The sequence below is a fragment of the Euphorbia lathyris genome, chromosome 7, assembly GCF_963576675.1.
Source record: "Euphorbia lathyris chromosome 7, ddEupLath1.1, whole genome shotgun sequence".
NCBI lineage: Eukaryota > Viridiplantae > Streptophyta > Magnoliopsida > Malpighiales > Euphorbiaceae > Euphorbia > Euphorbia lathyris.
In genome coordinates this window covers 82,381,372-82,453,460 of record NC_088916.1, presented here as the reverse complement: position 1 = coordinate 82,453,460, position 72,089 = coordinate 82,381,372, and the positions used below count along the sequence as shown (strand labels likewise).

At 34.3% G+C, this 72,089-nt stretch overlaps 4 protein-coding genes across 4 annotated transcripts; 3 read left to right on the top strand and 1 right to left on the bottom strand.

Annotated features, from left to right (window-relative positions):
• Nucleotides 1-13,992: 13,992 nt before the first annotated feature.
• On the top strand, nucleotides 13,993-19,686 carry LOC136201296 (uncharacterized). Its single transcript, XM_065991928.1, has 7 exons — nucleotides 13,993-14,373; nucleotides 15,504-15,593; nucleotides 15,758-15,838; nucleotides 15,943-16,074; nucleotides 17,035-17,253; nucleotides 17,991-18,083; nucleotides 19,260-19,686. The coding sequence occupies exons 1-7, from the start codon at nucleotides 14,143-14,145 to the stop codon at nucleotides 19,419-19,421; spliced, it is 1,008 nt and encodes a 335-aa protein (XP_065848000.1). The 5' UTR covers nucleotides 13,993-14,142; the 3' UTR covers nucleotides 19,422-19,686.
• Nucleotides 19,687-22,178: 2,492 nt separating this feature from the next.
• LOC136235091 (vinorine synthase-like) lies at nucleotides 22,179-26,566 on the top strand. Its single transcript, XM_066024606.1, has 2 exons — nucleotides 22,179-22,877; nucleotides 25,162-26,566. Exons 1-2 carry the CDS (start codon nucleotides 22,655-22,657, stop codon nucleotides 26,277-26,279), a joined length of 1,341 nt encoding a protein of 446 aa, XP_065880678.1. The 5' UTR covers nucleotides 22,179-22,654; the 3' UTR covers nucleotides 26,280-26,566.
• Nucleotides 26,567-39,879: 13,313 nt separating this feature from the next.
• On the top strand, nucleotides 39,880-47,749 carry LOC136200777 (RCC1 domain-containing protein RUG3, mitochondrial). Its single transcript, XM_065991219.1, has 6 exons — nucleotides 39,880-40,447; nucleotides 41,440-41,579; nucleotides 42,353-42,547; nucleotides 44,318-44,446; nucleotides 44,570-44,725; nucleotides 47,004-47,749. The coding sequence occupies exons 1-6, from the start codon at nucleotides 39,912-39,914 to the stop codon at nucleotides 47,207-47,209; spliced, it is 1,362 nt and encodes a 453-aa protein (XP_065847291.1). The 5' UTR covers nucleotides 39,880-39,911; the 3' UTR covers nucleotides 47,210-47,749.
• Nucleotides 47,750-55,318: 7,569 nt separating this feature from the next.
• On the bottom strand, nucleotides 55,319-65,714 carry LOC136235676 (uncharacterized). Its single transcript, XM_066025536.1, has 21 exons — nucleotides 65,492-65,714; nucleotides 65,332-65,408; nucleotides 65,145-65,222; nucleotides 64,282-64,413; nucleotides 63,683-63,733; nucleotides 63,441-63,572; nucleotides 63,197-63,319; nucleotides 62,955-63,032; nucleotides 62,635-62,727; nucleotides 62,416-62,538; nucleotides 61,761-61,844; nucleotides 60,966-61,064; nucleotides 60,657-60,848; nucleotides 60,512-60,587; nucleotides 60,298-60,401; nucleotides 59,959-60,218; nucleotides 59,788-59,874; nucleotides 59,482-59,712; nucleotides 57,508-57,586; nucleotides 57,342-57,405; nucleotides 55,319-55,787 (listed from the first exon to the last, which is right to left on the bottom strand). The coding sequence occupies exons 1-21, from the start codon at nucleotides 65,580-65,582 to the stop codon at nucleotides 55,669-55,671; spliced, it is 2,373 nt and encodes a 790-aa protein (XP_065881608.1). The 5' UTR covers nucleotides 65,583-65,714; the 3' UTR covers nucleotides 55,319-55,668.
• Nucleotides 65,715-72,089: the final 6,375 nt, after the last annotated feature.

Below are 72,089 nucleotides of genomic sequence, written 5' to 3'. Positions count from 1 at the left end.
ATTGAGTTTTACGTAAAACCTTTGAACTTTACGTAAATTTTCTATTCTTAGACTTAATTTACGTAAAACTATATTTTTATAAAAAAATATTAACTTTGTGAAGAATTTAGTTTTGCGTAAAATCTTTGAAAGTTACTTAAATCTTCTATTTTTAGACGTGATTTACGTAAATTTTGAATTAATTTTGTAAACGTTAAACCTATATTGGTGTTATTTTGTACGTGAGGCCTAAATTGATGTTATATTGTAAACGTTAAGCCTAAATTGATATTATGTTGTAAACGTTAAGCCTATATTGGTGCTATTTTGAACGTTGAGCCTAAATTGGTACTTTCTCAAAAACCTTAGACCTATTTTAATACCTTATCCCTTTTTTTTGTAGTTTATGTATATAATCTATTATTAGATATTATTTACGTAAAATTAGACTTAATTTAGTAAGTAAAATCAAATAAACCGTTTCACTATTATTTGACTCGTTATTTTTAATTATGGTAAAGTTGTTAGTTTATAAAAAAAATACAAACATTATGAAAAACGGGTTTTACATAAAACCTTTGAACAGTACATAAATCTCTTATTTTTAGACATAATTTATGTAAAGTTAAACTATATTTATGTAGTGTTATTTTAGGAGAAAAAAATCTACAAAGCTTGTGAAAAATAGAATTTTACGTAAAACCTCTATTTTTAGACATAATTTATGTAAAATTTGAGGAAACTTACATAATCTTACTCTTTTATAAGAAAAAATCCACAAACTTAGTGAAAAATAGAGTTTTACGTAAAACCTTTGAACTTTACGTAAATCTTTTATTTTTACACGTAATTTATGTAAAGTTAAACTATATTTACGTAAATTTATTATTTTAGGAGAAAAAATCCACAAAGCTTGTGAAAAATATAGTTTTACGTAAAACTTTTGAATTTTACATAAATCTTTTATTTTTAGACATAATTTAAGTAAAGTTAGACTATATTTACGTAACCTTGTTATTTTAGAAGAAAAAATCCACAAAGCTTGTGAAAAATAGAGTTTTACGTAAAACTTTTATTTTTAAACATAATTTACGTAAAATTTGACTAAATTTATGTAACATTATTCTTTTATAAGAAAAAAATCCACAAACTTAGTTAAAAATAGAGTTTTACATAAAACCTTTGAACTTTACGTAAATCTTTTATTTTTAGACATAATTTACATAAAATTAGATTACATTTACGTAACCGTGTTATTTTAGGAAAAAATCTACAAAGCTTGTAAAAAATAGAGTTTTACGTAAAACCTTTAAACTTTACGTAAAACCTTTATCTTTAGACATAATTTACGTAAAATTTAACTAAATTTACGTAACCTTATTCTTTTATAAGAAAAAATCCACAAACTTAGAGAAAATAGAGTTTTACGTAAAACCTTTGAACTTTACGTAAATCTTTTATTTTTAGACATAATTTACGTAAAGTTAGACTATATTTACGTAACCTTGTTATTTTAGGAGAAAAAAAATCACAAAGCTTGTGCAAAATAGAGTTTTACATAAAACTTTTATTTTTAGACATAATTTACGTTAAATTTGACTAAATTTATGTAACCTTATTCTTTTATACAAAAAAAAATCCACAAACTTAGTGAAAAATAGAGTTTTACGTAAAACCTTTGAACTTTACGTCTTTTAGACATAATTTACGTAAAGTTAGACTATATTTACGTAACCTTGTTATTTTAGGAGAAAAAAATCCACAAAGTTTGTGCAAAATAGAGTTTTACATAAAACTTTTATTTTTAGACATAATTTATGTTAAATTTGACTAAATTTATGTAACCTTATTCTTTTATACAAAAAAATCCACAAACTTAGTGAAAAATAGAGTTTTACGTAAAACCTTTGAACTTTACGTAAATCTTTTATTTTTACTCATAATATACGGAAAGTTAGACTATATTTACGTAACAGTGTTATTTTAGGAGAAAAAATCTACAAAGCTTGTAAAAAATATAGTTTTACGTAAAACCTTTAAACTTTACATAAAACTTTTACTTTTAGACATAATTTACGTAAAATTTGACTAAATTGAAGTAACTTTAATTTTTTATAAGAAAAAATCAACAAACTTAGTGAAAAATAGAGTTTTACGTAAAACCTTTAAACTTTACGTAAATCTTTTATTTTTAAACATAATTTACGTAAAATTAGACTACATTTACATAACCGTGTTATTTTAGGAAAATTCTACAAAGCTTGTAAAAAATAGAGTTTTACGTAAAACCTTTAAACTTTACATAAAACTTTTACTTTTAGACATAATTTACGTAAAATTTGACTAAATTGAAGTAACTTTAATCTTTTATGAGAAAAAATCAACAAACTTAGTGAAAAATAGAGTTTTACGTAAAACCTTTAAACTTTACGTAAATCTTTTATTTTAAACATAATTTACATAAAATTAGACTACATTTACGTAACCGTGTTATTTTAGGAAAATTCTACAAAGCTTGTAAAAAATAGAGTTCTACGTAAAACCTTTAAACTTTACATAAAACTTTTATTTTTAGACATAATTTAAATAAATTTGACTAAATTGAAGTAACTCTATTCTTTTATAAGAAAAAATCCACAAACTTAGTGAAAAATAGAGTTTTACGTAAAACGTTTGAACTTTATGTAAATCTTTTAGTTTTAAACATAATTTACGTAAAATTAGACTACATTTACGTAACCGTGTTACTTTAAGAAAAATCTACAAAACTTGTATAAAATAGAGTTTTACGTAAAACCTTTAAACTTTACGTCGTAAAATTTGACTAAATTTACGTAACCTTATTCTTTTATAAGAAAAAAATCCACAAACTTAGTGAAAAATAGAGTTTTACGTAAACCCTTTGAACTTTATATAAATCTTTTATTTTTAAACATAATTTACGTAAAGTTAGACTATATTTACGTAACCCTATTATTTTAGAAGAAAAAATCCACAAAGCTTGTGAAAAATAGGGTTTTATGTAAAACCTTTAAACTTTACGTAAAACTTTTATTTTTAGACATAATTTACATAAAATTTGACTAAATTTACGTAATCTTATTCTTTTAAAAGAAAAAATCTAAAAAGCTTGTGAAAAATAGAGTTTTATGTAAAAGCTTTAAACTTTACATAAAAGTTTTATTTTTAAAAATAATATACGTAAAATTTGACTAAATTTACGTAACATCATTTTTTTATAAGAAAAAATCCACAAACTTAGTGAAAAATAGAGTTTTACGTAAAACCTTTGAACTTTACGTAAATCTTTTATTTTTAGACATAATTTACATAAAGTTAGACTATATTTACGTAACCGTATTATTTTAGGAGAAAAAATCTACAAAGCTTGTAAAAAATAGAGTTTTACGTAAAACCTTTAAACTTTACGTAAAATTTTTATTTTTAGACATAATTTACGTAAAATTTGACTAAATTGACGTAACTTTATTCTTTTATAAGAAACAATCCACAAACTTAGTGAAAAATAGAGTTTTACGTAAAACCTTTGAACTTTACGTAAATCTTTTATTTTTAGACATAATTTTACGTAAATCTTTTATTTTTAGACATAATTTACGTAAGGTTTGACTAAATTTATGTAACTTTGTCATTTTAGGAGAAAAAATCCAAAAACCTTGTGAAAATTAGAGTTTTACGTAAAACCTTTGAATTTTATGTAAATATTTTATTTTTAGACATAATTTACGTATAGTTTGACTAAATTTAGGTAATCTTTTTATTTTAGGAGAAAAAAAACAAAGCTTGTAAAAATAGAGTTTTACGTAAAACCTATGAATTTTACGTAAATCTCTTATTTTTAGACATAATTTATGTAAGATTTGACTAAATTTACGCAATCCTTTTACTTTAGGAGAAAAATCCACAAACATTGTGAAAATTAGAGTTTTACGTAAAACCTTGAAACTTTACGTAAAGATTTTATTTTTAGATATAATTTACATATAGTTTGACTAAATTTACGTAACCTTTTTATTTTATGAGAAAAAAATTCACAAACCTTATGAAAATAGAATTTTACGTAAAACCTATGAATTTTACGTAAATCTTTTATTTTTAGACATAATTTACGTAAGGTTTGACTAAATTTACGTAATCTTGTTATTTTAGGAGAAAAAATCCACAAACTTAGTGAAAAATAAAGTTTTACGTGAAACCTTTGAACTTTACGTAAATCTTTTATTTTTAGACATAATTTACATAAAGTTAGACTATATTTACGTAACTGTGTTATTTTAGGAGAAAAAATCTACAAAGCTTGTAAAAAATAGTGTTTTACGTAAAACCTTTAAACTTTACGTAAAATTTTTATTTTTAAACATAATTTACGTAAAATTTGATTAAATTGACGTAACCTTATTCTTTTATAAGAAACAATCCACAAACTTAGTGAAAAATAGAGTTTTACGTAAAACCTTTAAACTTTACGTAAATCTTTTATTTTTAGATATAATTTACGTAAGGTTTCACTAAATTTACGTAACCTTTTTATTTTAGGAGAAAAAAATTCACAAACCTTGTGAAAATAGAGTTTACGTAAAACCTATGAATTTTACATAAATCTTTTATTTTTAGACATAATTTACGTAAGGTTTGACTAAATTTACGTAACCTTGTTATTTTAGGAGAAAAAATCCACAAACCTTGTGAAAATTAGAGTTTTACATAAAACCTTTGAGTAAATATTTTATTTTTAGATTTAATTTACGTATAGTTTTGCTAAATTTAGGTAACCTTTTTATTTTAGGAGAAACAAATTCACAAACCTTGTGAAAATAGAGTTTTACGTAAATGTTTTATTTTATCAGTCCATATTGTTTAGTTCTAGTATTTTAATAATATATTGTTTACTTTTTAATTTTTATTTTGATCAACAGTTTTGTCACTTAAATTTTTAAATTATTGAACATATTAATCCCTCTACAAGGGACTAAATTCTTGAATTAAGCTAAAATTAAGGACTGAATAGTGTATTATTAACATATAATGACTAAATAGTGATTAGATTAAAATATAAGGACTCATATATTATTTACCTTGTAATTAATAATCTTTAAAATTCCATAATTAAATATTACCTGCTATAGCAGTTTATCTTTTTTATTAATTTTAATTAACTTTATTTTTATTAACACATGTCCAATTACTATTGGATACTAAAACAAAGTATTATTACTTTTTTTCCAACACAGTAACTATAGAATTTACCTTAGGTAATTAGTTTCGGTTTTTACAAAAATTTGAAAAATATCTTTAAAAGATCACAACAGTTTAATTTGTCACAATAAAATTATTTAAGTTTGTTTTTGTCCCAATAAAGTCATTTTGGACTTTCTCTCTATCATTTTTCCGCCAGTACCGAAAATTTATAATTACATGTCTCAACGCCATATGACATAATAAAACAAATAACCACAACTTAATGTAATGACATATTGATTGTCAATTAAAATGTGTAGTTACATTTTTTTAATATATCAGGCGGCGCTAAAATGACGTTGAGATGTCACGTCAATAATTTCGGTGAAAAAATGTTTGAAAAACGTTCGAAGTGACTTATTTGAGACAAAATCTAACTCAAGTGATTTTATTGAGACAAATTAAAATTTTGTGACCTTTTAAGTATATTGTCCAAACTTTAGTGACCGGCGATACTAATTACCCGCTAAATAAGTAATATTAAATATCTAACACATAAATTGCAACATAAATATCATAAAACAAAATTCACAGAAAACTTTAAATAGACGTTCTCTTGAGTATCTCTTCCTTCTTTTCCTCGCAATTCATCCTCGGTTCTGCTCATAAAGTCATGCTCTTCCGTAGAAATCGTGTCTGCACTTACAAAATTAGATTTTCATGAAATTTTGTGGAATCAATATTTATAACATCGTAGCTATTTATGTATGATAAATACACAAACAAGACATACTTATAGATGAAACTCTGTTCCAATTTCCTGTAAGAGGTTGCTGATAACTGTTCATAGAGCCTTGCTGGTAAGACACACCAACATTGGAGCCTCCTAAATTCTATATAACATCGCACAAGAAAAGACATATAGCCAAATAAGTAATAGTCATTAAAGAAACATACTATGAACTTATCAAATAACAAACAATTGAAAGAACCTGATCATGTTGAAATGGTGATGTGAACTGTATGTTTGGATGCAAAATAGGTGGTGTAAATTGCATTCCTGGAGGAATAACAATATGATTGAATTGCGGGTGAAAAGATAAATCATATGGCATTTGAATTTCATTTTGCAAGGTATATCGAGGTATCTGTTATAAAATTTCAACATTGGGTTAGCGAAATAAAAATCATGAAACAAGAACATATAAGTTTTAAAATATTATACATGTTCATTCATTTGATTCTGTGGAGCAAAAATTCTTCTACAATCATCACTTTGAGATGTCACCTTAAAACTATCTGTTTGTGGTTCCCTTTGGTGTTTTGCTGAAGTATCTACATCTTTCTTTGATCTTTTGCTCCTAGTAAGTTTCTCTAGAGCATTCTTTGGTCTCATAGAATTCTCCTTATGAATAATTCTTTCTTTAGTCTTGATTCCTTTCACTATATGCTCACCAAACTCATCAATCACAACCTCATGTGTAGTATTATTAATCACTGAGATGTTGACGGGTCCTTAAACATGTCTTTACATCAGCTAATGTCTTGTAAAGAGCATTTGAAGCAATTTCATAAGCCTCATCCGATTCGGCAACAATAGTTGCCAATTCAGTGTGTAACCGAGCCAAGTCTCTGTAACGCCTTGTTATTTTTCCCTTTCGATCATCATCATCATTTGAATTTGGATAAGACACCTTCGGTACTTGATCTCTAATATCTTTTCTCCATCTCTTTGAAATGTATTGGCTAGGAATAGTCTTCACATCATTAGCTGAAAGAACCTTTAAAGTATGTGAACACAAAATTCTAGCAAATTCGAATTTCTTGTAACTACATGTGATAGTATTATCAACTGAATCAAATGTCACAATATGATGGAAACATTTTCCATGATTAGTCACTTCATATATCCTCATAGTTCCAATGTCACTAAACAAATTAGAGGTGCAATCATGAGCTTTACATAACTCATTTTGGAACCATTTAAATACTGCCGGTGTGTATACCTTTACTACATCCTTTAACATCTGACATGGGAATGATAATGCAGGGATTGTGTGACTTACTTTAAAATCAGCTACTAACTCTTTATAACGACGATCATCAACTAATCGCTCAAAATGACGAAAAAATCGCAGCAAATCATACTTATAGCTCACATACCTTTTGATAGAATTATTCATGCTTTCGCTACGCTAGGTAGTTGTAATGTCTGCACTGAATGTTTCACGCCCATAGACTAAAGCCCATTTCTCCTTCACAGAAAATAATCGGCTCAACCATGCGTTATCTTCGAGTTTGTATTTTTCAAGCATCTTCTGCCAAGCCATTATGAAGTCTTCAACATCTTCATAATCATATATAAGACTACTAAAGTCTTTAGCGAAATCCTTAAACTTCTCAAAGACACATTTAAGATGCTTAGCAGCGTTTTGATATATGTGCCAAATGCATAACCGATGATGTGAATCCGGCCATTGAGTGGCTAAAGCTTTAGCCATTGCAGGATCTTGGTCGGTCAATATGCTTTTTGGTTTTTTCCCTGACATTGTATTCACAAAAGTGTCAAACAGCCACATAAAAGTTTCAGCAGTCTCGTCATATAACAATGCAGCTGCAAAAATAAGTGTTTGCTTGTGATTATTAACACCAACAAACATTGCAAATGGTCTTCCTTCTTTATTTTTCCTGTAAGTGGTGTCAAAACATACTACATCACCAAAGTAATCATAATCTACCTTCATCTTTGCATCAGCCCAGAAAATATTAGTTATCAAATCATCTGCATCAACTTGTATAGCATAGGTAAAACTAGGATCATTTGATTGCATTTTTGTAGATATTCTAATACACCACCTGTATCCCCTGACTTCATCTTTATTGTTCTCTTTGAACGTAAATAGTTCCTATAATCTTCTGCAATAAATCCAAGATGCTCACGCCCACCAGCTTGTCTACTCAATAACTCAAGAGTTTCTTTTGGATCTAGTCCTGAATCATCAGCCATGTCAGCCATAATATTTTGTGCTAGAGATATTTTTCTATGAGATCGAAACCGATGTGTCTTACTAGGAGTTGAAGTCAAATGAGTATGATTAGCAACAAAGTCTGAAACAACATACTTTTTAGACAACAGATCATACCTAATCTTCATTCTTGCTCCACAACCAAATCTTGTTTCTACACGATGAAATTTTACATACATGCTTCTCTTGTCTTTTACACGTTTACCTTCAGCTGAGCAAACAAATATTCTGTCCATCAGAAATCCAGTGGATGATGTATGTGCTTTACTTAGCCTCGTACCGAAACCGTATTTATATGCATATCGATTATAAAAAATCATGTGCATTTTTTTCTGTTTCAAACTCCATACCAACAACAGGGATAAATTCTTGATGCATTATTGAATGAATAGAATCACTACCTTCCAATCCACTGCCTTTATTTGATTCTTCTTCACTACATTCATAATTCAGTTTGCTAGATATTACATCGTCATTAATATCTGTAATTTCAACCTCCTTCAAAAATATAAATCAATGTATTAGGCACTCAAAAGTAGGAGTGAGCAAAACCGAACCAAAAACCGAAAATCAAAAAAACCAAAACGAAAAAACCGAACCAAATCAAACCAAAATTGAATTCGATTTGATTCGGTTCTGATCTTTTAATATTTTCGATTTTTGATTTGGTTCGGTTCGGTTCAGTTTGGGTATAAACCGAAAAAACCAAAAACGGAATTACTCTATTTTATTTTATAGTTTTTAGAAATCGGCTAACCCCAAAAATCTAAAATTAAAATTTAACACTAAGCCCACCCATGTATTTGAATGTACTCAACTAAAAATAAAAAGAAACAAACTCACCCACACAAAATCAACACTAACTTGTTATATTTATGTATTATATTGCTCTGTTAAAAACAATAAGAACTTAAAGGTAAAAAGTTACAGAAACTTTCCAAAGTTCCAACTAAATATTAGACTATTATTGTGGTTTGGATTTATAATTAATCTTTTATTGTGGAATTATAATTATTATTATTTTTGTGGAATTATAGTTATTGAATTACAATTTATAATTATGAAAAAAGTTACAGCCTCACAAAAAGTTCCAGAGTTAGAATTTTACAATTATGGAATTACAATCTAGCCGTTAAAACCCAAAAACCTTTGTTCTATTCTATACAAGCTGATTTTTTATATTCATACACTTTTTTTGAGTTTTTGGTTGGTTTTCATGAAAACATAGCGTCAGAATCACCAAGTCAGATTTTTTTTCCCTATTAATCATATTAAATATCAGTCATATTAATATTAATGACACAAGCACTTCATAATAGTATACAAATTAAAGAAAATCTATTATTATATACACAATACTCTATCATGGATATAAACACACAATAATAAAATAATCCAAAACTATTTTTGCATATTGCAAATCATAAACAATAATTTAGTGTAGGTTGCTTCTATATTATGATCAAACAAAGATAGAAAACAATCGGACTAAAACCAATAATTTAATTTAGGTTGTTTCCATATTACTCTATTAATTAGATTCCATTGGAATTTTTTATATCCAATTCTATAATTTTAGAATAGCATAAGAATAAACAAAAAAAATTTATGAAACTCTTGATACTTTTGATGCATTAAACCATCGATATTTCAATTTGACACATTGAAACCTTGATCAATTATAATGTAAATATATAAATGGTATCTTCTAAATACCTCTATTGATTCTGCCCCGTTGCTCGAGTTTAATGACACATAATTTCCATCTTCCATGAATGCTAAGTTCTGTCTATCACACCTTTGCGCTAATATTGGTTAAAGTCGGATTGGTTTCGACTACGTGGAGATGGAAATAGTAGGGACTGAAATTGCAAAGAGAAAGAAATTGGAAGTCGAAAGTCGGAAGAAAACGACAACGATCCGAATCGGAAGATGAAATTTTGATTGAAAGAGAAACGTCAACAATAATCGGAGTAAGAAAATTTGATTGATGAGAAAATTGAGAAATAAAAATGTATCACCAACGTAAAGAAAGTAGAAATAATAAGTTCCATTAAATCAAAATTGTGTACTATTTAATGGAAAATTGAAAAAATATTGGTAATCAAATTCCTATGAATATGGATGATGATGGTTTAAATAATAAAAGTGAAGTAAGATATGGTTTTTGTTGATGTGATATAGAGATTCCAGGAGAAAATTTTCAGAAAAGAGATAGGAGGAGAGTTCTAATCTATTAGGTAGACCTTTTAAAGTTGGGTTGTTAACAACAGGAAATACGGGTAATTAAACTTTAATAATTTAAGTAGTTAACTAGAGTTAAGGAGGTTTTAAATTATTAAATGGTTAATAGATAAAAATGACACATGTCAAAAATTAATAGGGGGACATATAGGGTGGGACAGCAGATTTTTTTCCAGGAGATTACACAAAGGACATATGTCATATGACAGGGCCACATAGATCAATATTCATTATTGAGCCTAAATTAATCTGATCCAAATGTTTTACCTCTATTACATTATTTCATCAGTATCAAAAAAAAATCATCCATCACATTCAAAGCATAATTTTATATATATATATATATATATAATATTCAAAGCATAATTCTAAATAATAAAACGAACTCAAAAAATTTATATCCAATATATAATGTAGAGGATCTCCTATCTCTAAATAGGAACATCGAGTGTACCAAAGCGTAGCGCAACAATCCAGATTGCAAACAAGAACAATAATATTGCCCTTTTAAAGGATTGCATCTCATGTAATTGTCCTATCCAATGGGCTATCACCTTCTAATGTTGAACACTTCTTTATTTTTATGTCCCTACATACAGGAGAGTAGGAGAATGGTGTAGGAGAATAGTGTACAAGGAGCTCTCCCTCACAGGGCCCCAAATTTAAGAGGGCCCAATTTTTTTTTATTATACAAATTTAAATAAATTATTGTTATTAATTATTATGTGAAAAATTAAATGAATGTTAACTTATCCAGAAAAATAACGCTCTAAGAGCATTAAAGGGTCTAATTTTTTTTTTATTATTATACAATATCTAATTTACTTATTTTTATTATATTTATTATGTTAAAAATCAAGTTAAAAGTATTTTGGTGTTTCATTTTGTAGAAACATTATATGAAATTATTAATTTTTTAATGAATAGGGTCCAATTTTTTTTCATTTAGTACAGGACTCCAAAAATGTTTAAGACGGCCCTACCTGCACATTTTACAATATGATCACTACCAAGATGTAGAAATAGATGAGTTTCCTTTTGCAACCTATATTCCTGAAGTGGAAGCCTCCCTTCCATTCTTCTTTGGTTCTTCCAAATGGTTGGAACATTCTCCCTTTCAATGCATTCCTAGTGATAAATGTCCCTTATCCTTATGTGGGTTTGAGCTTTATCCTTAGTGTTATTCCTTTTGGCTCCAAGCTCTTTCTCTTGGGGTTAACTAGGGATGATAAAGGGTACAGGTTTTACGGGTATCCGATACTACGGTCTTGATCACATGCACTTTAATAAGCACGTAGAATTTGCTCATTCACCTTTATATCTAGGCTTATTAGAATTCTAAGGTGGAGATTCAAAGCATCCTGAGGCTTAGATTTAATAAGTCTATATCTAACGGTGAATGAGCAAATTCACTTGGTTATTAAGGTGCATGTGAAAATTCTTGTCCGATACTATCCGATCCTATTAGGATTATATGAACCGTGTATAAACGGGTATGAGATCCCAAAAAATTACTCGTGACGGATACAAGATGGGTATGCAATTACCCCTAGGGTACTCGGTATCCGCCATGTATTTAGACACATAAAATTTATTTGTTGAAGGTTGATGAATGTAGATACCAAATAGAGAAAAAGTGAAAATTATCGATTTATCAAAATGAACTTTTTATTTTTATTTTTGTTGTGTTTGAATTTTTTGATAATTTCAGTGACTTAGAAAATTTGAATTTAAATGCTTGTTAAATTTATGGATGGTTTATCAAAATTTAGGTTTTTGTTAGATTTATAATTTATTTATTTATATGTTGATTCTTAACGGGTAAGGGTCCCGTGAGTACCTGTGATTTAAATGGGACAGATATAGGATTCAATAAGTATACTCATTAGAGTAATGAGACAGATACATATAATTAAAAAAAAGTAAGAGTTTGGGATTGGAATTACCCGCGGATACTCTACTTGTTTTCATCCCTAGAATTAACTAATGTCTTTCCCATAGGTACTATTCCCTTTTTGCTCCCACTAGCTTCGGACTAGTACTATAACTGTTCCGAAATCCTTAAGCATCCAAAATGTGATATTGATCCATGTGTAAAGAATGTGTCTGAAGGGAATATCATTTCTTCAGATCGGACGGTTCCTATGAGTCTTCTGGTATTCGAAGAGTGGTATTGATCCACTCTTAAAGGATTAGTCATAGAATATTTTTTAGGGTATCATGTACTAATATATATATATATATAACTAATAAAAATATACGAAACTACTATAGTTTATCGACAAACTTGTTTGAAATGTCTGATGTGACAATTAAATAACAGACAAATCATCTTTTTTACATTTCCGATAACGTAGGTTTAAAATCGATCTTGTTTGGACACGCACGGATCTGGGTATCCGTCGAGACCCATGTGCATTGGGCCAGGTTTGGACAATAAAAGTTATTCTTAGATCCAGCCCGACTCACGTCCGCTAAAACCGTCTATTTTTTATATGTTCATGTGATTGATAAAAAGAGCACGGACTGATCCAGTCTGGCCTACCTATTAATATTAATTTTGAGATTAGAATTTTAAGTTTTAAATCCACCTAAATTAATAATGGACTAAAGTGAACTTGTACTGAGTATTTTTACTTAAAATAACTTGTACCGAGTATTTTTACTTAAAATCTCATTAGGTCCACACGAATCAAACCCATAAACAAGTTTATTTAAATTTAAACTATTTTAACCTTTGATAAAATTTGAGGGTAAATTACACCCATGGCTACTGAACTTTACCCATTTTTATATTATGGCCATTGAACTTCATCTTTTCCCAGTATGGCCACTGAATTTTACACTTTTTAACACCGGTAGCCACTCAATTTTAACACACTTCTCAAAATGACCGTTAACGACCTCAAAATGAAAATATTCAAGAATTAAAGTTGTTCAGAACAACATTTACCATGAAACCACATTTTTTATTTTCGAAAATCACATTTTTTGGAGTTTTTTCTCTCTAAAAATTCACTTTCTCTCTCCTAACCAAACAACACATAAATGACCTCAAAACGAAAATTTCCAAGAATTAAAGTTTCTTATAATATTATTAACGCTTTGAATTTTTTATTTTTAGCCGTCAACGGTCGTTTTGAGGCGTTGAGTGGCCACCAATATTAAAAAATGTAAAGTTCAGTGATCATATCGGAAAGAAATGAAGTTTAATGGATAATGTGAAAATGAATAAAGTTGAGTAGCCATGGTGTAATTTACCCTCAAATTTGATATTAAAAACTTTACCCTTACTCACTACGTTTAACCCTTTTCTCAAAGAAAAATAAAAATAAAATTGAAAAAATTTTCAGCTGTGGGATTTGAACCCACGCCCTTTCGGACCAGCCTAAATCTGGCGCCTTAGACCACTCGGCCAAACTGTCATTCATGTCTGACAACGCATTTTATACATTTATTAAGCACAAAATGAAATCTCAGCCGTACGATCCTCCGATACGTTTAATCCACTATGAACCACCCCACAGCTCTACGGTGGAGCTGAAATCCATCTTTCCCCAAAACAAACCCTAATCACCCAGGAACTCCTGCAGAGGAAGATCTTTCTGCAATTGCTTTTCTGAATGACAAAAATATAAAAATAGCAACTGTATTTTTTTGATTTCGCTCTATCTTGTCAAGTGAGTTAGCTCAAATGAACTCGTTGACAGTCAAACTCTCCCTTTTTGCACCTAAATTATCTTCTTCTTCTAATTCTAATTCTAGTTCGACGATTCTTGTATCTGGTTGTCCTTCAATAAGTTTCCCAAGGAAGACGAAGTATAGCGTTAGAGGAAGGTTGGGCTTGAGACTTAGAGCTTATAATTCTTCAAAGGATGAGTCTGCGAGTAATTCTAGTGATTCCAAGCCTTCCAACGGCACTTTGGTACCTCTTTTGCTCATTATGCGTATATTATCTGTAATTGAATTGTTGATTTCTTTGTTTATGTAGAGGATTTTGTGTTTTTATTTGAAATAGATGGGAAGTTGCAATGTTGTTCATCAGTTAATGGAATTTATGGGAGCTAATTAGAATAAAATATGAGCTGGTTTTCTTTGCTTTAGAAATTGAGCAGCTGTTTGAAAAATTGATTTTTCGTTTTTTCTTTCTCTTCAAGTTTTTGAAACATGAAAAAATCACAACTTTTTGGAATTCTGAAAACCCCCAATTTTTTTTTAATGCACCGAATCTGAATTAGATAAGGGTTCTTATTTAGTTGTTAACTATGTTGCACGGAACTGGAAATGGATACCGGGAAACGTTATTTCTAAGAAAATTTAGCTAGGAAAAGGTAATAGAAGGGAAATGTACTTCGAAACACGGAAATGCTAATGAAGAAGAGTTTCCATGCAACATAGGTTGTTAAAGGTGCGCCTAAAGCTCCAGGCAAACAAGGCACTCGGCCGAGTGCCTTATAAGGCGGGTCCTGTCACCCAGGGCGACCACCAAGGCATGCATTTATATGCCTAACCATGGTTATAAGAGGAGCGCTATGGCGTGTCTATTTGTCACGTGTTTCTTTTAGGGTTTTAAAAGAGTTAGATACATGTTTGATCTTCAATGTTGGATTAAACACATTTTTTGTCCAAAATAAACAATGAGATTAGGAAGAATACAGACTTTGAAGAAATGCATACACCAGAACATACAATGGGAAAAAAAGGCATGGTAGAATATGGGGTTTGGGTTTATTGTATGTTAGTTTTATGATGATTGTCATGATCGAGTATTTATTGCATTTTGATTTTTGAATTTATCATTTCTTATATTTTAAATATTATCATTTATGATTTTATATAGTTTTATTCTTTTTCTGCGCCATGGGTCGCTCAGGCATGTGGCTGCTGCGCGTTGCCTCTAGGACACCCTTGCGGCCTTTAATAACTAATAGCTTTGCTATATAATCATCGTGTAATTTAGCATGCGGTAAATAACTATGATGAAATGCTGTTATTACATGATTGTTTTTCTTGAATATTTTGATTGGATTCTGAATCTTCTTCTTCAAATTTCAGTCAAAGACGAGGAGAGATATTCTATTGGAGTATGTGAAGAATGTGCAGCCAGAGTTTATGGAGCTATTCGTGAAAAGGGCACCTCAACAGGTTTTCTAAAACTTCTCTCCTCCTGCCATCAGTTGATTTTCTCTCTGATTACTCTCTCTAGTTTAATCAAAACTTGAGGAAGGAGGCTAATTTTTACCTACTCTAGTGTTCTTGCTGCTAGAAAATCGGATGTGAGACGTCTATTTTCACAATCACTTGTTTAGGTAGTAGATGCAATGCGACAAACAGTCACAAATATGATCGGGACACTGCCCCCACAGTTTTTTTCAGTAACAATCACCACTGTAAGTTTGTTGAATTTCTTCTGGACTTCCTTACATTATGGAATAAAAAGGTTTTATTTTATTTTTTTTCAGTTAACAAGAATCGACTTGACAAATTGTTTTAGGTAGCTGAAAATCTTGCGCAGCTCATGTACAGTATAATGATGACTGGCTATATGTTTAAGAATGCTCAATACCGCCTGGAATTGCAACAGAGTTTGGAGCAAGTTGCTCTCCCTGATGCACAAGAGAAAAGGGTATTAGTTTCTTTTTAGTATGCTATATTTCTCGAAATTCTACTTAAGAGGTAAACTGCACAAACAACCACTTACATATGGATAGCATTTCAATAAAGGGTGGTTCGTTGCACTACACGTCCCCGCTAAGCGAGGGTCCGAGGAGGGGTCCCACCACAAGGGTGTATTGGGGGCAAGCCTTCCCCTGCCAATTTTTTTGGCAAGAGGCCGCTCCTAAGACTCGAACCCGTGACCTCTCGGTCACACGACAACAACGTTTATCGCTGCACCAAGACTCGCCCTTATGGATAGTATTTCAATACGGTCACAAAATTTCATTTTGTCTCAATAAAATAATTCATCTTTGCATGTTGTAGTCACTCTGAAGTTCGAACATTCTCCAGCCAATTTTTGCTGGAAATGCTGTCTAGGATTGCGTAGTCAATTTAACTTTGCCATATAAGTTATAATGGGGAAGATAGAGGGGAAGGTGAAGTGTAAAAACCCGATTGATTGAGAATCTCATCGAGCCTGCTGTGAGGGATAGATGTGTAATCTTTGTTAGAGCCAGAGTGCGAGCTGAGGAAAGTCTAGGTCAAGGTGAGGGACAGATGTGGCACTTATGTGGTGAAGTTGAATTGACTAAGCGATACGAGTCAGCATTTCTAGTTTAAATTGGCCGTAGAATAATCAAAGTGACTTTATTGGTACAACATGAAAAGATGAGTTATTTTATTGAAATAAAATGAACTTTTATGACCTTATTGATACATTCTCCAAATATAAATGACCGTTGGTGCAATTTACCCCTACTTATGGTGTATAGTTAAAAACATCATCAACATCTAAATGTTCCTTTTTTTTGTTATAATTCGCATCTTACCTGAGATGCTGTCTTGTAACTTTATTTTTTTGCAGGAGGTTTAGCATCCTGTCTTTATTAATTTTGCACTGTGTAACTACATGCTATGAATGTCACAGGATGTGCCGGATTATGCGCCTGGGACACAGAAGAACGTGTCTGGCGAAATTATCCGGTGGAATAATGTTTCTGGTGCTGAGAAAATAGATGCTAAAAAATACATAGAGCTACTTGAAGCAGAGATTGAGGAACTCAATAGTCAAGTTGCTAGCAAATCTGCTAATGGACAGAATGAGTTGATGGAATATCTTAAGACTCTTGAGCCCCAAAATCTCAAGGTAAAACGGCTATAAGTTATAACCTTTATTTATTGCCTTTTATCAAGTGGCATGTGACGGCATGCGGTTAAGATGACAGTTCAATCTTTGGGATATTGGCACATTTGGGGTAAAAATCTTAACTATTTCCCATTTTGTGTTTTGTTTGAAAATATTTCCGGAGTTGGACCTTTTTTTTTGCTAAAATGTCAGTCAAACAGGCAGATGAGTGTATCCGCTAATTTTATAGGCAGATTTCACAAGTCAAATTCTCATTCACCTATGTCATGGCTTCCACAATATTTTTTCTTACATTTTATATTTAGAACATATGTTTCATAAATATATGTGAATTATGCCCCAACTCCGGAAATATTTACAAACGAAACACAAAAAGGAGCATGGTTTTGGATTTTTCCCCAAATGTGTCAATTGTCCCTCAATCTTTTTGGCATAGTTAGTAAAGGCACATGGCGCACTAAGGCGCTAGGTGTCCTGGAGCCTTGGCGCATGGCGATGGCGCGTGCCATAGCGAGACAAGGCGCACTTACAAAAACAAAAATTACAGAACTATAAAACTAACATAAAAATTCCCTTTCCGCTTGTGTTTCTGTTGAATTCAACTTCTGTGTTTCTGTTGAATCCTAAAAACTACACCTATCTCGCGAAGGCGCGCCTTTAATAACTATGCTTTTTGGGATGCCATAGCTTCACGTTCTGAGTATAACAGTATATATTACATTTTTATGATTCTATAGGACTTGACAAGTAGTGCTGGAGAAGATGCTGTGCTTGCAATGAACACTTTTATTAAAAGACTTTTAGCTGTCGCTGATGCAGAACAAATGAAGGTTTGTCTTCGTACCGAACCAAATTCGCTTTTTTTCTTTCTATTGAATTGTTGACTATATAGTTCTCTATTGACCACACTATGGTTTATAACCTGTCATGCACGGAAAAGGAAACAAGGAAATGGAATTTCTAAGGAACATAAGAAACGGAAATGTGTAAATATTAAAAATGTAAGGGCATATTTATAAATATTGAAAAATATAAGGTAAATAATTTATTAGTCCCTATATTTTTCCTTAACGCTCTGTTTAATACTCGTAGTTTAATAATAAATTATTTAATCTTTAACTTTTGTTATTTACTCTCTCAAATATTTGAATTATTAAACAGTTTTCCCTCTAAACTGTTGAATAGAACAAAACAGTATAGCCTCTGTAAGGGGCTAAACTGTTGAATAAAATAAAAGTGAAGGACTAAACAGTATATTATTAAAGTATGAGGACTAAACAATATGTTAGACAAAAATGTATAGGGACTAATAAATTATTTACTCTATTATTATGAGGATGTTATATTTGGGTCTAGAGAAGAAAAATATGTCACTAAAGTTCAATTTGTCTCGATAAAGTCATCCAACTCTTTTTTTTTTTTTCAATAAAGTTACTCCGGTACTTTAGATGAAAAGGACAACCGGAACCGTGGCATCCACATTAAAAATTTACCAACTAGATTAAAGCTTATAATATCAAAAGGAATAATATAATTATACACAATTTACCTATGATGGAATTTCAGTAGTTAACACCAAAACAAACATAATAGTGAAATATGTACACAAATAATCAAACACATTGAAATACTCTTAATCTAAGAGCGATTCCGGTAGTCCTTTTCGTCAAAAGTCACCGGAGTGACTTCATTGAAACAAAAACCAGAACTCGATGACTTTATTGAGATAAATTGAAGTTCAGTGACCATTTTGAGACAAAACCCTGAAGTTTTGTTCCGCATCCTATATTGTTCTACCCTATCTAAATCATTAGATCAGTCATTTGAAAGATCTACTGAACCTGGGTATATTGCGGAAATTTTATGTACCAGACCCTTCTACGATTCTTACTGAATCACTCACCCAATGCTTGTCTTTGAAAATTTAACTGGTTTTCTAACAGATATTCTTCAAAATCAGTAACTGAGACTTTGTTTAATTTCTCAAACTTCATTTCTGGTCACAGACAAGCGTTACAGAGACAAGCGCGCCAGAACTTGCCAAACTGCTATACTGGCTGATGGTGGTCGGGTACAGCATTCGTAACATCGAAGTTCGTTTCGATATGGAAAGAGTCCTCGGGAGTAATCCAAAGCTTGCAGAATTACCTCCAGGAGAAAACATTTAAGTGTGGGAACGGATTCTCGATTTTGAGCGCCTAGCCATTTCAACGGGAACGCTATGCAGCAGCAGCTAAATTGCAGTTGCAGAATTGTTGGTTGAATAGCAGATTTATTCTATTATTTGAATGTGCTCAACATTCTTCATGTACGCAATCTCATATCTATCTCTCATTATTTGTTAGAAGATTTAATTTCAAACTATTGCACGTTTTGTACTTCTACATCTCTTACTATTAATTTTGAGTTATGTTACACAGAAACTCTTCGTCATTCGCGTTTCGTCATTAGCGTTCTCATGTTTCGTTTCTGTTTCTGTTTCTATTACTGTTTCCTAGCTATAATTGTTGAGAAGCGCGTCATTAGTGTTTTCATGTTTCGTTTCTGTTTCTGTTTCTTTTCCGTTTCTAGCTATAATTGTTGAGAAATAACATTTCCCTGTTTCTGTTTCTGATTCCGTTTCTGTTTCTGTTTCTGTTTCCTAGTTTAGGCTTAATACTTCTGTCTTGGCCTCCTCTACTTAGTGGCGAACCTATTAGCTCTCTCAACTGAACAAATGTAACACTTGTCTCTTTATGTGCCTATATGGCATTGATTAGCCTCCCTAATTGATTTTGTGCATTCTTATTAGCCTCTTAACTCATCAAATATAACGCTTCGTGTCCCTTAGGTTCTGGAAGGTGTACTCAATGACATGTAATTACAAAAGGGGCTTAATATGTGACAATTTTTGAGTTTTGGGAGCTAATAGATTGACTACTATGTAGACGAGACTAAGTGATCAAATGGGACAAGTTCAGAAGGCGGGGTCGGGGGGTGGTGGCGGAGGTATTAAGCCTACAGTTTAATAGTGGTATAGTTTAGGGGAATGATTTTGAGGTACATTTTGGGATGAGCTAGGTATTTGTTTATACGATATTCAATGTTGGATTGCCCATTGATATTTGCTTCACGCCACAAATAATTTAGGCGTGTTAAATTTCCCACATTGCTAAATTAGAAAGCTATATGGCTTTATAAATTTACGAGGCAAACCTCGTACATTTTAGGGTGAGTTAGGCTTTTGTTTACGGATGTTTTTGCCCATATCAAACTAGTCTTTATTTTGCATTTTTATGGCCTAAGAGCATCTCGCTCTTCATGCTCTCATTTAATAGAGAGTCGCCCTCCACTCTTAGTGTTCCTTATTTTCATTTTTTTATTAATAATTAATTATTGAAGAGTCTCTCTTCTCAATCTTTGTAAATATAATAAGGGATAAGGTACTAAAATAGGGCTATGGATTTTGGGGAATTATTAATTTAGGCTTTACGTACAAAATAACACTAATGTAAACTTAACGTTTAAAAAAGAATATCAATTTAGGTATCGATAACGAAATATGACACGTCATTCATATTAGCGGTAATATGAATGACGTGTCATATTTCGTTATCGAGACCTAAATTGGTACTCTTTTTAAAACTTTAAGCTTACATTAGTGTTATTTTGTACATAGACCCTAAATTGATACTTCTCAAAAACCTCAGACCTATTTTGGTACATTATCCCTTAAAATTATTAATTATTGTTATATGGGATAAGGTACTAAACTAGGGCTATGGTTTTTGGGAAAGTATCAATTTAGGCTCCACGTATAAAATAGCACCAATATAGGATTAACATGTACTAATTTAGGCCTCGATAATGGAACATGACACGTTAATTATATTACTCCGTTAAGTTCTATCAATTGTGCGTGGAGAGAGAAATCAAGACTTAACGGAGTAATATGAATAACGTGTCACGTTCCGTTATCGAGTCTAAATTGGTATCTTAAACGTTAATCCTATATTTATGCTATTTTATACGTGAAGTCTAAATTGATATTTTTCCTAAAAACCATAAACCTATTTTGATACCTTATCCCTAAATTTAATGCTAAAATAATAAATAAATTATCATAAATAAAGAGTGAATATAAAGAGTATTGATGGAGATGATATGTATTAGTCACTTTTCAAATTATTAAGAGTCAATTGTTTTTTTTTTTTTGAAACAAGTAAGAGTCAATTGTTTATATTATTTTTAAAAAGTGAACTAAGATATACTTTAATTAATAGGCCTAATACACAAATAACCCCCTGAACTTGTCCAAATATTGCAACTGCCCCCTCCAACTTTCAATTGTAACAACTTACCTAGACCTGGCAATTATCGTGTTCGTGTCGTGTCATTTCGGGTTCGTGTCAAAAAGAGTAAACCCAAACCCAACCCAAAAACTTTCGTGTCAAAGTCGTGTTAACCTATTCGGGTTAGTGTCAATTTCGTGTCGTGTTTTCGGGTTACATGTAATTTTGTTATGCGTATATATTAATAATAACTTTTAAAAATATAAGAAGATTTGGTACTGTTTTTAAACATTTTATATCATTTTTAGATTAGTATGCTAACAATAATTATCGAAAAGTTCGATAATATCATGTTAGAGGGTTATGTAATGTGTTTATAACAATTTAGGAAATTCAAATTAATATTTGCAATTAATAATTATAATTTTATTATCTTTATTAATAAAGTGACATAAAAAACATGAGAGAATATAACAATAATTTTCAATATCCGTGTCATTTCGTGTCGTTTTCGGGTTCACATATCAACACTAACCCAACCCAAAAATTAGCATGTCAGTTTCGTGTCAACCCAAAAATGACCCATTACCTATTAAGCTCAACACTAACACTAAAAATCCGTGTCGTGTTCGTGTCGTGTAATCGGGTCGTGTGTCATTTTGCCACCTCTAAACTTACCCCTTAAACTTGTCCAATTGTAAAACATGACTCCAAATTGGGAATTTTTTTACCCCGTACTTGAATCAACCGTAAAAACGTTTTTCCGGATTCGTATCACGCCAAAGATCTGATTGTCACACTCCACGAACGTTGCAGCTTTTGTATTTCACGTGTTTCTTCAATTGCAGTCCATGTCAGCAATTTTGGGTTATGTTTTACAATTGGACAAGTTTGAGGGTCGTTTTATGATTTAAATTACCTTTAATTCGCATATGTATGCACAAAAAAACAAGAAAAATCATAGTAAACAACTAAGAATGCTCTTATCCTATCTCCTTAGTTATCAACGAAATGCAACAATGTAAATGTTCTCAGGTTTTAAATAGCAGAAAAATCAACTGCCCTAGAGAGAAAAAAAAAAAACAGAACATTATTATAGGCATAAGTAGAAGAATTTGAGCTCAAAATCAATGGAGATTGAAGTAATTTCCAGACAAAGTATAAAACCATCTTCCCCAACTCCAATTCACTTGAAAATCTACAAACTTTCTCTTCTAGATCAGCTGATGCCTTCTGCACATGTTCCGATGATCTTCTTTTACGGGCGAATAGACTTGCTCGAAATCCCTGCAAGATTACAGACACTGAAGCAGTCTTTATCAGAAGCCTTAACTTCCTTCTACCCTTTTGCAGGTACGCCTTTTGTTGGGTCATAATTGTGTTAGATGATTTATATGTTCCACTTGATTATATATGGTATAAACTATGAAAGCCTGTCAAAAACGGGTTGCTGGGTCATAATTGTGTTGGATGATTTATATATTCCACGTGATTATATTGTTATAAACCATGAAGCACCGAGTTGGGTGCAGACACGGGTGCGGGTAAGCATGTCAAAACGGGTTGTTGGGTCATAATTGTGTTAGATGATTTATATATTCCATGTGATTATATTGTTATAAACTATGAAAGCGTGTCAAAAACGGGTTGGGTCATAATTGTGTTAGATGATTTATATATTTCATATGATTATATTGTTATAAACTATGAAGCACTGACTCGGGTGCGGGTAAGCGTGTTAAAACGGGTTGTTGGGTTATAATTGTGTTAGATGATTTTTATTTTCTACGTGATTATATATGGTATAACTATGAAAACGTGTCAAAAACGGGTTGTGGGCTCATAATTGTGTTGGATGATTTATGTATTCACGTGATTATATTGTTATAAACTATGAAGCACCAACTCGGGTGCAAACATGAGTGTGGGTGTGGGTAAGCGTGTCAAAACGGGTTGTTGGGTCATAATTGTGTTAGATGATTTATATATTCCACATGATTATATATGAGATAAACTATGAAAGCGTGTCAAAACAGGTTGTTGGGCCATAATTGTGTTAGATGATTTATATATTGTACATGATTATATTGTTATAAACTATGAAGCACCGGCTCGGGTGCAAACATGGGTGCATGTGCGGGTAAGCATGTTAACACGGATTGTTGGGTCGTAATTGTGTTAGATGATTTATATATTCCACGTGATTATATATGGTATAAACTATGAAAGCGTGTCAAAACAGGTTGTTGGGTGTTAGATGATTTATATATTCCACGTGATTATATAGTTATAAACTATGAAGCACCGACTCGGGTGCAGGTGCGGGTAAGCATGTCAAAACGGGTTGTTAGGTCATAATTGTATTAGATGATTTATATATTCCACGTGATTATATATGTATAAACTATGAAAGCGTGTAACGGGTTGTTGGGTCATAATTGTTTTAGATGATTTATATATTGTACATGATTATATTGTTATAAACTATGAAGCACCGACTCGGGTAAAAACATGGGTGCAGGTACGGGTAAGCATGTCAAAACGGGTAGTTGGGTCATAATTGTGTTAGATGATTTATATATTCCACGTGATTATATATGGTATGAATTATGAAAGTGTGTCAAAAACGGGTTGGTGGATCATAATTGTGTTAGATGATTTATATATTCCACATTATTATATTGTTATAAACTATGAAACACCGATTCAGGTGCAGACACGGGTGCGGATAAGCGTGTTAAAACAGGTTGTTGGGTTATAATTATGTTAGATGATTTATATATTTTGCATGATTATATACGGTATAAGTGTAAGAAAAACTGAGTACTGTGTCAGGGGAGAGTCCTGGTCTTTTATAGGTCCGGAGCGAAATAATAAATTTGGGCCTATGCATAAATTTTAAACACATGGAGAATAAATATGAAATTTAAAAATGGAAAATATAAATTTAACGAAGAAATTTCACGGGTTAATTTAAATTTTGGAAATTAGAGCGGAGGAGACAAAGGGGAAGCAAAATTTTGTACGTTGCGAAATGCAGATTTACACATAATGTATGAAATGGGAAAGTTTTGCATCTAATGTTTCCAAACGGGATAAATTTTATCTTTACCTAACAAAAATTTTTACTACACTAGTTTGATTATTATTTGACTGTCACATCAGAGATTGCAAAAAAAAAATATCTATAAATTGAGGCAATTCCGTGCATTTTGTCAAGTCGTTTGTAAGTGTGTTAATAACGTAATAAATATTTTACGCAGTTTTTTGTGATTAATTTATATATTGTAGACTTAATTGATGACATTTTGGCAAGTTTTTTTTGTAACCGTTTGCGACACAGTAAATATTTTAGACATAATTGATGTTTAGAATGTATGATATAATTCAAATTTTTTGTTTGGTACAGATAAAATTAATTCTACTTAGAAATGTTAGGGGCAAAATTTTACCATTTTATCACTTCTTTTTTTTTTTTTTGAATCTAAATCTTATTTTTTTAATGCGGGCCCCTTTAATTGAGAGGCCCAGGGCAGTCGTCCCTCAATTTTTATCTCAAGGCGGCCCTGTGTGTCAATCAGATAATATTAGGCGGGTTGTCTTTGTAAATCGTGTTGTCTGACAGTCCTACTTGCAGGGAAGGTGAAGGATGATCTTTACATAGATTGCAATGATGACGGAGTTTCTTACATTGAAGCCAAAGTCAACTGTTGTCTTTCAGACATCCTGAAACAGCCTGATAGAGAAAAAGAAGCAATGTTCAAGTTACTTCCCGGCGATTTCGGATCGTCGGGAACACCGGTGGCAATGATTCAAGTTAACGTCTTTAACTGCGGCGGAATCGCCATAGGGACTAAAACTTCACACAAGATCATTGATGGACCTACATCAACTGCATTCCTCAAAGCATGGGCAGCCATTGCTCGGGGGACGACGACAACCACACCGACACCAAGATTCGAACCCAGTTTCGTCGCGCCATCTCTCTTTCCACAGAATGACTCTCTACCTAAAGCTGCATCCCTAGCTATATGGCCATCATTGATCAAATTCGGCAAGGGGGTAACAAAAAGATTCGTTTTTTACGCATCAGCGGTAGCCGAACTCAAGTCCCGAGCTTCTTCGACGTCATTCGTGGCTCACCCAACTCGTGTCGAGGCCGTCTCGGCCTTTATATGGCAATGCACAATGGTAGCTTCAAAAGCAAAAAATGGTCACCAAAAACCATCTGTTTTGTCACTAATTGTGAACCTAAGAGGAAAAAAGAACACCCATTTGCCTGAAAATTCAATTGGGAATCTACTATGGATGGCAAGTGCAGAATCTAGTGCAGATTCAGGAAAAGAATTGAGTTTCTTAGTGGGTATTTTGAGGGAATCTATTCTGAAAATCAATGGGGAATATGTCCAAAAATTGAGTGGTAAAGATGGGTTTTTTAGGGTATGTGAGTGTCTCCAAGAATTTGGGGATTTATATGGTAATCCAGGGAGTGATTACTTGACATTTAGTAGTTTGTGTAAAGTTGGGATTTATGAGACTGATTTTGGATGGGGAAAGCCTATTTGGGTTAGTCCTGGAGGTGGAGTTTATGGACCATTTTTTCAGAATTTGTTGTTTTTGAATGATACAAGTGTTGGTGATGGGATTGAAGCTTGGTTAACCTTGGATGAACAAGATATGGATGTTTTAGAAAGTGAAAGTCAAATACTTTCATTTGCTAGTTTGAATCCAAGTCCCCTTGAATTATGTAACTAATAATCGTATTGAATTTGCAACGTTTTGTTTTGTTTTCGGTAAAACCCGTCTTTTAGTTTTCGTACGGTAAATTGCATCAACGGTATAGGGGTTTGTATCGTGTCAATTTCGGGTTAGTGTCAAAATGAGTCAATCATAACACTACCTACAAACTTTAGTGTCATTGTCGTGCTAACCTAAACGGGTTAGTGTGGATTTCGTGTCGTGTTTTCGGGTTATATGTAATTTAATGATGACTTTTAAATGTAGGATGATACGGTACAATTAAATATTACTATATGTTATTGTTGGAGGGTCATATAATGTGTTTACAGCAATGTAAGAGGTTGGAATCATGTTGCAAGTAATAATTGTAATTTTATTTTTTATTAATAAAGGTGATCTTTAAAAAAAGAGAATATAATAATAATTTTAAATATCCGTGTTATTTGTATCATTTTTGGATTAGCATGTCAACTCTAATCCAACCAAAAAAATTTGTATCAATAAAAAAAATGACACATTACCTATTAAGTTAAGTCCTAACACTAAAATTATGTGTCGATTTCGTGTCGTATAATCGGATGGTGTATGAGTTCTTATATTAAGCACCTGATCTTCCGTGCTACTTGGAGGATCCTCAATTCACATTTGGACACATGTATCGTGACTCCACTTAAAAATGTAGTCTTTTATAATATGTGTGGGTTCATGTTATACATGATAAAATATGTATGGAATGTCACTACCACATCAACAACATGATATGTCAAATACATATCAACATTTGCCATTAAAATAAACTTAAAAAGATTGAATTTGATCAATTTGTAATACGGGCTACTGGTTAAGTGTTAGGATATTCATAAAATTCATTTTTTTAATTGCCACTTGTCACCATGTGGCTTTATGAGGACATATGTCAGACATATTGTGAACTGTTGTTGATATGACAGCCACGTCTGCTTTTTGGTGGTTTAGATCTTCGAATCTAGCTATAGTAACTTTACTGACACAAATTTATTACTTGAGTGACTTTATTGGAGTGATTACTTAAAAGATGGGTTTTTTTAAAGTATGTGAATGTTTCCAAGAATTTGGGGATTTATATGGTAATCCAGGGAGTGATTACTTGACATTTAGTAGTTTGTGTAAAGTTGGGATTTATGAGACTGATTTTGGATGGGGAAAGCCTATTTGAGTTAGTCCTGGAGTTTATGGACCATTTTTTCAGAACTTGTTGTTTTTGAATGATACAAGTGTTGGTGATGGGATTGAAGCTTGGTTAACCTTGGATGAACAAGATATGGATGTTTTAGAAAGTGAGACTCAAATACTTTCATTTGCTAGTTTGAATCCAAGTCCCCTTGAATTATGTAACTAATAATCCTATCGAATTTGCAATACTTTGTTTTGTTTTCGGTAAAACCCGTCTTTTAGTTTTCGTATGGGTAAATTATGTCAACGGTAGATGTGGCAATTATCGGGTTTGTAGTCGTGTCAATCTCGGGTTAGTGTCAACATGAGTCAACCATAGCACTACTCAAAAACTTTTGTGTCAATCGGGTTAGTGTCGATTTCGTGTGGCGTTTTCAAGTCAAATGTAATTTTACTATGTATGTATATTAATGATGACTTTTAAAATGTATGATGATACGTTGTAATTTTTAAATATTTTATGTTATTGTTGGATTAATATGATAACATTAATCATCCAAAAGTCCGCTAATATCACGTTGGAGTAATGTGTTTATAACAATATGGAGGTTCGGGTTGAAAAAAATGTAGGATGATATTGTATAATTTTTTAATATTTTATGTTATTGTTGGATTAATATGTTAACAGTAATTATCCAAAAGTCCGCTAATATCGTGTTGAAGGATCATGTAATGTGTTTACAACAATATAGGAGGTTCCCATCATGTTTGCAAGTAACAAATATAATTTTATTATCTTTATTAATAAAGATGACCTGTAAAAACATAAGAGATTATAACAATAATTTTAATATTTGTGTCATTTTGTTTCATTTTCGGGTTAGCATTTCAACCCTGATCCACCCAAAAATTTCCATGTCAATTTCGTGTCAACTCAAAAATGACACATTACCTACTGAGTTAAACTCAAACACTAACGTGTCGTGTAATTGGGTGGTATGTACTAAATGTGGTTGCCACATCAACAACACCTCATGATATGTCTGATACATTTCAGCATTTTCCATTAAAAAAAACTAATAAAATGAATTTGATTAATTTGTAATACGGGTTACGGTTAGGATATTCATAAAATTTATTTTTTATTGCCATGTGTCACCATGTGGCTCTACGGGGACATATGTGAGACATATTGTGAGTTGTTGTCGACCTAGCAATCATGTCAACTTTCCAGTGGTTTAGATGGTCAGATGCAACTATAGTGGTTTTATTGATATAAATTTAGTACTTGAGCAAAAGATGGGTTTTTTAAGGTGTGTGAGTGGCTTCAAGAATTTGGGGATTTATATGGTAATCCATGGAGTGATTACTTGACATTTAGTAGTTTATGTAAAGTTGGGATTTATGAGAATGGACCATTTTTTTTGAATTTGTTGTTTTTGAATGACACAAGTGATTGGTGATGGGATTGAAACTTGGTTAACCTTGGATCAACAAGATATGGCTATTTTGGAAAGTGAGGCTTAGATTCTTTCATTTGCTAGTTTGAATCCAAGTCCCCTTGAATTATGTAACTAATAATGCTATTGAATTTGCAACACATTGTTTTCGGTATAACCCGTCTTTTAGTTTTCGTATGGGTAGATTGCGCAAACAGTAGAGGTGGCAATTATCGGGTTCGTATTGTGTCAATTTCGGGTTAGTCATAACCCAACCCAAAAAAAATTGTGTCAATGTTGTGCTAATCTAATCGGGTTAGTATCGATTTCTTATCGTGTTTTTGGGTTACATGTAATTTTACTGTGTACGTATATTAATGGTGATTTTTAAAAATGTATGATGATATGGTATAATTTTTAAATATTTATATTATTGTTGGATTAGTATGTTAACAGTAATCATTCAAAAGTATGTTAATATCATGTCAGATGGTTATGTAATGTGGTTGTAACAATATAGGAGGTTCGGATTGTGTTTGCAAGTAATAATTGTAATTTTATATTTTTTATTAATAAAGGTGACCTGTAAAAACATGAAATAATATAACAATAATTTTAAATGACATAAGTGTTGGTGATGGAATTGAAGCTTGGTTAACCTTGGATGAAAAAGATATGGATGTTTTAGAAAGTGAGACTAAGATTCTTTCATTTGCTAGTTTGAATCCAAGTCCTCTTGAGTTATGTAACTAATAATCCTATTAAGCTTGCAACACTTTGTTTTCGGTAAAACTCGTCTTTTAGTTTTCGTAGGTAAATTGGGCCAACAGTCGAGGTGGCAATTATCGGGTTCTTGTTGTGTCAATTTCGGGTTAGTGTCAAAATGAGTCAACCATAGCACTACCCAAAGACTTCTGTGTCAATCGGGTTAGTATCGATTTCAAGTCAAATGTAATTTTACTATGTACGTATATTAATGATGACTTTTAAAAATGTATGATGATACAGTGCAATTTTTTTAAATATTTTATGTTATTGTTGGATTAATATGTTAACAGTAATCATCCAAAAGTCCACTAATATCATATTGGGGGTCATTGTAATATGTTTATAACAATATAGGAGTTTCTAGTCGTGTTTGCATGTAATAATTGTAATTTTATTATCTTTATTAATAAAAGTGACATGTCAAAACATGAGAGAATATAACAATAATTTTAAATGACGTAAGTGTTGGTGATGGAATTGAAGCTTGGTTAACCTTGGATGAACAAGATATGGATGTTTTAGAAAGTGAGATTCAAATACTTCCATTTGTTAGTTTGAATCCAAGTCCCTTGAATTCGGTAACGCCAACGGTTATTGAAGTTTGGGGTTAGTTTCAAAACGGCTACCGAATTCTATTTGATTTCAATAAAGTCGTTCCATCCAATGCAGAGAGAAAAGATCACTACAATAGTAACGTGACAATCATATCGAAAAGAACTATGTTAATGATAGTCACGTGGCAACCATGTATGTACCACGTGACAGCTAAAATAAATAAATATATATTTTTTTTGAAGCAGTTGAATTAAGTAAATAATGAATATATTTTTTTGTTGTTGTTGTTATCTAACTGTTATGACATGTAAAAGTTTTTCATTTTGAACTTACATGTCATATCACTATTCAGGTGATTTTTTCTATCTAAATTGGTTGGAGTGACTTTATTGAAATAAAATTGAAAGTTCAGTGACATTATTGAAACAAAATGAAGTTTGGTGATATTTTTAAAACTAACTCCAAACTTCAGGGACCATCGGTGCAATTAACCTATTTCAGGGCATTGTCATGTGGCTGTCATGTGGCATATAAATAACCGATATGTGGCTGCTAGGTGAGACATAAATGGATATCATGTGTCGTCTTGATCAAATATCTGAGTTTACTCATGCTGATGTGTCACTCATGTCATCATTCTGATCCCTTTTAATCATTGAAATCGCCGGAATGACCTGATTGAGATAAAAAAAAAACTCAAAGTTGAGTGCTTTTATTGAGAAAAATTGAAGTTAAGTGACCATTTTGAGACAATCATCTAAGACCGACGCATTTAACCCGACATTCGGGTGAGACTGATTACTTGACATTTTTTCAGAATTTGTTGTTTTTGAATGACACAGGTGTTGGTGATAGGATTGAAGCTTGGTTAACCTTGGATGAATAAGATATGACTGTTTTAGAAAGTGAGACTCAAATACTTTCATTTTCTAGTTTGAATCCAAGTCCCCTTGAATTCGATAACGCCGACGGTCATTGAAGTTTGGGGTTGTTTCAAAACGGTCACCGAATTTCATTTTAGTTCAATAAAGTCGTTCCATCCAATTCAAAGAGAAAAGATCACTACAATAGTAACGTGACAATCACGTTAAACAGAACTTTGTTAATGATAGTCATGTGGTAATCATGTAAGTACCATGTGACAGTTAAAAAAAATAAATATATTTTTTTTTGAAACAGTTGAATTAAGTAAATAATGAATATATCTTTTTTATTTTTTTGTGTTGTTATCTGACTGTTATGATATGTAAAAGTTTTTCATTTTGAACTTACATATCATGTCACTATTCAGGTGATTTTTTTTCTACCTAAATTGGCTGGAGTGACTTTATTGAAATAAAATTGAAAGTTCAGTGACATTATTGAAACAAAATGAAGTTCGGTGATATTTTTAAAACTAACTCCAAACTTCAGGGATCATCAGTGCAATTAACCTATTTCCGGGCATTGTCATGTGGCTGTCAGGTGGCATATAAATAACCGACATGTGTCTGACAGGTGACACATAAATGGATGTCATGTATCATCTTGATCAGATATCTGAGTTTACTCATGCTGATGTGTCACTCATGTCATCATTCTGATCCCTTTTAATCATTGAAATCGCCGGAATGACCTAATTGAGATAAAACTCAAAGTTTGAGTGATTTTATTGAGAAAAATTGAAGTTAAGTGACCATTTTGAGATAATCATCTAAGTTCAATGACCAACGACGCATTTAACCCGACATTCGGGTGAGACTGATTACTTGACATTTTTTCAGAATTTGTTGTTTTTGAATGACACAGGTGTTGGTGATAGGATTGAAGCTTGGTTAACCTTGGATGAACAAGATATGGATGTTTTAGAAAGTGAGACTCAAATACTTTCATTTTCTAGTTTGAATCCAACTCCCCTTGAATTCGGTGACATCAACGGTCATTGAAGTGTGGAGTTAGTTTCAAAACGGTCATCGAATTACATTTTATTTCAATAAAGTCATTCCATCCAATTCAGAGAGAAAAGATCACTGCAATAGTAACGTGACAATCATGTTAAAAAGAACTATGTTAATGATAGTAATGTGGCAACCATTTATGTAAACACATGACAGCTAAACAATATAAAAATATATCTTTTTTTTGTTGTCACGTGACAGTTTCAAGCAGTTGAATTAAGTAAATAATAATATATATTTTTTTATTTTTTGTGTTGTTATCTGACTGTCATGACATACGTAAAAGTTAATCATTTTGAACGTGGTTGTCATGTTACTATTCGTGTGATTTTTTTGCTTGAAATTGCTAGAATGACTTTATTGAAATAAAAATAAAAGTTTAGTGACATTATTGAAACAAAATGAAGTTCGGTGATATTTTTCAAACTACATCCAAACTTCAGGGACCATCGATACAATTAACCTATTTTCATACTTGCCTAAATTTCTTTAGTAAGCCTAGGGTTGTAAATGGGAAAGAGGTTCATCATCCCCGTCGGGGATCTACCTCGAAGGGGATGTAGATTTCCTGAAAAAATTCCTCAAGGCTTGGAAATTTGAATTTTTTATGGGCTAATTACAAATCTAGCCCAACTAAAAGGGTCCATTTACATATCTAACACACTTTACTTTCATCTCACCAAATTAGACACTTTCATCCACTTTAGACAAAATTACCCTTAGTTCTATTCGATCGATTCATCTGAGTTCTACCCTTAGTTCAATTTCTGATACCAATCGTTAGCGATTTTTGAGATTATTGAAGTATTATGTTCAATGTCCCGTAGAAATGGTATGTTTTTAGCTTATACGCCTGCTTTTCTCGCTCGTCTTGCCTCTTTTTTCATCTGTAATGGTATCGTTTCAATTTTCTCAATTTTCCACCATTTTCCTCCATTGTTGTCGCATTTGTGATGAAATTTGTCGCATTTCATCACAAATGCAACACCAGTTGTCGCATTTTGTCGCAAATGCGACAACTCTTGTCGCAAATGCAACAACTCTTGTCGCATTTGTGACAAATTCGTCACAAATGCGTCATCGCAGCAGTTCAATTGTTATATATTTTTTTCTTTCTCATTTTTTTAGCTTTCCATCCTAATCCTCTTCCACAAACACTAATTATTCAAAGGTTGAACTAAACATAATCTCTTCTCTCTATAAACTACCGTCTTTTCGTCGGTTTGGGATGGTGAAAAAGACGTTGAGAGTCTGAGGAGGAAGGTGAATTGAAATAAGGGTATTCTTGTCCAAAGTGGATGAAAGTGTCTAATTTGGTGAGATGGAAGCAAAGTGGGTTAGATATGTAAATGGACCATTTTAGTTAGGCTAGATTTATAATTAGCCCTTTTTTTATCCCCAGCATACAAACATATAGAGCAAAGATGGGGGAATGCCCTATCCGTCTTATGGGGATTCGTTCCCAAAAATTACTAATAAAATTATATATAATTCGCAAGAATTAATGTTGATTTCTATATTTAATAAATCTAATTACAATACAATATAAAATATTTGTTGTTTTTGAATGTGTCTATAATTTTTACCTAGTCAGTGACTGACCAAGTAAATTTATTCAATCACTGTTAGATCTAGAAGGTATAAATCTAAGCTTATGGTTACTAACCAACCCCACAAGTGTTGGTGATGTGGGCTTGAAGCTTGGATGAACAAGAAATGGTTGTTTTAGAAAGTGAGACTCAAATACTTTCATTTGCTAGTTTGAACCCAAGTCCCGTTGAATTATGTAACTAATAATCCTATTGAACTTACAACACTTTGTTTTTGGTAAAACCCGTCTTTTAGTTTTCGTATGGGTAAATTGCATCAACGGTAGATGTGCCAATTATCGGGTTCATGTCGTGTCAATTTTGGATTAGTGTCAAAATGAGTCAACCATAACACTACCCGAAAACTTTTGAGTCAATGTCGTACTAACCTAATTGGGTTATTGTCGATTTCGTGTGGTGTTTTCAGATCAATTGTAATTTTACTATGTACGTACATTAATGATGACTTCTAAAAATGTATGATAATACGGTACAAGTTTGGGGTTAGTTTCAAAACAGTCATATGTTGTCGGCTCGAAGACCTCTTGTCTTTCTTTCTTCAATAGGTACTGAAAAAATAGAGTTACTGACTTTAGGAATATGTATTATAAGCGGTGATCGAACTTCATTTTGTTTCAATATTGCTTAAATCATTGAATGGTAAAAAATTCCTATGGTCGCTAAAGAATGAGGTTTATATACGAATGGTCATTAAAGTATTTCTTAACTCAATAAAGCTACTAAAGTATTAAATTTGTATCAATAAAATCACTATTTCTGGATCTGATGATCTGAACCACCGAAAAGCTTATGTGGTTGCCATGTCAACAACATCTCACAACATATCTAACATGTGTCAGACATGTCATGAGGTATTGTTGACGTGACCACGACAACAGCTTTTCGGTGGTCCAGATTGTCGGAACTGACCATATTGACTTTATTGATACACAATTGCTAGTTTGCTAGTTTAATTCCTTTATTGGATAAAAAATATTTTAATGACTATCGGCGCTGAAAGTCCTTACTTTAGGGACCATAGAAACTTTTTACTCAAGCATTGAACTTTGCTTTTTTTATTTTAATAGAGTCATTCCAACCAATTCAGATAGAAGAAATCATTGAAAATAGTAACATGACAACCACGTTGAAAAGAACTCTGCTACTTATGACATTATAGTCATATGACCTCCATGTCGCAACCACGTATATACCACGTGACAGTTATAAAAATAAAAATATATACTTTTTTGATGTCGCATGACCGTTTCAAGCAGTTAGATTAAGTAAATAATAAATATATTTTTTATTTTTGTGTTGTGATCTAACTGTTATCGTCATATATAAAAGTTAGTCATTTTGAACGTGATTGTCATGTCACTATTCATGTGATTTTTTCTATCTAAAATGGTTGGAGTGACTTTCTTGAAATAAAATTGAAAGTTTGGTGACATTATTGAAACAAAATGAAGTTCGGTGATATTTTTCAAACTAACTCCAATCTTCAGGGACCATCGATGCAATTAACCTATTTTCATACTTGTCTAAATTTCTATAGTAAGCCTAGGGCTGTAAATGGGGAAAGGATTCCCGTCCCCATTAAGGATCCGCCCTGAAGAGAGTGTAGATTTCCAAACAAAAATTCCTTATCGGGCGGAAATGACAAATTTTTTATCCCTAAAATACAAACGAAGATAGAGCAGGGATGGGGGAATTCCCTCGCTGTCATGCGGGATCCGTTTCCGAAACCACTAATAAATTATAGATCAGGTTTTTAGAATTTGTTGTTTTTGAATGATAAGTGTTGGTGAATGACTTACTTAAATTGAAGATCACAAAATCGATTATTATTAAACCTAGCATTTATCAAATATTTTAATTCAATCAAATAACACGAGCTAATTAAGTTGTCAATTGATGGAGAATGGAATTAAAATGACTTAAACTAAAACCTAAAAACCATTAGTTTTGCAAATAGACGAGGATCTTATCTTTTTTTTACAACAAAAAAAAACTATATGCATTTATCTGCAAATTAACATAAAGCACATGCGTTATTTTAGGATTATCCATAATTTATTTTATAGTTTATAACGAGGGTCAATTATATCTATGGTCCCTGAAATTCACCTTTATTTTTATTATAACTCTTGAACTTTGAAACCGAATATTATGGCATTTGAATTTACACTTTATAGATAGGCTTAATACATCTGTTGCCCCCTGAACTTGTTCAAATGGATCACTATAAGCAAATTTAGATGACTAATATATCATTTTAAACAAATTCAGTTGGCCAATAAATTATTTTAAGCAAATTTAGGAGACTAACGACACATTTTACAAGTTTAGGGGTCAATCAAAGGCTTAATAGGCATCCAGCCCCCTAAACTTGTAACTTTTTTTCACCTGTCCCCCTCAACTTAGAGGACAACCTCTCAACCCCCTCAACTCTCCAAAAACATCACATACAGCCCCTTACACCCCTATGTTCGGTCAAAATATTGACCCGTGTAGAAAACGCGCTTGACTGTTGACCACACCAATGCCACGTGTCATTTTTTTTATTAAATTTTTCCATTGAGACCTGCTCGGCGAGCAAGCCCAATTGTGCTCGGTGAGCAACTACCAGAGATGGATTTTAATCAGAATTCTTATGCCAGAATGGAAAATTTTAATAAAAAATGACACGTGACATTGGTGTGGTCAATAGTCAAGCGTGTTTTCTACACGGGTCAATATTTTGACCGAACATAGGGGTATAAGGGGTTGTATGTGATGGTTTTGGAGAGTTGAGGGGGTTGAGACGTTGTCCCCTAAATTGAGGGGGCCAGGTGAAAAAAAGTTACAAGTTTAGGGGGCTGAGTGTCTATTAAACCGTCAATCAAACTTTCAAAACAGAGAGCTCTTGATGTATTAAATTTTATAGATATAATAACTATTTTTACTATTTATCGAGTCAAAATGATAGATAATAAGTCAAAATGGAAAAAAAAATATAGTGCTTATAACTACATTTGTAATGAAACCATCATTTTAATTTTTCAAATCACTATTTTCGAAACTCTCTCTAAACAGCCACTTTTATCTCCTAACTAAAATAACATCTAAATAACATTAAAATAAAAAAAATCCAAAAATTAAAATTGCTTAGAATACTATTTCCATCATCCCTACATTGGGGGTTAGCTGCTATTGGAGTGATCACCTCGGTAAAGATAGCCATGTGTTAGTAAATTGCAAATTAGTAGGCTCTAATCGAGCGAGTTTTAGTCTGCTCAGACTCGACTTGTTAGAGAATTGATGAGTTCGAGCTCAATATTTTATTTGTGAGTTGTTTGCGAGCAACTTGTTAGTTCTATTGATGAAATCCGCAACAACTCATTAATTATGTTCATTTGAAAAAATTACACAAAGCTACATAGTCTTGAAATCTATAAAACTACGTTGTTTTACATTTTCGTTTTTTTTATAGAAATGCTATTATTAAAAAATAATTAAACTAACATTGTTTGCGAGTTTGTTCATGACATTATAATCGAGTTTGTTCCTGAACCTATAATCGAGCCTACTCGCGAGTTTTCAAGTTAAGTTTCGTGTACTCAAACTCTGTTCATTTATAAATTGAACCAAACACGGTCAAACTTGTTCAATCCGAATGTCGAACCGCTCATGAGCTGTTCAGCTCATTTACAACCCAACAAATGAGAAGTCATAATATTCACTTCTAAAGTTCAGAAATCATAACGAAAGTAAGTAAAAAAGTTGAGGGGCAATAGATGTAATTTACCCTTTATAAGGAAAAGATTTCCATTTTTTCATTTTTATATAGAGATTATTAAAAGGGCTAATTACAAGTCTAACCTAATTAAGAGTGTCATTTACATATCTAACTCACTTTGCTTCTATCTCACCAAATTAGACACTTTCAACCACTTTAGACAAAATTACCCTTAGGTGCCGTTTGGTTCGCGGAATAGAATGGAATGGAATAGAATGGTTATTCCAAAGGAACAGAATAGCAAAGAATGGAATAGAAATTCTTAGGAATTACTATTCCTATGTTTGGTTGGTGGAATAAGGTAGAATGGAATAGATAATTTTTTTTATTAAAAAGACAATATTATCTTCAAATGTAATTTCTTATTTCTTTTAAAATTTTAATTTTTTACTATAAATTGTTCAAATATTTAATATATATTATTTTAAAAAATATATAAAAAATAGAAAAATGGGAAACACGAAAGACGAAAAAAACACGAAAAAAACATTAAAAACGAAAAAAACAATAAGAACATGAAAACGGAAAAATTGTAAAAACACGAAAAAAGAGAGGTAAAAAAACAAAATGTAAAAGCGCAAAAAAAAAATATTAAAAACACAAAAACAAAAGAAAAAAATGAGATAAAAGTGGAAAATGGTGAAAACGCGAAAACATATAAACGTGTTAACACAAAAAAAAAACACACGCAAAATATGAAAAAACACAAAAAATGTGCAAACCGTAAAAAACACAAAAACATGAAAAAAGTGGGAAACACGAAAATGTGAAAAAAAAAATGAAAAACATGAAAAAATCGAAAAACATGAAAAAGTGTTAAAAACACGAAAAATGCGTTTATAACGTTTTTTTTATGTTTTTTCGTGTTTCCCAAGTTTTCTTGTTTTTTCCGTTTGTTCACGTTTTCGTATTTTTCACGTTTTGTCATGTTATTGTGTTTTATTTTGCATTTTTTCGGTTTTTCCCCTTTTTGTTTTTTTTCGCGTTTTTCTATTTTTCATATTTTGTTACTTTTTCGTGTTATTCACGTTTTTCCATGTTTTTGTATTTTTTCATATTTTTGTGTTTTTAACGTTTTCGTGTTTTGTTTGCGTTTTTCGCATTTTCATGTTTTTCACATATTGTCACGTTTTTGTGTTTTAGCATTTTTCGTATTTTTTCGCATTTTCGTGTTTTTATTTTTCACGTTTTTTAATATTTCGTGTTTTGTCACTTTTTCGCGCTATTCCTATTTTGTGTTTTTCGTGTGTTTGCTTTTTTTTTGCGTCTTCGTGTTTTTCGCATTTGTTCACGTTTTCATGTTTTTCGCGTTTTTTATTTTTTGCATATTCTCGTGTTTGTAACATTTTCACATTTTTCGTGTTTTGTATTTTTACATTTTTTAACGTTTTCGTCATTTTTTCATTTTTCACGTTTTATATGATATAAATTATGGATTGACAAAAATTTATAAGATTTGGGAAAGTGATTAGAGAGAAGATTGAGGATTTAATGGAGGATAATTTTGTAAATTACAAAAATATAATATTAGGAATAGGTTATTCCTAACCTAAATTGAAGAATAGCTATTCCATGAAATCAAGGAATAGGGATTCAATGGAATAGCTATTCCATAAAAAAAAATCAACCAAAGGTGGGAATAGCTAGGAATAGGCTATTCTATTCCCCCTCTATTCCGCGAACCAAACGAGCCTTTAGTTCTATTCGATCGATCGATCTGCTCCTGCTTCTCCTTCTTCCACTTCATCCGCTTCTTCATCTTCTTCTTCTTTGTTTCAACTTCTTCTTCGGTTCATCTTCTTCAATTTCTGATACCAATAGTTAGCGATTTTTGAGATATTGACGTATTATGTTCAATTTCCCGTAGAAATTGTATGTTTTTAGCTTATACGTCTGCTTTTCTCGTTGGTCTTGCCTCTTTCTTCATCTATAATAGCATCGTTTCAATTTTCTCCATTTTCCCTTTCCTCCATTGTTATCGCATTTGTGACGAAATTTATCGCATTTCGTCACAAATACGACAACAGTTGTCGTCTTTCGTCGCAAATGCGACAACAGTTGTCGCATTTCGTCGCAAATATGACATCGCAACAGTTCAATTGTTATATTTTTTTTCTTTCTCATTTTTTGAGCTTTCCATCCTATCCCTCTTCCACGGACACTAATTCTTCAAATGTTGAACGAAATATAATCTCTTCTCTCTATAAACCACCATCTTTTCGTCGGTTTGGGACGGTGAAGAAGCTGCTGAGAGTCTGATGAACAAGATGAATTGAAATAAAGTGTCTAATTTGATGAGATGGAAGCAAAGTAGGTTAGATATGTAAATAGACCCTTTAGTTGGGCTAGATTTGTAATTAGTGCTTATTAAAACCATTCTTAAACCCACGGCAAGCTACTGAAGTGGCAGCCAAAGTTAGTAAGAAATGACTCTTCTTCATGGCCGGCGGCGCCTTGCAGCCACTCTCACCCGCCGCTTTTCTTCATCCTCCGCCTCAACAAACAAGGTTCCGATTCTATACAAAAGCCCCGAAATCAACGACCACAACAAAAAAGATGCTGTGACACTCCAACTCCTCTCCTGGGGAAGAGGCGCCTCGGGTCAGCTAGGTGGCGGAATCGAAGAATCGCGATTGTATCCAGCTCCGGTGGCCAATCTTCAGGTATTACCTTCCACTTTTGCTCTTTCTCCAACCCCTGGCCGGCTTCGTGTGGAAGATCAAAAGATTGCTCACAAACAAGCTGTGGAAGTAGGTATTTCTTGTGGATTGTTTCATTCAGCATTGATTCTGGATGGTAATTTTTGGATTTGGGGGAAAGGAGATGGTGGTCGTCTCGGATTTGGACATGAAAATCCTGTTTTTGTTCCTACCTTGAACCCTAATTTGGATTGCGTTCAATCTCTCGCTCTAGGTGGCATTCATTCTGTTGCTGTGACTTCTCCCGGTCAGGTCTTCACATGGTCAGTACTTAATTTCATTGTTGCATTTTTTTCACTGCTACAAATTTAAATCCGACAACAAATTTGGAATCTACTTGTAAAAACGTGCAGTATTTTCGCTAATTTTGTAGAATGAGCAATTTCATACCCCATTAATGGAAGATTCAATATAAGTAAATTTCTCATTAATTGTAGTGTAAGAGAACAGATTTAGACTCTTTGTATAAAACCGTGTAATATTAACACTAACTTTGGTTACATGTGGAAGCTAATGTAGTTTAGATAGCACAAATACGGAACCAAATTAATGGGAATGGTCTTCTGTTAGTGGAGTTTGGAATTGTTCCATCTACAAAATGTTGTCGTCATTAAATTAATATGTTTAATATGTTTGCTCTCGGTAATTATGGTCGCAACTGGAGGCGAAATGATTTTGGGACAAACTTAGGAAGAAACTTTTCTATTGTTGGGGCATCCTCTTCATCATAAATGATCCGCTTGCCCTGAAATGACCTGACCCAATAGCGAAATCCCTGTATTGATAAAGTAGATCAGCTATTTTCAACTCAGTGTACCCCGCCAGTCCTGGTGGGGTAGTTCTCGACACCTTTCCATACTTTGTATCCGGTGTACTTCACACAGATAATTTCATTACCCTCACTAGCAAGATCATGTCCAGAAATTTTTTTTCAATTTTTGTTATAGCTATCAAAGCCGCTGGACTGACTTCAAGGAAAGATAGGATTGGGACCACCGCTAACATAGGATAGATTGATATTCAAAAATTTCTTCTTAGAACGGATTATTTTAACCCCATAAGTGGGACCACCGCTAACATAGGATGATTTATATGTGAAGTCTAAATTTGTTCTCACTCAATAACCGTAGGGTTAATTGTGTACTCTATCCCTCCATTAATCTATGACACCGTCTAATTTGTTGACATAATTGCTATTGGTTGAGCTGAATTTTGTAGCTTGATTATGTTGTGTCATTAAAAATGAAGCCTGCAGGGGTTATGGTGGTTTTGGTGCATTGGGACATTCTGTTTATCATAGAGAACTGCTGCCTAGATTGGTTGAAGGCTCTTGGAGTGGGAAAATATGTCATATTTCTACTAGTGGCACGCATACTGCTGTTATTACCGATACAGGTTTTTTTCTATCTTCTCTAGTTTTTTACTATTTGACTCGGAGTTGTTAAAGGCGCTAAGGGGTCCTGGAGCCTAGACTCAAGGCGCTCGCCTAAGGAACACGAGGCGCAGGAAAAAAAAAAGATATACTCTATTACTAGTTCAAGCATATTGTCAGAGATTAATACAAGATATATGATTGGGTCTTAACTATCAGCTCGAGCTTTTAGTTCAATTGGTTCTATGACATGGTATCAGAGCCTCTTGGACCAAACGGTCGCGGGTTGGACATTTGCGTGTGGGTGTGTGTCAGAGATTAATATAAGATATATGATTGGGCCTTAACTATCAGCTCGAGCTTTTAGTTCAATTGGTTCTATGACACATCAATATCACTAATACTCTATAAATAGGGGGAAAAAAAAAGATTTTTCATTTTGAAAGCTTATAGAAGATAGATCTAGAAAATATTAAGAATTTACTGAACATGTGATTAGCATAGATCCATTTCTCAAAATACATTACATCCTAGGAAACGAGCTTCTAATTTTGTTAAATTACAGAAACGTGACCGAAAATGTTGCATTCAAGCTGCTAGAGTTTTTGTTGCCGAAATGTGAACATCTTTAAAATCAAGTTCGCATGCGACTTAGGTTTTTGAGAATGGCTATTGGATTTCTTTCTTTATTGCTTGATCACAGTTAGAGGTTATATTGTAGGGAAATTAATGAATTGATTCTACACGGTCACTGTTTTCGCAGTCTTTTGTTGAAATCACTTGTTTATGGATGTAGGGGAGCTTTATACATGGGGTCGAGATGAAGGTGATGGAAGGTTAGGCCTTGGCCCTGGACGAGGTCCTAATGAAGGAGGTGGATACAGTGTTCCTTCAAAAGTAAAAGCTTTAACAGTTCCTGTTGCTGCTGTTTATTGCGGTGGTTTCTTCACAACAGTGTTGACAGAGGAGGGACAAATTTGGAACTGGGGAGGTAGGTTCTCATGCCTCTACTTCATCCTTTCTTGCTTTTATTGCATTCTTTTTAGTATTCTGTGGCAGTTTAAACTGGTTTACGCCACATAGTTATTAAAGGCACATGGTGCAAGGGGGTCCGGAGCCATGGCGCATGGGGCATGGTGATGGCGCACGTCAAAACGACACAAGGAGCATTAACAAAAATAAAATTTATAGAACTATAAATGATAATATTTAAACTATAAGGAATTATAAATTCTAGATGAAAATGTTATAAATACTAAACCATGTATTTTGTTTGTATACATGCGTAACGTAGTTGTTAAAGTTTGTTTAAGTGTTTGTTACTGTTTGTACATGTACATTAGCATAATAATTGTACAAGTAAGCAAATACGATTCTGTTTGCACAAACATAGTACAAACCTAGTAGTGATAGTACGAAGTACAGACATTGTGGAATCAATCAAATATCAATTCTCAATTTTGTTTGTACATGTGCATAATAATTGAATGCAAACACAATTTTATTTGTACGAACATAGTATAAAGTATAAACACAGTGGAATAAATCAAATATCACTCTAGAATGAGCACTAGAACTTAGCAGTAAACATAAGGAGAAGTTTATTAGATCATTGTGTTGTCAGTTGTGCGGCTCTGACTCTTACTCTTCCAATTCAAACGTGTATCTTTTGTTTTCTTTCTTTGTTTTTTGTTTATTTTGAACCCTTAGATGTGTCTAATCCAAGGGTGAACATAAACCTAGAATAGAACACTTTAAAAAACCCTAAATAAATACATACATATGCCACCGATGGCGCGCCTCTGATCTCTGTCCTTGGCGCACAAAGGCGTGCCTAGCGCTCACTAAGGTGACTGCCCCACCATGGAGGGTGGTAAGGCGCTAGGCCTGGAGCCTTGTGCGCCTTTGGCGCGCCATTAATAACTATGGTTTACGCTATTCTTATTCCCAAATTGTATTGAGACTCGAGTTCTATTTAGTTAACTCAAAGGATGGTTCTCTTCTTGTTTTCTTAGTAGCATACCTACTTTCATATTGGGTACTTTGCTTTATAAGCATTATTTGTTTGGGTTTTCGTTTCCTTCGTCTTTATGACGCTAGAAAAGCTATGTTACATGGAAACGGAAACCGGAAAATTATATTTTTAACAAATATAGGAAACAGAAATGTGGTGGGACGGTAAACGTTGTTGGCGTGTGACCAGGAGGTCACGGGTTCGAGTCTTAGGAGCGGCCTCTTGCCAAATAAATTGGTAGGGGAAGGCTTGCTCCCAGTACACCCTTGTGGTGGGACCCCTCCCCGGACCCTCGCTCAGCGGGGACACGTAGTGCACCGGGCCGCCCTTTATAGGAAACAGAAATGTGGGAGAAACGTGTAAATGATGAACATATTTGGATAAATTTTTAAAATTACAATGTATGCTTAATTTTATATATATTAAAAAGATTACATACAAGTTGCATAAGAGAGGGAAAAATGAGAATTTTTATTTTAGAAGATGATCTGAAAAATATTAAGGATTTAATGAACATATGATTAGCATTTATGCACTTCTGTAAACACATTACATCCTAGGAAATGGCTTTCCAAGTTCTAAGAAATGAGCTTCATATTTTTTCAAATTAATGAAATGTGACTCGAAACGTTTCATACAAGTAGTTTCGATTACCAAAACGTTTCAAAAATGCGAAACACTTTAAATTCAAAGTTTCCATGCAACATATTAAAGAAGTTAATTAGCATCTTTCTCTCTGTCTCTCAGCAAACTCAAACTACGAGCTTGGAAGAGGAGATAAGGTTGGTGGTTGGAGACCAAACCCGATTCCTAGCCTTGAAAATGTTCGCATTATTCAGGTAGCAAGTGGTGGATATCACTCCCTTGCATTAACTGGTAAATAAAATAATTGTCCTCCCCTGCTCCTTTTCTCTTATTATTCCTTTCAGCAACCTTTACAGTTACAGATTGTGTAGCATCACTTACTATTTCTTCGATTCGTTTGGTTTACTGTATCAGATGAAGGCAGAGTTCTTTCATGGGGCTTTGGTGGACATGGTCAACTGGGTCATTCTTCAATTGAAAGCGAAAGAACACCACGGGTGATTGATGCTTTAGCTGATCAAAATGTTGTTTATATTGCCTGTGGAGGTTCATCTTCAGCCGCTATAACTGGTAATTTTGAGTTTAGCAAATTTTATATGGCTCTGTTCTGTTTGTTCTTTGGTTAAAAAACTGTTTCTACATCAGTATGTGCCTTTAGGGACTGTTTGGTTCAGTTTTGTTGTTAGCTCATAGTTGATAGATGTTAGCTGATTTGTTTCTCAATCCTAATCAAATAATGTAGATCTATTGTTTGGAGTAATGAGCTACAAAAAAGAAAACCAAACAGGCACTTAATTTCAAATCAAAATTCAACTAGACTGCACAAAATGGATAATCGCCAACATATTGTTGTAACAAGTTTTACTTCCTAGTACTATTTGATTAATGGAATAAGGTACCAAATGACCTCAAGGTTATTGAGAATTTGATCCCCACATACAAAATATCACCAATTTAACCCCAATGTTTATGACATAGTGTAATTATAGCCTCGTCTAATTACCTCGGAGCAGAAAAAGATGGAACGTTAGGGTTTAATTAACACCATTTCATAAACGTTGGAGTTAAATTTGTGCTATTTTGTAGGTGGGGTCAAATTGACACTTCCCCTCATTCTTGTTGATTGTTGAATGATCCCAATGTAATTAGTATATTACTTTTAGAAGCATGGTAACATATCGATAGTACATGGAGAAATTTTACAGTACTCCTGGAGTAATACTCCCGACCAATGAATTCACGACACATGAGTATAATTATACACTTTAAAGCACATAAATTTAACATGGAAGGTACAAGTGTTGGTTTTGTCTTGTGCCTCTAAAGTTGATAGTCGGGATCAATTTAGCCCAAATCGAATTTCAAGTATCAACTCATAGAAATATTTGACAAATTAGTTTAAGTACTTTCAACAAGGGTTGCAACAGGGGTGGGGATTCCTCATCCTCGTAGGGGATCTGCCCCCACGGGGAAGGGAAATCCCCATTAACTTTCCCTGTGTGGTAGGGATGGGGGAAAACGAATCTCCGGAGGCGGGGACGGGGACCTCTCTCCCACCTTTAGATATTTTAATATTCTTAAACTTATAATTACTTATTTTGTAGCCTACAATTGGATAACTCGAATATTGAAGAATTAAGCATTGGGAGAAAAGAAGACAGTAATTGAATTAATATTATATTTTCCTCATGGTATTATACGACAAAATTTTAAACTACACTAATGAAATTTTTATTTAGAATTTAAGTAATGAGAAATGGGGATCCCTACGGGAACCGAATCTAGACGGGGATGATTTTCCCCCATTTCATCAATGGGGTCCTCATCCCCCACCCCGCCCCATTTGCAAGTTTGCAACCCTACTGACTGTGAGAAACAAAATACTAAGCCTCTACATCCTTACATCCTTACAAAGTGGACATATATATATATATATTTTAGGGTAAATTTCAAATAAAACCCCTGTGGTTTCACTAATTTTCAGATAAATGACTGTGATTTACTTTTTGTCAAAACGAGGATTGAAGTTTTCAACTTTAGCAAAATAAGGACTTTTTCGATTGATACTATTAAAATCACCATTGACGACTTCAAAAATGACATATTTTAAGAACTACTAATGTTCTAAGCAACTTTAATTCTTCAACTTTTTTATTTTAAGATTATTTAGATGATGTTTGGTAAAGAGAGAGAAAGTTAATGTCTAGAGAGAGAAAGTTCCAAAAAAGATGATTTTCGAAAATCGAAAATGTAGTTCCATAAAGAATATGACATTGAACAACTTTAATTCTTAAAAATTTTCATTTTCAGGTCGATGGTTTTAATAGCATTAATCCAAGTGCGAAACCTCAATCCCCGTTTTGACAAAAAGTAAACCACAGTCCTTTATCTGAAAATTAGTGAAACCACAGGGGTTTTATTTGAAATTTACCCTAAATTTTATGTGTCTTGATATTCTTATTTAGATCAAGGATTAAGATTAATCTTATTTAAATTAGATTAGTTGAACATTTGTCTAACAGAAAATAGAAAACAAAAATAAGATAAAAAAACCTAGTGAAAACACAGAGGTGCACCTTGATTCAGGCTCTGAGGCCCAGGCGAGCACAAGGCGAGAGCTTTTAAACAGGGCCTCCCTTTCTGCAATCAAGGCTCACTACCTTGAGCCTTGAGTGAGGCACGCTAAGGCACGCTTTTAAACTATCTGCTATTCCCAACTTTGCTATATATGCATGATGAATTGCTGATATAAAATCTGTTGTATGTCTGAGTATTTTGAACTATGAACCGTTGTATAAAGTTCGGGTTTTTACGTATTATGAAGTGCTTTATTATCAATTTTAAACAGATAAAGGGAAATTGTACATGTGGGGAAACGGCAAAGATTCACAATTGGGAGTTCCCGGGCTACCGGAAGTACAACCATGTCCAGTGGAGCTCATGTTTCTACGCGAGGAGGACGAAATGGGATCGTACAAAGTGCTGTCTGTAAGTATTGGTGCTTCACATGCAATGTGCTTGGTTTTGAGATCAAGCTGTGGGATTGATTTATGAACACATTCTCCAGAGCAGAGGTAGGAATCTATTGCAACCTATGTTGCACGGAAACGGATACCGGAAAATGTTATTTCTAAAAAAAAATATAGCTAGGAAACGCGGAAACGGCAGTGAAGAAGAATTTTCGTGCAACATAGATTGCAACTGATGCTTACAAACCTTGGATGAACTTGTCCAAGAATATTCCGAAATAATAATCAGGATAATGACATAGTGATGGAGGTTTTTTCTGTTGATGTGTTTTTTCATTAATTTCTACTGATCTAGGTGTAGAGTAGAGGTAGCAATTATCGGGTTCGTATCGTGTCAATTTTGGGTTAGTGTCAAAATGAGTCACCGTCACCCAATCCAAAATCTTGAGTGTCATAATCATGTTAACCTAATTAAGTTAATGTCGATTTCGTGTTGTGTTTTTGAGTTACATGTAGTTTTATTGTGTACGTATATTAATTGGTACTTTTAAAAATATAGGAGAATATGATACTGTTTATAAATATTTTATGCATTTTTTGTGGATAAATAATTTATTAGTCCGTACATTTTTATCTGACACTGTTTAGTCATAGTACTAATACATTGTTTAGTTCTTATTTTTTTTATTCAACAGTTAAGGCCCTTATAGATGGACTAAACTGTTGAATAGAACCAAAGTTAATGACTAGCAGTATATTATTAAAATACGAGGATTAAACAATCTGTTAGGCACAAATGTAGGGACTACTAAATATTTTACATTTTTTTATTAATATGTTAACGCTAGCCATTCAAAAGTCTGTTAATATCATGTTGGGGTTCATGTAATGTGTTTATAACAATATAGGAAGTTTGAGTCGTGTTTGTAAGTAATAATTGTAATTTGATTATCTTTATTAATAAATGAGACATGTAAAAATATGAGAGAATATAATAGTATATTTAAATATTTGTCATATTCGGGTTAATATATCAACTCTAGCCAAGCTAAAAAAATTTGTGTCAACCCAAAAATGATATATTACTTATTAGGGATAAGGTACCAAAATAGGTCTAGTTTTTTGGAAAGTACCAGTATAGGTTTCACGTACAAAATAGCACCAATTTAGGCCTCGTTAACCTTATCGCCTCTCCACGTACAAAATAGTACCAAATCACATTTCGTTATCGGTTTAAATTGGTACTCCTTGTAGCTATTTTGTATGTGGAGCTTATATTGATACTTTTAAAAAAAAAAAAATCTTAGGTCTATTTGATACCATATCCCTACTTATTAAGCTGAACTGAAACATTAAAATTGGATGTTGATTTCGTTTTTTTTGTATTATAATTGTGGAAGGTTTATGAATTTAAGCTAAACTGAAACATTAGAATCGGATGTTGATTTCGTTTTTTTTTTTTTTTTGTGTTATAATTGTGGATTTACCGCAAAAGATTTTAGGGATAAAGTACTAAAATAGGTCTATGGTTTTTGGAAAAGTATCAATTTAGGTTCCACGTATAAAATAGTACTAATATAGACTTAACGTTTAAAAAATGATACTCCCTCCATTCTCAAATAAGTGTCGTCTTTGAGTTTTTCACACAAATTAAGAAACACAATTTATATGTACTTAAATTAATAAATTTACATGGGTTAACTAAATAAAAATTCTCTCTCCTATAATGGTCGGAGAAAAAACTTTGAAAGCTTAAAAAACACATAAATCAAGACAAAATTTAAATGTTTAGACTAAAAAACTATACTAAATTTTATTGAAAAACGAAAACGACACTTAAAAAAGAACAAAAACAATTATCTAAAACGACACTTATTTGAGAATGGAGGGAGTATCAATTTAGGCCTAGATAACGGATTGAACACGTCATTTTTACTAACAGAGTAATATCAATGACGTGTCTCGTTCTGTTATTGAGACCTAAATTGGTACCATTTTTAAACGTTAAGTCTATATTGGTACTATTTTGTACGTAGAGGTTAAATTGATACTTCTCCAAAAACCATAGACCTATTATTGTATTTATAAGGGTTTTTTGTTTTCTCCGCTACTTATTTTATATATCTATGAGGAATTTGGTTAAATTTTGTTAGCAACTTGATAAAAGCTCAGCTCGGTCAAAATTCGGTTTGAAGGAGCTCGACTTGAGATATTAACGAGCCAATTGTTTACACCCCTAATGAAATTACAAAATTGCTTTTAGTTATACAAGTTAAAATATGATAAATTATAAAAGTGGCTCAATTGAGAAGTTCGTTTGCATTTTTAATCTATTACAATATCTCTTACTAAACTATATATTTTCAAATTAACTTTCTCAAGATACCTTTATTATATATATTATCACTTAACATATCTCTCATTTTTCTTTCATTATCTCTCTTCTTCTCTAATTTTTATGGTTTCTTTGTGATTTTTTGTTGAAATTTATGGAAAAAAATTATCTTTCTCTAATTTTTCTGGCCCGGTGCACTACGCGTCCCCGCTGAGCGAGGGTCCTGTTGAAACACCTTTCCACATGATTTTGATTTGACAAAATTATTTAAGTTAATTCATGATTAAGAGACAATTAAATTTAAGTGCTTTGATTTAATTGTACTAATATGTTTGTTCGATGGTAAGTATAAGTATAAATAAAGACAGAATTAAAAAGTAAGACAGGACGAAGTCAGCATGAGAACTCAGCATAAGCTGAGTGGAGTGCAACTCAGCAAGACAGAAGAAAAGCAAGATGCAGAACAAATATTTAAAGATGAAGCTGACCAAAGAAGCTGAGTGAAACGCAAGTCCTTCTCTAAACTAAAGCTTGCAGACGAAACTGACCACGGAAGCTGAGTAAGAGCAACTCAGAAGCGAAGAACAAAAGCAACGTTAATAAAGTCAAGCTGAGTGTTTGTCTGGACAGCATGAATGATCCGTTTGCTAGAAGACATGATCCGACAACTGTCTGCACCAATAATAGAAACCTTGGAATTACGCACAGAGTCCATTTCGAGATGCATGGGTCAATTGTCCGTTAGCTAAAAGACGAACAGGCACTAGAAGACACACCTGCGGGAAGAAGACAACCCTGACGCCTGCGGAATTCAGACGACATGATTGGCCTGCAAATCAGAAGCTGACTAGAACTATGTTGCAAGAAAGAGCCGTTTGAATCCAACGGATAATTCCGGATTTAAATGATTGTGCATTCAGATTTCAACTATAAAAGGACAAGTTCATGCTTGGATCCTAAGCCGATTTTGCAAAGAAAAATACAAGAGAAAAAGAGAAAAGATACAAAGCACATTCAAACAAGAAAAAGATCTTACACCAAACTTCCATTTCTGTGTAAAAGGTAGATTGATTTTGTAATCATCTAAAGTGTTCTTCATCTAGAAAGAACAAGTTTGTATCAATTGTAAAATTGAGAGAGTTGTGCTGAGTACTCGGTTATAGAAGCTGACACTGAGTAATCTTGGTGCTGAGTTGGAAGCTGACCTAATTAATTAAGTCAGCATTATTTGACTAAAAAGTTACATTAGTTTCTAACCCCCTCTTGGAACTAATCACACGGGACCAACAGGTCCCACCACAAGGGTGTACTGGGGGCAAGCCTTCCCCTGCTAATTTATTTGGCAAGAGGCCGCTCCTAAAACTCGAACCCGTGACCTCTTAGTCACACGACAACAACGTTTACCGTTGCGTCAAGGCTCGCCCTCTAACAGTTAGCTTAATAAATTAAAAAAAAATCAAATCAAATCAGAAAATCATTGAATCTAATAAGTTGAAACATTTAACTTTAAATTTTAAATTTAACTGTACTAGTAATAATTTTCTAAATTTTCATGTGTATATGATTTTATAATTTTAAATACAAAATAATTTACATATCCTCTTAAATATTAAAATCATATTTAATTAATATTTATATTCAATAGCGTAAATAATGTATTTATAAAATAAATTAAATATTTAAAATATTAATCATTATTAGTTTTTCATTTTTTATTTCAATAAATACAACAACAAAGCCTTAGTCCCGAAATGATTCGGGGTCGGCTAACATGAACCATCATATAAAACCGTGAAATCAAGTCGTGTCAGCGACACAAATTCGCTCCCTCCACTCCGTCCTATCCACTACCATATTTTCCTCAATCCCCAGTAAACTCATATCACTCTCGATCACTCTCCTCCAAGTTTGCTTAGGTCTTCCCCTACCCCTCACCACTACATCCCTTTGCCACTCTTCGGTTCTCCTAACCGGTGCATCAAGCGCTCTACGTCTCACATGGCCAAACCACCTTAGTCGGTTTTCTCTCATTTTATTCTCAATAGATGTGACCCCTACTTTTGTCCTAATTATTTCATTACTCACCCGATCCTTTCTCGTATGACCACACATCCATCTCAACATACGCATCTCCGCCACCGACATCTTATGGATGTGGCAGTGTTTCACTGCCCAACACTCCGTACCATATAACAATGCTGGTCTAATTGCCGTCCGGTAGAATTTTCCCTTCAATCTATTAGGCATGCCGGGGTCACAAAGGAAACCTGTAGCACTCTTCCATTTCGACCAACCAGCTTTAATCCTATGAGCAACATCTCCATCTACTTCTCCATCCGTTTGGATAATAGATCCTAAATACCGGAAGCAATCCGAAGCCTAAACAACTCTCCCATCTAGGGTGATTGTCCCTGCCTCCCTACTCCTATGGCCGCTAAACTTACACTCCAAATATTCTGTCTTACTTCGGCTCAACTTAAAGCCTCTAGATTCTAGAGTTTGTCTCCATAGTTCCAACTTCCTCTCCACTCCTTCTTTCGTCTCATCAACCAACACAATATCATCTGCAAACAGCATGCACCATGGTATACCATCTTGAAGTGAACTTGTTATTTCATCCATAACGATGGCAAAAAGAAATGGGCTTAGTGCGGAACCTTGATGCACTTCAATCGTAATAGGAAACTCTTCAGTCTTCCCAACACTAGTACGTACACTCGTGCATGCTCCCTCATACATGTCCTTTATGACGTCAATATATTTCCGCGAAATGTCTTTCCTTATCAAGGCCCACCAAAGTACTTCACTTGGTACCTTATCATATGCTTTCTCCAAGTCAATGAAAACCATATGCAAGTCTTTCTTCTTATTTCGATAGTGCTCCATTAATTGTCTCATTAGATGGATGGCTTCCATAGTTGATCTTCCCGGCATAAAGCCAAACTGGTTTTCCGAGATTTTCACCGTCCTCCTTAGCCTTTGTTCGATTACTCGTTCCCAAAGTTTCATAGTGTGACTCATTAATTTGATTCCCCGATAGTTGGCACAATCTTGGACATCGCCTTTGTTCTTATACAAAGGGATTAAGATACTTTTCCTCCATTCTGATGGCATCTTATTGTTTCTCCAAATTTTGTTGAAGAACGTCGTCAACCATTCGATTCCTCTTTCTCCCAAACATCTCCAAATCTCAATAAGGATGTCATCAGGTCCTACTGTTTTCTTCAACTTCATCTTACTTAATGTCATTTTGAATTCTCTGCAGGCATTCATGATTTATCATATCGTGATGGATACTTATATCTCCAACATCTTGTCTGCGATCTCCATTAAATAAGTCATCAAAATAGGACCTCCATCGTTCCTTTATATCCTTATCTCCAACTAGGACTTTCTGGTCCACATCCTTCACACATTTAACTTTTCCGAGATCTCGCGTCTTCCTATCTCTCATCCGAGCAATTCTATATATGTCTCTTTCCTCTTCTTTCGTATCCAATCTTGTATACAGATCCCGATTCACCTTTGCTCTAGCATCTCGTATGACCTTCTTTACTTCCCTTTTAGCCTCTTTGTATTTTTCGTAGTTCTCGTCACTCCTACATTTCCCTAATATTTTATAGGATTCTCGCTTACTCTTTACTGCTTGTCGTACTTCTTCTGTCCACCAAGATGTGTCCTTACCCGGTGGCATGCTACCTTTAGATTCCCTTAGAACTTCCTTCGCTACTTCCCTTATACTATGCTCCATCTTAGTCCATATCGAATCTATATCTAAATCCATATTACAAGTCCAAATATCTTTTTTGGTCATCTCATCCACAAATTTTTGTTGATTCTCCCCTTGCAATTTCCACCACTTAATCTTAGTCTCTACTTGTGGTGTTTGTTTTCTTATACATTTCCTACTTCGAAAATCAACCACCACTACTCTATGTTGGGTTGTCGTACTCTCACCAGGGATCACCTTACAATCAATATAACTCTTTCTCCAAGCACTCCTTACTAAGAAGAAGTCATTTTGGCTCGCATTACCGCCACTCCGATAAGTCACTAAGTGGGATGTTCTCTTCATAAACCATGTGTTCATGATACTCAAGTCATAGGCTGATGCGAATTCCAAAATATCATTTCCTGCTTCATTCTTATCTCCAAAACCATACCCTCCATGAACACTCTCAAACCCATCTCGCCTAGAACCCACGTGTCCATTGAGATCACCCCCCAGTACCATTTTTTCATCCCTAGGAACCTGTTGCACCACTTCCTCTAAGTCCTCCCAAAAAGTTTGTCTTATAGAGACATCTAATCCTATTTGTGGCGCATATGCACTAATGACATTCACAACCTCATCCCCTATCACTAGCTTAACACTCATAATTCTATCGCTCTTCCTAGACACCGCTACTACATCATCAATATACTCCCTATCAATAAGAATACCTACTCTATTTCTACCCTTATCATTTCCTAAGTACCAAAGCTTATAACCCCAAGGAGCTATCTCTCTAGCCTTGGCTCCAACCCAATTGGTTTCTTGTAGGCACATTATATTTATTCTCCTCCTCTTCATAACATCTACAATTTCAGCTAATCTTCCTGTCAAAGAACCTATGTTCCATGTCCCAAAGCGTAACCTACTACCCTTCCCCCTACCCCTACCATTACCATGGACTAGCTTATTTACCCGCAACCCTTGCATATTTGACACCACCCCCGGGTCCTGGGGTGGCGCGCCGCTTCGGGGCGACGACCTAGCAACCCTTGCACATTTATCACTACACCCGGGTCTAGGAAGTGCAGCGCGTCGCTGAGTAGGGAACGCCCCAACGATATTTATATCATGGTTCATGTCATAAGATGTGGCTAAGTTTTACGTTGGCCACCACAAACCTACCGCAACCCTCCTCCTTTATCCGGGCTTGGGACCGGCTGTAAAGGCCACCAAGTGACCCTCACAGGCGGAGTTTTTTATTTCAATAAATATCATAAAAAAATCTATTTAATCTATCAATGTTAATAAATTTTAAATACATATTGATGTTTGTCAATCTGTGAAATGCAACAATCAAGTTGAACTCGAAGCACCTGAACGGAATGAAGAAACGGTCAAAGAGGGACCGAAGTCCAACGTCCCTTCTCAATGCTTAAGCAGTAAGATATTTAGAGAAAGTAGATAGACTTGAAAACAAAATGTTGGAGTGTGTAGTTACATACCTTACGATGTCTTATGAATGGCTATTTATAAATAATTGGAACGTACCCATCTTTGAATGACTTTTCCACATATGAGTGGTTGATTGACTCATGCGTCCTTTTCCTTTTCCGTATTTCACGACATAATATCGGAACTAGGAGTGTATCTTTAAAATATGACGATGTTATTGATTCGCGTGTCCACTTAATTAAAAATTTGAGTTGAATTATATAATATATATCATATTATTTTAATATATTTACGTGTTAATAATATTAATAATAATAATAACTATTTAATCTTTTCAATATTAATAAACTTTAAATAACACCTAAATAAAATTTAATTTAAAGATCCAATAAATTATATAATTTAAATCATATTAAATATATAATTATTTAATAATTATTACTATTATTATTTATACTTCTCAATATTAATAACTTCACTTGATAATTAAACTTCAAATACACAAATAAAATTTAAAAGTTCAATAAATTATATAATTTAAATTGAATTATAATATATGTATATATATATATATATATATCACGTTATTTTATTATATTTATGCATTAATAATAATAAGTATTTAGTTTCCTTTTTTAATTTTTATATATATTAAATTTTATCATATTAAGATTTAATATAAAAATATGATATATTAAAATTAAACAAATATTATTATTAATAAATTTTTCAGTAATCTCGTTAAAATTTTAATATATTATAAAGTTAATTGTAAATAAAAATTAAAATACATTTCCACCCAACAAAAAAAAATCAAAATTTCACTAAAAACATGGCAGCATGTTTCCTCTCTATTTTCTTCTTTGCCTGTATAGAAAACCAAAATTTCCCTGCTCTTCCTAGCAAAAACTACACCCAACCAATCGCAGAATTCTAGTTTCCTCGAAAACCGCAATCAGCAATCTGAACCGAAGCTTCATTCCCACAGATAATCGCCAAGATTATCCGTTGATGTGTTTCATAATCAAGAAAGGGAGACTGATCAAGCATCGAGAATCAGGAACCGATGTTCTGGCCATTTCGGATATGCACGTTTATACAAGCTCATGCACACGGTATCATTCTGTTGAAGGATCCCGTTCAATGTGCACTTCATTGCCCCTGATTATCATCAAGCAGAAAGTTCTATTTAACATCTGAAATGCTGTGTAAAATCTGTTACTTTTTGACATGAGAACGCGATTTACAAAGACATTCTTCTTGCCTTGCACGACCCATTTGACATGATTATCATTTTCGTTTCATTTAATATCACATATAATAATTTGGAATTATATCGATCACCCCGTTTTGCCTAATGTTTCACTATGGTTACTTGCTCTAATTTGTATTGTAAAAATAACAGAACTTTAATATTTGTCCACTAAAGTTATGTATTTCCGACTTATTGTTCCGCAGGTAGGACTGTAAATGCGCCGAGCCGCTTGGCTCGATAAAAACTCGATCATGTTCTGCTCGATTTATAAAAGAGCTGAGCTTGAGCATGGCGAAACTTGGCTCAAAAGCTCGCGAACAAGCTCACTTATAGGTTCATAAACACGCTCGTGAGCAAGCTTGGTTCGGTTATTTTTTTAATAGTAGTATTTCTATAAAGGGGAAAATTAAAGAACGTAGTTTTGTGTAAACTTAGTCGGTAGGTTTCAAAACTATGTAGTTTTGTGTTAAAAAAATTCAAATAAACATAATATGAACATAATTAACAAGATTAGTGAACGGAGTTCATGGACATAATTAACGAGTTGCTCGCGAGCAAAACTTGTGAACAAGATTGCAAGAAGCTAACGAACAAGATGTTGAGCTCGATCTCTAGCTCGTCGATTTTCTAACAAGCCTAACATGAGCAGACCAAAGCTCGGCTCGGCTCGATTGGAGTTTAACCACCAAGTTCATGATGGATTAGTATGATTCCTATCTGCATAGGATACTAAAATATCGAACCATGAATGAAGAAAGGCATGAGAGGAAAGCATATTGGCTAGTGATTGTTAAGCCCCAATTCTTGACTCTAAGTCGAACAATTGACATGACAATCCATTGCAACCAATCTTTCTGAATTGTTTTGAATGTATTTCAGGATGGACTGGCGTGGTTCCTATACGCCTAGGATACTAGAATATCGAAATCGAACCATGAATGAGAAAAGGCATGAGGAAAGCATATTGGCTAGTGATTGCTAAGCCCCAAGACTCTTAAGCCGAAAAATTGTGGTCCTGCAGTACTGCAGTAGAGTTGAACCATCAAATTCATGATGGATCGGTGTGGTTCCTATATGCCTAGGATACTAGAATATCAAAATCGAACCATGAATGAGGAAAGGCATGAGAGGAAAGCATATTGACTAGTGATTGTTAAGCCCCAATTCTGGACTCTAAGCCGAACAATTGACATGACAATCAATGTTTAGGATAAGGTTAGGCTCTAACGTGGCTTGCGCCTATGTCAGCGACTCTAGCGGGACAAAAATCAATGTTTAGTTATAATTCAATAGCTAAGACGAGTGACAATCGTTGCGTTTTATCCCTGAAACGGACAACTAAAAATTTAATTGAAAAAATTGGCAGCCTACTTATGCAGTACTTTGAAATAAAATCTGCAACAGCAGAATGAGATGGAAGATATCTTGTGAAATTCATCTACATAGAGATAAGGACATACCGTGTGTTCCGAGAGGTTCCCTGATGCGACCACGGCGACCACACTTGGTCCACACTTCCACAGGCTGTAAGAATCAATGACATCAAGAATTTATGACACTTCAGGTAAAAGTAGACTAAATATTTGACAAATTCCGCTGCCATTTGTATTATGAAAATAGTCTTACCTTGAACCATCTTACATCCTCTGGATTGTGGAACATATACCGGACTGAAGCTTTTAATTTTGACACCCGTTGAGGGTAACTGCATCATCAGATAACTCGTTAGAACATTCAAATCATTTAACTTTGAATCTTAAGACAGAGAGTATAAGGGTAAATAATTTAAGCCTCCCTAAGGTTTAACTAAATATACTAGTAGGTTCTCGTGCTTTTAAAAATGATTTTAACGTAGCTTTATTTGGTTAATTAGGGTCAGTGTGCGCAATGAAATAGCTAGTGAGACCCTTATTACCAAGTTCAAACGCATAATACCTACTTATTTCGAGAGATGGAAAAAAAATATTGAGCTAGGCAGAAAACTTATGTCCAGTTTTTTTTCCATTAAATGGAAATTATGCATTTAAAATTAATGAAGCAAACAATGTATATTCCACAATATGTTGAGTCATTTAACCAAATAAAGCAAATGTTTTATCAAATAAAATAAGTCACACTAATGGAGAAGTGTTATAGAGTGGACGGAACCAAACTACGGAGATGTTAAAATTATTTCTGAAAATATGAAGAACTATTAGTACATTTGGTTGAATCTCAGGGAGGTTTTAACTAATTACCCTATTAATAATATCTCAGAAAGCAGCTCAATCCAAAAGAAGCGGAGACGACAAAACCAAGCTGCTTTTTGACCCTAGAGTTAAATATATCCTTTTAAACTCTATCCTTCTTATTATAAGAAAAAAACATAATGATTATTTTATTCTTTTAAATCTCATCAATAAGTAAGCCTAACACTTAATGAATAATGAGCGTTAATAAGAATCTAAAAACACTAATATGCCTTAGGTTGTTTGAGTATCATCTCTTGGATAAATATGTTTGCCCACAATACCATAAAGAAATCAGCTACTCGTTATATTTCAGAAAATTTTGGACAATTGTGAAGATCTAGTCCTAACTTGCTGATTCATATATATTATCCCAACTATTGTGGAATTCTAGCTTAGTTGGATTGAGTACATCACAGGAAGGTGACAGAGGTGGCAAAAGTACACACGACCCGATTACATGACACAAAATCGACATGCAATTTTAGTGTTTGGGTTTAGCTTTGTAGGTAATGTGTCATTTTTGGGTTGACAGGGAAATTTTTTGGTTCGGTTAGGGTTGACATGCTAACCCAAAAATGACACGAATATTTATAAAAAAAGGGCGGCCCGGTCGCACTACGCGTCCCTGCTGAGCGAGGGTCCGGGGAGGGGTCCCACCACAAGGGTGTACTGGGGCAACCCTTCCCCTGCCAATTTATTTGGCAAGAGGCCGCTCCTAAGACTCGAACCCGTGACCTCTTGGTCACACGACAACAACGTTTACCGTTGCGCCAAGGCTCGCCCTCTGACACGAATATTTATAATTATTGTTATATTGTCTCGTGATCTTACAGGTAACTTTTATTAATAAAGGTAATAAAAGTTACAATTATTACTTGCAAACACGACTCGAACCTCCTATATTGTTATAAACACATTACATGATCTCCCAACATGATATTAGCGGGCTTTTGGATGATTAGTGTTAATATATTAATCCAAAATGACATAAAATATTTGAAAATAGTATCATAACCTCCTATATTTTTAAAAGTCACCATTAATATCCGTATATGGTAAACGTACATGTGACCCGAAATGACACAAAATCGACGCTAACCAGATTATGACACGAAAGTTTTTGGGTTGGGTTAGGGTTGTTGAGTCATTTTGACACTAACCCGAAATTAACACGACACTAACCCGATAATTTCCACCTCTGACACCATGACAGACATTCTAGATCTATCAAACCCAATATCCGTAACCAGGACCAGGGAGTGAAGTGAGAGGCCAGATTCTAAGACAGATCGGGATCCAAAGGGGGAAAGGAGCAACAAATGCATATCCGCATGGTAATAATTGTGAGAGAACTTCCAAGGATTCATACCCGGTTAATATGATCTTCTTCAGTATTATCCTGTCAGGGTCTATGCATTTCAAGGAACCAACAGCAGCAACAGTGTGGGCATCACTTCCCTCAGCGCGTTTCATCACTATCAAAGGAAGAGGAGGAAAAGAAATTGGTGCATAAATTGACGCAATGCAGAATCGACCAGCATGAAGGAACCTCTCCATCTTGTGCTTGTCTGAGTTAAAGTTGTCAGTGGAAAATACTGGCCTGCAATGCAGAGAATGATCATACAAAATTCTCGTATATTGACAGCTCTTATAGAGATACTTATAATGTCATTACCTAGCAACAAATTGGCGAAACCCAACATGAAATACTAGTTCCTCTTTCGCTTTGATAGGATCATGATATGTTTCATGCTTCTTAATGCTGCAAAAAAAAATTCAAAGGCTCATCTTGTGAAACAAAAAGAGATCAAGCAAATCTCAGTGAACAGATCTTAATAGGAGGTACCTAAAATGAAGGACAGACATCTTCGACTCGTGCTGCAAAAGGCCACATGAAATAACGGGCGCCGAATTTGCAAGTACACATAGTCTAGAAGCAACAACAGTAGGTACATCCTTGATGTGAAGTCTTACAAACTGGCCTACTAATACACAGTCATCCCTGTTGCCTAAATCCACTTCTGAGGCCTTTGCAAAGACGTGTTTTTGTGTTTTTGCAAAATTATCGAAGGCAAAAATCCTGGCATATTCTTGAGGCAGTGACTCCTGAAATAAAATAAAACAAAAAATGAATTCTCGATAATCTGAGACAATAAATGCAATCACAAAGTCAGTAATACATTACTTTGGGGTCCCATGAAGAGGTCCTGAAAGACTTAAGACCTCTATATTTGGCAAAACGCTTTCTAGCAGGGATATCCAATGGAGTATCAACTTCATCTGGATATTCTGTAACACATAAAATAAAAGAGAAAGAACTACAATAAGAAATCAAACGAACATGGCAAAAAAACAAAACAAAAAAGAAGAGCATAAGTATGACTAGAAAAAAGGTTCACCCTCATCTTCAGCATGTGCTTCTTTAATTTTTCTGATCTCATCCTCTATCTGCTCCCTTGTTAAGTTTTCACCATCCTGCATGACAAACAAATGTCAGTTATACCCGTATGAGAGCACTCAAACCTGCCACAATTTAAGACTCACCATCATTACTGAGTCATTTTCAGTTTCGTCATCAGAGTTTCTAAGATCCAGGGAAGCTTGATCATCAAATTCTAAGGCATTGGTACCCTCCAGCTCTGGATTATTATTTTCAGTTTCATCCAGAACCATACCATCATCATCAGTTTCACCACTTGAATCCTCCTCATCTGTATCTTCGACAATCCAAGCAGCCTGCAGGAATTTGAGTAGGTGCAATTGATGCTTTCAGAGGAGGACACGATGCAATGGCAGGAAAATTAATATTACAGTTTACAGTATCAGAAAACAAGTATATGTACGAGCACAGACCTGGTAATCTGAAGTACCTCGGGGAAGAGTCCTTTTTTTGAGTGTTCTTTCTTTCTGGTTCTTATCAGCTTCAGCCATCTCTGCCTCTGTTGGCCATGTCTATAAGGAACAACAATGTCGTCAGAATATACTCAGAAAGCTAGTAACAATAAGATCGATCTGATACAATGTTGTCAGAACTTCAGTTACAACTAAATAATAAAGGAGAAGAAATCAACTATATTGGTAGGATTACGACACGGTTTCTTGCCTGCAAATTACACGTGAATGTATAAAAAAAAAAGGGCGGCCCGGTCGCACTACGCGTCCCCGCTGAGCAAGGGTCCGGGGAGGGGTCCCACCACAAGGGTGTACTGGGGGCAAGCCTTCCCCTGCCAATTTATTTGGCAAGAGGCCGCTCCTAAGACTCGAACCGTGAATGTATATTGCATTAAAATGTCATACTGCCGTCACGCTCTGCATATCCACTCACATGCTAGCCATTCCTTTTTATCATAAAATAGCTTTATGGAATGGATGGTTTTCCTTTTCTTGAAAAAAAAAATGCACGTGACTATGAGATGAATGTTTGAAACGGCAATTATAATATAATGCAGTAGTTGATGAGGAATCAAACACAAACCTAGAGCAGAACATTATAACATCAGAAAAAATCATAACATGCATTAACCCAAACAATCCAGACATTGAATAAGTGAATCCTAACTTCACTAAGATGATTGTAATGAATGCTTATTTTTAAGACTGTTCAAGATGATTGTAATGAATGCGTGTCCTTATGATTGTTCAAGTTACCTGTTCCCCTGCAAGAGGATCTGGAATATTCTCAACAAGCAAGGCCTCCTGTACCATTGGATCAGGGGCAATGGAACGACTAACCTGGAATAACAAAGAAAAAGAAACAAAAGGAAGAAGATTAAAGTTTTATTTTTGTTTTGAAACAAGCAGAAATTAGAGAATAACATCAATCTTGTTAAAGGATCAACAAACTTTGTCACACGTCATGCATCTAAATCACAAGTATGTCAACCGAAGACTAGAAAATCTGATGATGTCATATCCATGTGATTTAAATATATTGACATAAAGGGTACAAAATCTGACAGCATCATCTCCATGTGATACAACAACATAACAACAGAAGGATTTTCTTTATTGGCTGTAGAAGTAGATCTGGTGATGATATTATTGGAAAGAAAATATGACATATCATATCTGTATTTCTGGGAAGAACTGTACAGTGATATAAGGTGTGCTAGAACCAAATTGGCAAACACTAAAGAGAAAACATTATTCTAATGGGAAGAACAGCATGATGCATCGAAAACAAGTGATTTTAAGAAGCTCGAATGAAGTGAAGAGAAATGATGAATGAAGCATATTGATGATGAAATAAAGTCATAATCATTTCCAATCCTTGTTAGGTGACCGTTAAATTAAACAGCAATACCTCCACATCGATCACTTCATCTGATTCCATAGCATCTGGTTCTTTTCTTGCATTCAAAGGGAAAGGATCCTTTAAAATCTCTATCTTCTGCAGTTGATAATCTCCCGCACCAGAAACATGAACCTGATTGTGAGATATCAGATACAATGCCAGATTAGAATAATCAACGGCAAGAGACAAACAGTTTGCCAAAAGCACGCCAAAGCCTGAATTCCTTACCAGCTGATTTACTGACAGGTTGCGACCATGTAGATAACCAGTGAGGAGAATGGTAGATTTTCCTGGATTTGATTCATTTGGTACCATATTAACCTATAATCCATGGATAAAGCATGAAACAATAAGAAATATGTGGGTTGACAGAATAGATTATATGTAGAAAGAGGAAGTAAAGAACAAGTGACAATAGATTCAATTAATTAGCCATTCTAGTCCTTGTGAGCAAACTGTCTTGAGGAAAACAAAAAACAAAAGACTTTATCATTCCTCAAAGTGACCAAGATTTTTCCCTAGAGATAAATCAAAGATGATGTAAGCACCTTTTGAGACATGAGATAAGACCGTTGGTTTCTCCAATGAGGCAATGTTAGTCTTTGCTCCTTGAATAGCCATAGGAACTGCAATATATATAAGAAAGCATATAAAGAGTGCTACCACAAGCAAATATACCAAAGAACATGCATCATACAGGTTATAATAATTACAAATATATTTCAGTAATCATAAAACTATAATGCTGAATAAGAAAGAAAAGTACTTCTGTTCAAGTTAATTATACTACCTTGTGCAAGTCATCTTTTGTATCTGCTGGGTAGAACTTGCAATCCTCCGGGAACTCACTAGCAATCTTAGAAGTGCATGTCTTCTTAAATTCATTTCTTCTTTTCAAGTCAGTAGGTAGATCCTACAAAAAAAAAAAAAAAAAAAAAACAATTTAGTTAGATGAGAAAAACCTTTAATTGATTACTGAAGGTGTTCTTATGGAAATTTCAGATAAGTAGAAAGAGAAGCGCATAAAATCTTACACGAATGAAGACAACTGTACTTGGTAAACCAAGTGACCTAAACACAGACAAGCACTGACTTCCAAATGAATCAATATAGTCAGAAGCACTTTCTTCACTGGCTGATGCCACAAAAGCGATTAGATCAGCAACCTATGTTCCAGAAAATGTTCCGAGAGATTAAATACAAAAATAGCAACAGACTAGAGGCCCCAGTTACCAAACAAAATTGGGAAACAAGTACGGTTGCATAAGCTGTGTACCTTGGCCAATTCCATACACGATAACAAATCACCATGACGTGCTTTCAATACCTAAGGTGCATGATATTAGAAAGAGAGTCAACTACAATATGGTAAAAATTCAAATAAAAGGTCTCATTTATGACGTAGAATAAGTACTAGACAAGAAATAATAGTTTTAAAACATAAGTGGCTGCTGGTAGCTACTTATTTTGGTACATGCCAAGAAGATGAAACAAAGTAGAAATTGTCATTTTGCAACACGATATCCCAGTTTTAGAATGTAAAATGGATAAGTCAAACCAAGTTAATGCTGAAGATCTTCCATTTAAAAGTGATCTCCCATCAGAAAAAATGACTAGGTTGTCTAAATTTTAGAGATAATATTTTCAAATAACACCCTTCCTCCAATGCATTGCCAATTTTCCATAATAATAAACAAATTTGGCTATGACCATATTAATCATAAATGTCTAATCTAATCTTTGGTGAAGGTTAATTATTGGAAGTGGAAACTAAGAATTCATACAAAAGGGCAATCCTTTACAATATTAATTAACGACAGTTAGTGATATTAGCTTTGAGTTTCTTAATATGAAAATGGCAGTATTGGAACCTACAGTTGCTCTCAATTTGTACTCGGAGGAAGCTACTGTGGACGACGTAGCACCACCACCTTCAGGTGACAACACTCTCAAGAGATCTTCCGAAAGTGAATCTATGTCCACCGAAGCAGAAAGGCCAAAAAGAACCTGTCATACAAAACAAAGAGAATGAACCCACAACAAACAAACACGTAAGTGAACTTCACCACAGCAGGCTTAATCAATATACTACTACTTTCAAAACAATCACAAGCATAACAAAGGTAGGGGGTGGCAATTTCTGATAGGATTTAATGAGACAACCCGACTGACACTACATGATTACATTAATTCATTATAATCGGTTAAAAAACTAATAATCTGCATACAAATTATATATAATTAATTATAAACTAATTGATCTATATTTTATAGAATAAAATATAATCGACGATTATATTAACCGAACACCAGTGTCTGGGCTTATCTCAGGCCTGCCTTTAATCCAATTAAATCAGCCTATAACTCAGACCTTAGTGTAATCAATAGCTCCGGAATTAATATAGCCATTATATTCATTATAAGCTTAATCTAACTTGGTTGGGTCAAACTTTCTAAGCGTGCGATCCTAGCTCGGCTCATTCAAAATTGATAGTGAACCCGAATCCATCCTTCAGTTCACAAATCATAAGTGATCTCTAGCAAAACACTACAATTATCCAAACACTAGTACAAACAGAAGGTAGTAGCAACCAGAATCCATACTTTGCTGATGGATATCTATATTTAGCATGAGGCATGGTCCTGTCACGATTATCAATTTTATTGCATTTGTATCGTATGGTTCATATGGAACATATAGATAACATAACACGATTTCCCTAGCCAAATGTACTCACAATTACACGGGGAGGACTTGATGATCCACTTGAAGCCCTTTTTTCTTTCAGAAGGGCGGCCTTTTTCTGCTCCCGCAACTGCAAAATTATAGTATCCAACATATTACAGCAGCAGAGCTACACTTCAGCATATTCCGCTCAAGAACGACGAAGAAGACTAAAAAGAGAAAAATTAACATCACAGTACCATCTTATTACGCTGAATTCGAACTGCTCGAGCTCCCTTAGAGGCATTTCGTTCTGATTTTGCGATTCTACTCTTATCTAGTTCAAGAAAAACAAAATCATTCTATCGAATTCCGCAGGTAGGATACATAAAAAAAAACAGAAGGTGAATAGAACAATACCTTTTTGAGCTATTCTATGAAGGTTACGAGATGATTTAGAGGAGAAGCGGGTTTTGTGAGCTTTATTGACTTGAGCTCGAGATCCTCCCATGATTACTGAGAAAATCGAAGGTCTGAAACCCTAGAATATCATTAGAAGAAGCGAAGAACTGAAGAAGTCTTCCACCTTCTGCAAAACCCTGTTTTACAAAGAGAAGAAGCGGTAGGGTTTTACTTTGGCACTGGTTTCTTACAATTTTGTGGTGGGATTATAGAGACGAAACGACGTCGTTTGCCTAAGAGACGTCAAGTCGTTTGTTCTGGTCGTTTTAGACGACAGTGTAAGTGATAAAACTACAAATCGAAACATAATTCTAGGGATAATTTAACCGAGATTATCGAACCGAAATTTTAATTTGATTTGGTTATTTTAACATAATGGTTCGATTCAGTTTTAATTATGACATAGTTTGGTAATCCGTTTGTTGGTCCCGTGTAACTTAATATGATTAGTTCCAAGGGGGGTTAGGAACTAATGTAACTTTTTCGCTTAATAATGCTGACTTAATTAAATGTTTGACAATTTAACTCTTAACTCAGCTTTAGGTCAGCAAGGCTGAGTGAGATGTGAGACAACTTTAATCAGAAACTGACTAGAGCTGTTTCAACTGTGAGTTGGAAAGCAACACTTTAAGTTAGCTACCAAGTCAGCACTCTGATTACTCAGCGTCGGCTTATACAGATTATTTACTGAGCAATTTTAAGCAATCAACACATACATATATATATATACCAAGAGAAAGAGTTAGAGATTACTCAGCAGACTTATCCTGGTTCGGCCTCACCGCCTACGTCCAGTCCCCGGAATCCTTCCGAGCTTTTTCAATCCTCTACTGAGCTCTTTAAAGGTAGAGCACAAACCGTTTACAATAGCAACTGAGTATGCAAGAGTACCATCCTCTATTCGTCTACTCAATCCTATCTACCACTGAACACTATAACCGAGTATTCAGATTTTCTCTACCACTGAGTACTATAACCGAGTACTCAGCTTCACTCTTCTAACCTTTACAATTGATATAAGATTGTTCTTACAAAACGAAGAACACTTTAGATGAATAAAATTCACTCTAGACTTTTACACAATGATTGGAATTTGGTGTAAGAACTTGCTTTTTCTATTCAGGCAGCTTCTCTTTTGGATTTTTGACTTAGTGAAGATTTTGCTTGTCTGTATCTCTCTTGTATGTTTTCGGCCATGATCCAAGTGATGATCTTGTCCATGTATAGTGAATTCTGAAGCTTCAATGATTTGAATTCCGACATGTCCGTTGAGAGTAAACGGTCTTCTTTCGTCATTGATTGGTCAGCTTCCAGAATTGCAGGCCAATCTTGTCGTCTGTTTTTTTAGCAGGAGCTAGGTTTGCCAGTTTCGTCTTCTTGCGCCAGGTTTGTCTTCTTGCCAAAAGTCAGATGGTCCATGCGTCTCGAAAAGGTCCTTGAAACGGATTTCCGAGGCTTCTGAAGTGTGTCAAACTTTGTCTCACAAGTTGACGGATAATTGGACACTGACTTGATTATCACTCAGCTTGACTTAGCGGCGACTTGATATTTACTCAGCTTGACTTAGCAGCTTCGCCCTCAAGCTTTTCTGAAGAAGACATTTCTTTCGTAAAGCTGAGTTGCATTCTACTCAGCTCTGCTGTGTGACTTGCTCATGCTGACTTTATTTTGTCTTTCTTTTATAAGCTTTCAGTTCCTGTTCTCGTTAGTTAATTCACTCAATATTGAACAAACTCATTAGTACAATTAAATCAAAGCACTTAAATTTAATTGTTTTAATCATGGAATAATTTAAATAATTTTGTCAAATCAAAATCATGTGGAAAGGTGTTTCAACAAACTCCTCCATTTTGATGTTGGCAAAAGTATTTAATCAAGGAACTCAGAGTTGAGCATCCCTCATGATTTTTGACCTTTTTATTCTTTTGAAATTACTCCCCCGTAAGGGTTGCATTTGTTGACTTAGTTCAACTCTAAACCTTCTAAGATCTAATTGAGTGAATCTAAGACTTGAGTCCACTGACTTAGTTCAATTCTAAACCTTCTAAGATTTAATCGAAAAGAGCCTAAGGTCAGCTTCCGAAGAAGGTCAATACTTGGAACATTTATTCATTTACTCAATTTTGATACCAGTTAAGTTCAGGTATCAGAGTTGGGTTTATCAGAGTTGAGGTATACTGAGTATATTTTGCTTGTTTAATTTTTATGTTCACAAGTTTTAAGTTGTTGTTCAATGAGTAGTTTCATGAGACAGATCAGCATATAAACATAGCAAGTAAGCATCGCATATATAAAAACAGTTTGTAGAATAGATGCTTATATAGATAGATAGTCAGCTCAATATAGAACATGCCAGATACAAAATTACAAGTGTCAAGCTAAGTCTAGTTCTATTTCTACTTCTTGATATTGGCTTGAACTTGGTTAGATTTGGCTTTGGGTTTGGCTGTTCTCTGTTGCTGACTTTGATTGCTTGGGACAGCAGAAGTTGAGCCATGAGGCTTCTGCTGAGTTCCGACAGCTGGCTGCTTATCTTTCTATTTCTCCCCCGTTTTCTGCTGAGTTCCGGCAGCTTGCTTAGCTTGATCTTTCTCCCCCATTTTTCCAGCATCATTAGATGGAAGGGGAGGAGCATAGAATTGCGCTTGTTGAACAGCACGAGTCAGTATGGATGAATAGTGTTGTATGTGACCCGTACTTTCTCTAAGACCCTTAAAGACCTGCACGCCATCAGCCAGACTTGAAGCGAGGATTTTAATATTTTCGCTGAGCATGCTGAGTAAGAACTCAAGTGACTTCCCGATCCAAGTAATAGAGTCCGTCATTCGTGCATAGGATTGATAGTACATCCTGAGTAGTGCAGAATCATACGAATGACGCTGAGCATTGATGTGCCGTACATGCGCAAGTGTTGACCTGGTGCAGTGCAAAATGTCGTTGGTCTTTACCTGGTCAGTGTCCATTTCCTCTTTGCTTAGGTTGAGTAGGCGAATTGCTTCACCGATCTGTTCAATGGAGCATTGAGAGGTTGAGGAGATAAGTTCACGAGCTCCGGTTAGCTCGGCAGTCAGCTAGGTGAAATGCTGAGTGATCTCAGCAAAAGTTGCGGATGATGAGTTCGCAGCAGATAGGGCGTTGATTTTCCCTTCGATTGAGTTCATATGATTTACCATCACCAGCTGAAGTTTGGCCAGCTTGACCATGAAGTCTTACTTGGGCTGCTGAGAGACTAGAGAAGTCATAACACTCATCAGCTCCTTTAGACCTTTGAGTTCGGTCAAAAGTTGCGTGACGGAGGAAAATTGAGTTGGCTCAGCAGGAATAGACCCAGCAGCATCGGCTTGAGACTGATGAATCTCTTGAAGTAGAGTTTGAGCAGAGTGGATGACTCTTCTTCCTGACTCAGAAGCATCCAAATAAGTATAAGGATCATCAGTGTTGTGCTCAGGGGCCGTTTTCTGGTTAGCAGCAGGAGTTGGAGAAGTTTGGTGCTGCCTAGAAGTAGAAGTGCCAGCCTGGTCAGCAGCTGCACTTTTATTAAGAAGGTCAGCATCAGGAGCTGACTAGTTGATGAACTGCTCAGTGGAGGATGGAAGTGTTGGCTCAGCAGTATTATTGACCTGCTCAGGGTTAGTCTGAAGTTGAGTTGGAATTTGAGGTTGAGGCAACTCAGAGCTGTCTTTAGCAGGTGGATTTTCCTTTGCTAACTCTGTGTGTTGAGCAGCAGGAACTTCGAGCACTTGCTCAGTGGAAGGATGAGCAGAGGTGTCGGCAAAAATTTGACTTTTAGTGGCTTGTTCCTCAGCTTGAGAAACAGAGGCGTGTTTTTCCTTTACTTGATGGGGAGTGGGCTCAGTGATGTCGGTGAAGAATTGGAACTGGAGCCCAGTTAAGTCTGTGATTGGGTCCCTCAGTGGTGATTCATCCAGCAGATCTATCACGCTGGGCTTTTGAGCTTTGCGTTTGAAACGCTTTTCCGCACTGTCCTTTTGAGTTTTGGATGGAGGAGAAGGGTCAGCAGCAGGAGAGTCTAGTGACTCAGAAGAGAAGTTAAGTCCTAAGTCAGCGTAAAGGTTCTTTACAACCTTATCCTTCACTGGAGACTCGGCTCCTTGCTCATCACTATGCTCAGCATTAGTTGTTTTATTGGGCTCAGCAGAATGTACTTTGTCAGCTCGAGCCAGTTCTTTAGTACAACCTTGATCTTCCTCTTGATCACAAGGTGTCTTTTCCAGGTCGATCTCTTGAGCTCGCAGGAAGTGAGAGTCCTTGGTGACGACGAAGTCAATGGGGGTAGCTTCTAAAGGTGTCATCACATAGGTCTTCTTCCTCTTTAGGGGTTGCTCAAGAGTCTCCTCACTCTCTTCTTTAGGGTCAGCTCTTTCCTTCCTTTTCTCAACTGACTCTGCCTTCTTTTGCACTGACTCAGCATGTGCAGTTTTCTTTCCACCAATCACCACCCTGATTTTCTTGGCAGTCTTGTTAATATCTTTGGCTAGTTGGGTTGAGGATTGGTCAGCTTTCCTTTTTCTTTCCTGCCTAGTTCGCTCAGCAGGTGCTGTGTCAACCACAACTCTCTTTCCTTTCTGAGATAACTCAGCATGTCCTTCTTCATCCATATCATCCTCAGCATGTACTTCTTCAACTACAGCCCCTTTTCCTTTCTTAGGTTTGATAGGCTGACTGTGAGCTAAGCCGAGTAGGATTCCCGTAGTGATTTCAGTACCTATCACATTGATTTCCCCCTTTAAGCTGATTTCGTGATCCTGTACAATTTTGGTGATTAGAGAACCCATCCTAAGGATCCCGGTGCTGCGTTGGAAGGCCCCAATGAGAAATACAGGCATGTTGAGCGGTTTGTAGTTCAACATGTGCCAGATGAAGCAATGTTCAAAGTTTGAGGCTGAGGAGGAGGCGTTGACCTTAGGAAATAGATAGTTGGTCAGGATGTAGTGTGCTTGTCTCTGAGGCTGACCCATGTTGGTACTGTAGATTTCACCGCTGTGGTTTTTAGGTTTGCAGAACTCAGCTACGTACTTAACCCGCTTATAGTCGTTTGTGCATCTCAGTTCTGCACCTTCTTCCTTTAGATCAATTAGTATGGCGAGATATGAAGGGGTGATGGTAATTTCCTTTTTCTGACCTTAGTGACCATATGGTCATCATTATCATCGGCTACTCTCAGATTCGCGTAGAATTCCTTTACCAGTTGTGGGTAGGTAGTTTCAGGAAGAGAGAAAAGTGTAGTCCATCCATTCTTTGAGATCCAGTCGCAGAACGGTTTCTCAGCTTCGACGAAACTCTTAAAGAACCATCGGGAGTGGTAGACTTTTAGGTTTTTAACGCTGGTGAAAACTAGGAAGAATTGTCTTTCCTTCGGTTTCTTGTTCTTTTTCTCCTTCTTTTTCTTTGAAGGAGTTGATTGGTCAGTTTGAGGGTTTTCGCGAGGGATGCTGACCTTGGGAATAGATTGGTCAAGTTGACCATGAGTTTGTCCCTGAGACTTTGAGGAAGTCTCCTAATATTCCTGCTCAGCAGGAGAGGCAGGATTAATGTCTGAGCGATTGTCGTCGTAGTTCTCGCCGGAGTTATTATGGGAATCGCTCGACATGATGTTCTTGAGGATTTGAGAAATGCAGAAGATTTTACGATTTGAGAGAAAGAAAGATCAAGTGCGAAATGTTTCAAGCGTAAAGAGGAGTTAGTGGGAAATCATCCACTATTTATAGTCGGTGCGTGTCGATCTGATAGGTCGGAATGGCGGTTCGTTCTCAAATAGATCAACGACAGTTATCTCTAGCATTAATGACACATTCGGCGCATGGTTTTCTAATCATTACGCTTACGTCATCCTAGATGGCTACTTAAATACGCGTGCAAGCATTAATTAAGCAAGTTGTTCTACTCAGCATCTAAGATACCAAACGTTTAGAGTTCTAAGTGCGTAGGTTATTGTAGAAGGGATTCATATCATGTGAAGTAACTCAACATTTAGTAATCACTCAATGTATATAGCAACTCAACATATAGTGATTTCATAGCATTCAGTTTTACTCAGCATATGATAGTTACTCAACATGTAATGATCACTCGGCATATTATAATCACTCAATATTCATTTAGCTCAGGAATTTATTGAAGAGGATTAGACATACCGATAGCTTCCCTTAGTATACTGAACTGCTCACGAGCCAATGGCTTCGTGAAGATATCTGCAAGCTGTTCACCTATTGGAACATAGGTCAACTTGATTTCACCCTTGAGTACATGATCTCTGATGAAGTGATGCCTTATGCTGACATGCTTCATCCTGCTGTGTTGGATTGGATTTTTAGATAAGTCAATGGCACTTTTGTTGTCACATTTGACTTCAATTGTTTTGGTTTGAAGTCCATAATCATCCAGCTGTTGCTTGATCCATAGGACTGTGCAACACAGCTTTCATCAGCAATGTACTCATCTTCAGTTGTTGACAGGGAAACTGACGACTGCTTCTTACTGAACCAAGACACTAGACAGCTTCCAAGGAAATGACATCCTCCTGAAGTGCTTTTCC

Coding starts and splice junctions, on each gene's coding strand:
- LOC136201296 (XM_065991928.1), top strand. CDS start 14,143: ATGAACTCGTTGACAGTCAAACTCTCCCTTTTTGCACCTAAATTATCT. Junction 14,374..15,503: donor AGCCTTCCAACGGCACTTTG/GTACCTCTTTTG, acceptor TTCAAATTTCAG/TCAAAGACGAGGAGAGATAT. Junction 17,254..17,990: donor TTGAGCCCCAAAATCTCAAG/GTAAAACGGCTA, acceptor ATGATTCTATAG/GACTTGACAAGTAGTGCTGG.
- LOC136235091 (XM_066024606.1), top strand. CDS start 22,655: ATGGAGATTGAAGTAATTTCCAGACAAAGTATAAAACCATCTTCCCCA. Junction 22,878..25,161: donor TTCCTTCTACCCTTTTGCAG/GTACGCCTTTTG, acceptor TCCTACTTGCAG/GGAAGGTGAAGGATGATCTT.
- LOC136200777 (XM_065991219.1), top strand. CDS start 39,912: ATGACTCTTCTTCATGGCCGGCGGCGCCTTGCAGCCACTCTCACCCGC. Junction 40,448..41,439: donor CCCGGTCAGGTCTTCACATG/GTCAGTACTTAA, acceptor TGAAGCCTGCAG/GGGTTATGGTGGTTTTGGTG. Junction 44,726..47,003: donor ATCTTCAGCCGCTATAACTG/GTAATTTTGAGT, acceptor AATTTTAAACAG/ATAAAGGGAAATTGTACATG.
- LOC136235676 (XM_066025536.1), bottom strand. CDS start 65,582: ATGGGAGGATCTCGAGCTCAAGTCAATAAAGCTCACAAAACCCGCTTC. Junction 65,409..65,491: donor TCATAGAATAGCTCAAAAAG/GTATTGTTCTAT, acceptor TTCTTGAACTAG/ATAAGAGTAGAATCGCAAAA. Junction 55,788..57,341: donor GGAACCTCTCGGAACACACG/GTATGTCCTTAT, acceptor GATGATAATCAG/GGGCAATGAAGTGCACATTG.